The following is a 72089-nucleotide window of genomic DNA, read 5'->3' as shown; positions in this document are numbered from 1 at the left end:
CTTTTCTTTAAAGAAATTAATACTTTTATGCATTTAATCGATCAAAAGTGACAGTAAAGACATTTATACGGTTACAAGAGATTTCTATTTCAAATAAATACTGTTTTTTTGAACTTTGAAAAGATTAAGCAGCACAACTGTTTTCAACATTAATAATAATAAGAAATGTTACTTGAGCAGCAAATCATCATATTAGAATGATTTCTGAAGGATCATGTGACACTGAAGACTGGAGTAATGATGCTGAAAATTCAGCTTTACCATCACATGATTAAATAACACTTGAAAATATTCAAACGGTGATTGTTTTACTGTATTTTTGATCAAATAAATGCAGCCTTGTTGACGATAAGAGACTTCTTTCAAAAATCGTACAGACCCCAAACGTCTGAACAGAAGTGTATGTCACATAAAACATATTTTAGGAAATCATATTTACTTCACATATTCCACATGGATTTATTCATCACTGGTGATTTATTGATTAATTGTGCGTTTCATGTCTCTCATCAACTGCCAGACTTGGAGATGCGGTTTCATAGTGATGCTCAGACATCAGCACATGTTCCTCAGCAGCAGTGAGGCTGACAGCACAGTGTGTCACTGCACACTAAAGCCGGCATCTATTACTAATACACTATTACACAACACCGTCGTGAGTAAAAGCTAATGCAAACTCTCTCTGGTTAAATTCAAGGCAGTATCTAAATGAAATGAGTCATGGGGTAGTTAAAGGTGAAGACATGTGCATGTATTGCACCAAATGTAACTGCAATCAGTTACTGTTAATTTCTCTCAGATTAATGTTTTGAAATTATCACAGATCCACAGTGTTAGACTCTTCAGGAAATCAATCTACGGATGGCTGACTTATACTGACTTTAAACATTAAATTAAAATAGGAGAAATTATTCTTCATCCAAAAAAGAAAAAAATCTGTCATCATTTACTCACCCTTGTGCTTTTCAAAACCTGTATGACTTTGCTTTAATGGTTATTTTTGGAGCTCGACAGCCCGAGGTTGTTACTGTCGTTGCTTGGAAAGTTGCTCCTGTTAAGAGGAAAGAAAATCATACAGGATTAAAACAACTGTGTAGATATCATATAAAACCAGATGTTTCTTGCTTTTTTGAAATAAGTGATTTTGACATACCATGAAAATATACTCTTAAGGAGACGCTGCGTCTTGGTGTTGACGCTATGGGGAATGCCATCAGCGTGACCGGTGTCTGAGACACATGTAATTATAATCATTGGTAGACGACAGTCCATGACGTCACACGAGGAGCGCCTCTTTTGTCTGAAGGAGATGCGCAGGCAAGTCCGAGGTATGGAGACGAGACGCAGCGTCTCGTTCCCCTTCTCAGACAACCAGGGTTACATTCGTAACCTGATAAGTTCCCTTTCGAAATTAAACTTCGACGTTGCGTCTTGGTATTGACGCTATGGGGAACCAAAACCCTCTACTTGATGCTGAGGGAATGCCTGCCTCTCTAGGCTGTGAATATGCACAAACATAGTGGGGGCATAGCATAAATTGATTTTACGGATTAACAGAATCAGAAGCATGTCAACCCCAATGGCGCGTCCCATGTGACTCATATAGGGGCTTTACTCACTAAGCCAATACTAGGAAAGATCACCAAGCTTCTATGCTACATCAAGGGCTGTATACATTACAGCCTCAAGAGCAGAGATCAAAATGAAAATATCCTCAGCTATGTCCGGCATATCTTACCAGCATTTTGACAAGCCTACCGAAGGGAGCATTTCCAACTACAACCTTTAGAGAGACCTTTAGATGCACCTCACCAAAGGGGAGCATACATCCCCTCTTCAAGACCCAACAACAATTGGGGAGGGAGGCAAACGAATCAGAGGGACTCTGGTGAACTGACCATCATAGTTGCATTCACCCTGCTCTAATCTAAGGGGTACTTGAGCAGCCAACCAAAGGGAGCATGCAAGGTGCCAAAAACCTCAGAAATTAGCACCTCAGTAGACCAAGAGTGAGTATTCACGTATTCACGAATACACGTATTCTCCTGCTCAGGCTATAACCTTCGGTATTGCCACTCCTCCAAGGGGGAGCATACATCCTTACCCTTATTATTATTTTAGGAACGGGAGGCAAACGAAAGCAGGACAAGAGCAGTTTGTCCAATAACTCACATCACACAAGCTCTAAACCCCTAAGGAAGCCACAGGGAAGATTAGACCCTACTTAAAGACGTCAGTGTAACTGGGGAAGAGCAGCTCTTACCCTGCCTTGAGGAAAGGCACTTTACCCAAGACCCGCTATAGCTAGCTCTTCGTCTTTTTCTTTTAGCACTAGACCATAGTATGCCACAGATGAAAAGGAGGGATGCAGGCAAACTTATTATTATTATTATTAGCATTTTTAAACCAGGGCCACAGTAGAGCACTTATCCAAAGGGAAGCTTTTATAAAAATAAAAGCTAATTCAAAATAGTAATAAATACTAAAATAACACTGGTTAAAACAGCCTGTCAAGAAAAACTCAATTGTAGACCTTGATAAACCTTTATAAGTGGACCTTTTGAAAAGAAAAAAAACCCTTAAATGCTACAAAAGTGTAAAATACGGTGTTTTTAATTAATCCAGAGCAACTGGAATGGCATACGGGTTTGTGGTTATGCTTAATGTGGCAAGACGGATCATAGATCATTTGACATCTGGTTTATTAGATTAACAACTGTTCCAGCTGTCACACATTACAGCCCGTTTCAGTGCACAATCACAATCATTACAGACACAACAGGAGCATGGTGCATGTAATGCAGTGCAGAACACAAACCATATAACACAACACAACAGAGAATCTCCAAAAAGCCAGCAGCAAAGCATCTCAGCAGCCCAGAGAGCCTGAAGCCAGAGCCCACGAGGAAACCTGAGGCTCTTCAGCATCACAGCACCTGCAGACATTCAAGATCAACCGAGTATAAAGGAGCGGGTGAGTTACTCAAGTCAGAGTTTTCACGCACTTTATTTCTGGCCTCACTGTTCCATTAATTAGACTCTAATGAGGCCAGAAATAAAGTGCGTGAAAACTCTGACTTGAGTAACTCACCCGCTCAGAGTCGAACTTCTCTTGTTCGTACCTGGAGAGAGCTGTCTGTTAGTAGGCGCGTTTCCATTACAGACTTGTTTTCTAAATGTCGACAAAAAACTATTGCGAAATGACAGCGTTTCCATTAACCAATGTTATGCGACTAAAACTTCATTTTTTCCTCTCGCAATAAGTAAAGTCATTCCAAAAACCATGGCAACGGACGTTGGTAGGTTATGTATATCCCAGCCACTGCACTGGCCATTATTATTAATCGAAGGAGATGTATGTGTGTTTTCCAAGCATTAATGGTAAGGAATGACCCTTATTATACTTGTGAGTGCCACATATGAGCTGTTTCTGGGTGTTTCTCCCTCATATCTGCTTCGAGGTCTTGATTGTGGCATTTATTTGAGGTTTAGAATCCATTATTCCTGTAATTATTTTGTCTTATATGAATTTAATAAAGAACTCTGTCTCGTATTCTGTCCAAACACCGCGTCATCTACGTCAGCTGACCTGTAAATACGCTAAAACTGTTTCCATAGCAGTTTTGCGAAATATTTCTTTTTCGAATTGCCCGAAAAACCAAGTCATGCGAGCGTAAAAACTTTTTTGCGATAAAAGGGAAAGCCTAAGTCCCTCCCCTACGCTTCCGGCTCATGGGACCTTAATTCGGAAAAAATATGTATGGTAGTCAATGGCGAGAGACAACTTAACTTTTTATTCCGTCTGAACTGTGCCCTGAATTACACATATGATGTTTGTCAATTTAAAAGATAATTATGAAAGTCAAGAAAGTCGCAGTTTGTCATAAAACAGAAGAGTAACATCTCTCGCCTCGCACTATGTACGTCATAAGATCCGTTGCTCGTATGTGTGCAGTCTGGTACAAAACACTCAGGCATGACGGCGTAACGTTACGATTATAACGTAAGACTATAGAAACAGACAGACGTTAGCTTCAGTAAAGTTAGCTTCATTCATTGAGAGAAAATGACGTCACATGTGCGCCTTTTGGGTTTGTAGTCTCTGTAATTACGTATTTTCACAGTCTTATACCTCAACAGTTTTACATCAAACTGCGACTTTCTTGACTTTAAAATGTATCTTTTAAATTGACAAACATCATATGTGTAATTCAGGGCACTATTCAAACGAGATCAAAATATTTGTTGTCTCGCGCCATTGACTACCATACAATATTTTTCCGAAGTAAGGTCCCATGGTGGTCCACCGGAAGGGGAGGGACTTAGGCTCTCTATGGTATCCTATATCACAGGAATAAATTAAACTTTAAAATATATTACTATTGAAAACAATTTATTTTTAAATTGTAATAAAATTTCACAATATTACCGTTTTTGATCAAATAAATGCAGCCTTGTTGAGCTTAAGAGACTTCTAACAAAAACATAAAACATTTAAAAACAGTGGTCTATGCAGTATTATGCATATGCTTTGTTGAAATGTTTATCGTTACATCATACTGCATAGACCACTGTTTTTAAATGTTTTATGTTTTTAGGAGTCTCTTAAGCTCAACAAGGCTGCATTTATTTGATCATAAATAAATTGTTTTCAATTGTACTTTTAAAGTTTAATTTATTCCTGTGATGCAAAGCTAAATTTTCATCAGTTAATACGCCAGTCTTCAGTGTCACATGATCCTTCAGAAATAATTCTAATATGATGATTTTATGCTCACGAAACATTTCTTATGATTAAAACAGTTGTGCTGTTTACTATGTTTTAGGAAACAGTGATAATTTGATAAATATAAAGTTTAAAAGAACCGTATTTATTTTAACTAGATTTTTTTGTAACAATTACTGTACACACCGTACAAAACTGTACGGTGTACGGTGTACACTGTACAAAACAAATTGTTTTGTAACAATTGATTCTTTTGGTCAATTTAATGCATAATTGCTAAATAAAAGTATAATTTTCTTTCTAAAAAAAATTTGGTTTGAATATCAGTATATAGCCATACTATATATACTGTATATAGTAGGCAAATGCAGTATACTAGCCACCATTCTTAGAACTGCTATGGGTTTAATCCAAATTTGCATACTTCTACACCAGTAATGGCATGAAATAATATATCTTGCATTCGTTAATTTATTGAAATTTGCATCTAAGTTATTATAATAGCTAAGCTATTCATTAACTTTTAGCCTCACATTTCTCAATTGCAATGAGATGATTCTTTAATTCATTAATTACTTCAAAACTAAAAATACTACACTAAGCTGGCGTATTGTGATTTGGGACGCACTAATCCTAATCTCAAATAAACATTATGGGATGGAGAGTGTATCAATTGGGGGCATGTTGTTTAATTAGTTGATGTTTTTAATTTAATAAATAGCTTAGCAATAGCTGCAAACTCGTGCCAGTAACATCTGCAGTTATAAAAATTAACAGCATCAGATACATAAAAAGAGAGATAAAAAGTTAATAATATGCACCATTTCCAGTTTAGAAAACCTTCTCCCTTCATTAGGTTTTAGTGTTTAGAGTTTGTGTCATAAGTCAGCAATTAACATGACATCCCCTAGAAAATATAGTGTTCACTCCTCACCCAGTTACTTAAAATAAAGAGACGTTTTAACATAAAACCAATAAAACAACCATTAAAGGGATTTTGCTCAGCCAGAAATGAACATTACATCATAATTTAAGGCCCATTCACACTAAGGATGATAACGATAAAGACATAGTTCTAAATATAAAAGAATAGCAGAGTTCACAGCACAGCTATAACGATAATGGCACAGAGGAACAATATCATTGGAATTACTTTCAGAACTAATTTTTCTAGCTGATGAATGATAAAACATCGAGAGCCAATCAGAATCCATCCTGCTTTAAAGAGCTTGAGCATTTAAAGTGGCAGACGACAACTGCAGCGCACAGAACAACATCATGCATTGGTGTGGACACTAATATAGTTATAGTTATCGTATGGTGAGAACGGACCTTTACTCACCCTCATGTTGTTCAAAACCTGCATGACTTTCTTTCTTCTGTGGAACACAACAGGAGAAGTTTACAAGAATCACTGAGATGCTCGTACTGGTACAGTAAATATTGATGGATGGAGATTTTCACCGTCGAGCTCTAAAGAGTCCAAGTTGCAATTCACTGAAAACGTTCCTTGCTGTCATTGCATGTTTGACATCTATGACATTAGGTCACAACACATGGCAATTGATGACATTGGGTGTCATGTGAGCTCAGTTTGTGTGACAGACTCAACATTTGCTCTGACACCTAGAGTTTGAGCCTGGTTTCTCCCAAGGTTTTTTTTTTTCTCCATTTCTGTCACCGATGGAGTTGGGTTCCTCGCAACAGTCGCCCTTTTGGTTTGCTTAGTTGGGGACACTAAATATTCAGCAATATTGTCGATTTTACTGCACTGACACTATTAGATGAGAACTGAACTGAGCTGGACGATGACATCTCACATTTTCATTGAACTGAACTGAATCAACACTAAAATGACTGTTTACTATTGTCCATTTAGAATTCTATTTGCATTACTGATTTTTTTCTTTTTATCCCTGTCAAGTTGCTTTGAAACAATCTGTATTGTTTAAATTTAATAAAAATCTAATTAAAAATATTAACAAAAATAGTATATCAATGCAACAAAATTCCTGGTCCTCTGAACAACATCTAAAAACAACAGCAGGACCCTCTGGCTATTGACTTGTTGAAATAAATATGTTTGGATTCAGCTCCTGTAGGTCAAATAAGCATAAACCTGAGGGATTCAGAGAAACATGAACACACACAGTCAGAAAGTTCGACAGAAACATTGCGCACAGATATCAGTAGGAGTCAAGAGAGTCAAGGTTGCTCCTGGAGCGAACAAGTCAAGTGTATCTGTTTGTCAACTAAATTGCATTACTTAGTGATCATTTTTTAAAGGGGGGACATATTATGCAAAACTGCTCTTTGAAATTCAACCAGACCATTTAATGAAACTAAACTGCAAAAAGGGTCAATAAAACATCAAATCACTGTTATGGTATCATAACATTTTTTGAGCATGTGGATCACATAACAAAGAAAATCAATTACATAAGGTCAGAGAGAGTAGCAATGAAAAACTAAATTATGATTTTTAATTTTTTCTGATGCAGGAAACACTAACATTATAAATGGACTTCAAAGGGGAAAAGCTACAAAAGCGAAGAATAACCCTTCAAAGTTACAATTTCTTATCGCTTAAACACCACAAACAAACATCACTTGGTGCATTACCCCACACAATATTATTCAAATAAGATGAATCTACCATGATATCTTACATATGGATTTATGTATGGCAATAAGCCAGAACACACATAAATAACTGGAGACATTAAGACAGACTGCAGCATCATGCATAAACATTCAGACAAACACGAGCAATAAATCGTATGGCTATAATAACCTGCTCAATGAAGTGCAGTTATGTTGGATCACAGATCGTGAACTTATATTAAACATCATTCATATTGACCTCTAAATCCTCCATAACGTGTTGTCGTACGGGCATCAGAGGCTCTGTGCGTGTTTGCTCTGTTTGTCCATGTAATTTTCCAGTGTCTAATTGTGAATAATCTCTGATTGTTCCGCAAGCTCTCTGTTTGAATTGAGAGAATCAAGTACCTGTATTTCATATCCACAATCCCAGAGTGTCATTTACAAGTAATTTAGCCGGTATTATTTATGCAGTGGTCATTTCAGAAAGCAATCATCTGAGCGCAGAAACGATTAGAGACAGAAACAGAGGGCGGTGGGGGAAGGAGGGCTTGTGTTTGCTGTTATTATCGCTTATATTAAAACTCACTTATGTTCATTATTCAGTTCAGCAGATTTAAATATTGCCAAATGAATCTAATGTGCAATTACATCACAAATGGGTTCAGAGAGGGCAACACACACACACACACACACCCTTTGTCACACTAAGGCTCTGTCCCAAAACCTTGTGAGTTGCATTGACTTTTATGTTTTTAATTGACCAAATTATGGAGATTTGACTCAAAATGGCTGTTATCACTCTCAGAAAAAAAGGTACAAAAGCTGTCACTGGGACAGTGTCCTTCAAAAGGGTTCTAATATGTACCATTTAGGTACTAATATGTACACTTTTGGAACTAATATGTACACTTTTGGTACCAATATGCACTAGGTACAAAGGGACCGCCACAGTGACAGCTTTTGTATCCTTTTTTCTGAGTGTATATGCTGCTAAACAGGGCTATTATAGTAAACTAAAACTAATACAACAATAATAGTATATAAACAAAACTAAAATAACACAAAAGGAAAGGGAAAGCAGGTATCTTCGAATGCCGCTGCCTACCTTCAGGAACATCAGGAGCATGTGGGCAGCTCATAGGTTTTGGAAGAGAGCCTATAAGTGAGAAACGGGCATTAGGTTTAGGGCGCCTACACAAACAAAAGGAGAACACAAAACCTCCTGTTGTGCTCCACGCATGAAAGGAAACCGTAGAGGTTTGGGATGATACGAGGGTGAGAACGGCATTGTTTAAGGCAGGGTAGATCTGAGGCGAGCGGAGTCACGGTTTATCCTCATGTCGGGTTTCCATTGAAAGCCCATTCAAACACCCACATCACATTATGGGATATTCGCACCGTATAATGGACTCCTGTAATTTAGCTGCGTGTCGTCAACAGTTCTTGCAGCCCATAAGCACAGAGAGAGAGAGAGAGATCCGAGTGTAATTAACTCAAGACATCCCACAATGCACCAGGCTGAACGGCAGCTCACTTTCACACTCTATTTTCTCTGGGTTCATCTAACATCTCCACCTACACACCCAACGAACACTCACACTCACACAGATGCATCCCAAAGTGAAATATAGCTGCAAGCAGCAATTACCGGGGCCAAGCACAATCAGATGACAAGACATGCCAACATTGCTGAAAGTGTCAGACCAATGAGCAATTAAAGACATTAAAGAGGATTTTAGGCAAAATGCCTGAAAAATCATAGAAACAGTGAAGAAAAATATGATTTAATGGACTATCACTTTCGACCAATAGGTGGCGCAGTTACAAAACTGATGTGATGTGGTCAGAGTGAAGTGACAATGACACATACAAAGTTTGGTGTTAATATGTCAAGGCATTGCAGAGATAAAGCCTGAATAGTGCTATTAGCATCATGCCTCAACTTTGCTGCTGCGCTATACGAAAACGGTTTCGTCTATCGACACGAAATCCATAACTTTTAGTCGGCACGGTCTGGAGATGATACGATTCGATTTTGGTGAAAATCGGACAAACGGTCTAGGAGGAGTTCGAAAAAGTAGGTTTTGACTGAAAATCAAGATGGCGGACAGGAAGTTCGGCCAAATAAGGAAAACTTGGTATCTATGTTCTCGGCTTGACCCAAGGACTCTATTAAGACCAGTGGCATTTCAATAGCCAGATTTATTCAAAAGTTATTAGCCTTTTTGGAAAATTTGTTATAACTTTTGACCACTAGGTGGCGCTGTTTCGAAATATTTTGAATACCTTCAGGGGATGGTGCTGAAGGAACATTCTGAGTTTCGTAATATTACACCAATGCATTTGTTTAGTATAGCATTTTATTTCACAAAACAGTATTGAAATCAATGGGAATTTCATGTTTTGTTCTATTATAGCGCCACCAAGAGGCTCAGTCCCACCATTTTTTTTATGTGTCATCAGAGTGAGCCCATACATATATGTGTCGATTTTGGTGCAAAAATCTCAATTTGCTTCGGAGTTATAGACATTTATATGAAAAAACACGTAAAAAATGACTGACACATGACTTTGATTGAATATTACTACCCCTAAACATCAATATTTTCGCATTTGGGCATTGGCGTATAGCTATCGACCTATGTTTCCAAACTTCTGACGGTGGTTTCGTCTCGATCGGACAAGCGGTTTCGAAGATATAGCCTAATGTTTTTTAAGCGCTAAATCACAACGCTACACAAACCGTTAGGCGAAACCTAACATGTTTGGTATCGTAGGACTCGGCAATGATTCAGGAGTCCAAGGAGATGAGTTTCGTGAAAATAAGTCGATCACACCCAAAGTTATAAGCATTTGAAAAAAAAAATTCACCACTAGGTGGCGCTGTTACGAAACTTCTCACACTCCTTCAGGACATCGTGTTGATGACCCATACCAAGTTTCGTAACAATCCGTTCATGCGTTGTTAAAATACAGCATTTTAGCACAAAATTCAAAATGGCCGACAGTCAAAATGGCCGATATGGCAAAATTGGATATCAGTCGACTCGGCATGTCGTCCTGAATCTATCAAGACCAATTTTATGATTTTTGGACAAACTGTTCAGAAGTTATAAGCAAAAATAGCCATTTTTCATATCTCCGGACCAGTAGGTGGCGCTGCGCCGAAACGCAGCATGTAGCCTCAGGTCATGCTTGTGAGTACATGTACCAAGTTTGGTCTGAATACGATAAACCGTTGCGGAGATACAGCCTTACGACTGTTTCTGCAGGCGCTACGTAAAATTAGTTTGAGCGTTTATCGAAAACGGTTTGACGAATCAATTTGAATTCCATAACTTTTGGTCAGCACTACCTGAAGATGATCTGGTTCAATTTTCATGCAAATCGGACAAACCGTCTAGGACGAGTTCGAAAAAGTAGGTTTTACAAAAAATTCAAAATGGCGGACATATTTTTATGACGCAAAATGACGACATAGGGTGCAATCGAATCGCCATGAGCTCAGGAATCAGAAGAAAAAAGAATTTTGTTGATTGGCCTTACGGTTCAAAAGTTATTAGCAAAATAAAAGTGAAACTTTGGACAGTTGGTGGCGCTAGAGGGAATGACTTAGACACACCAAAATTGGTGAATTTAATGTTGGGACTGTCCTCTATCAGAATGTCAAACCAAAACAACTTTCCCGCAATCGGTTCTATGGGCTGCCATAGACTCCCAGAGCGGAAGAATAATAATAATAAATATAGCTGCAAGCAGCAATTACCGGGGCCAAGCAGAATAAGACGACAAGACATGCCAACATGTCTGAAAGTGTCAGACCAACTGCAACAATGACCAATTAAAGACATTTAAAGAGGATTTTAGGCGAAATGGCTGAAAAATCATGTAAAAAGTGATTCAAAATATGATTTAATGGATTGTCACTTTTGACCAAAAGGTGGCGCTGTTACGAAATTGATGTGGTGTGGTCAGAGTAAGGAGACAGTGACACATACAAAGTTTTGTGTCAATATGTCGAGGCATTGCAGATATAAAGCCTGAATAGTCATTTTGGCATCATGCCTCAACTTTGCTGCTGTGCTATACAAAAACGGTTTCATCAATCGACACGAAATCCATAACTTTTTGTCGGCACAGTCTGGAGATGATACGATTCGATTTTGGTGAAAATCGGACAAACGGTCTAGGAGGAGTTAGAAAAAGTAGGTTTTGAATGAAAATCAAGATGGCGGACAGGAAGTTTGGCCAAATAAGGAAAACTTGGTATCTATGTTCTCGGCTTGACCCAAGGAATCTATTAAGACCCGTGGCATTTCAATAGCCAGATTTATTCAAAAGTTATTAGCCTTTTTGGAAATTTTGTTATAACTTTTGACCACTAGGTGGCGCTGTCTTGAAATATTTTGGTTGCCTTCAGGGGATGGTGCTGATGACACAATCTGAGTTTCGTAATATTACACCAATGCATTTGTTTAGTATAGCATTTTATTTCACAAAACTGTATTGAAGTCAATGGGAATTTCATATTTTGTTCAATTATAGCGCCACCAAGAGGCTCAGTCCCACAATTTTTTTTACGTGTCCTCAGAGTGAGCCCATACATATGTGTGTCAATTTTGGTGAAAATATCTCAATTCACTTCGGAGTTATAGACATTTATATGAAAAAACACGAAAAAAATGACTGACACATGACTTTGATTGGAAATTAGTACCCCTAAACATCAATATTTTCGCATTTGGGCATTGGCGTATAGCTATCGACCTATGTTTCCAAACTTCTGACGGTGGTTTCGTCTCGATCGGACTAGCGGTTTCAAAGATATAGCCAAATGTTTTTTAAGCGCTAAATCACAACGCTACACAAACCGTAAGGCAAAACCTAGCATGTTTGGTATCGTAGGACTCGGCAACGATTCAGGAGTCTAAAAAGATGAGTTTCGTGAAAATAAGTCGACCACACCCAAAGTTATAAGCATTTGGGAAAAAAAATTCACCACTAGGTGGCGCTGTTTCGAAACTTCTCAGGCTCATTCAGGGCATTGTGCTGATGACCCATACCACGTTTCGTAACAATCCGTTCATGCGTTCATAAAATACAGAATTTTAGCACAAAATTCAAAATGGCCGACAGCCAAAATGACCGATATGGTCAAATTGGATATCAGTCGACTCGGCATGTTGCCCTGAATCTAACGAGACCAATTGTATGATTTTTGGACAAACTGTTCAGAAGTTATAAGCAAAAATAGCCATTTTTCATATCTCCGGACCAGTAGGTGGCGCTGCGCCGAAACACAGCATGTAGCCTCAGGTCATGCTTGTGAGTACAAGTACCAAGTTTGGTCTGAATACGATAAACCGTTGCGGAGATACGGCCTTACGACTGTTTTTGCTAGCGCTACGTAAAATGTATTTGTGCGTTTATTGAAAACGGTTTGACGAATCCATTTGAATTCCATAACTTTTTGTCAGCACTACCTGAAGATGATCTGGTTCAATTTTCGTGCAAATCGGACAAACCGTCTAGGACGAGTTCGAAAAAGTAGCTTTTTTTGAAAATTCAAGATGGCGGCCATATTTTTATGACGGCAAATGACGTCATAGGGTGCAATCGAATCGCCATGAGCTCAGGAATCAGAGGAAAAAAGAATTTCGCTGATTGGCCTTACGGTTCAAAAGTTATTAGCAAAATAAAAGTGAAACTTTGGACAGGTGGTGGCGCTAGAGGGAATGACTTAGAAACACCAAAATTGGTGTATTTAATGTTGAGACGGTCCTCTATCAGAATGTCAAACCAAAACAACTTTCCCGCAATCGGTTCTATGGGCTGCCATAGACTCCCATGGCGGAAGAATAATAATAATAAATATAGCTGCAAGCAGCAATTATCGGGGCCAAGCGCAAGCAGATGACAGGATATGCCAACATGGCTGAAGGTGTCAGACCAACTGCAACAATGAGCAATTAAATACATTTAAAGAGGATTTTAGGCAAAATGGCTGAAAAATCATATAAAAAGTCATTCAAAATATGATTTAATGGATTATCAGTTTTGACCAATAGGTGGCGCAGTTACAAAACTGATGTGATGTGGTCAGAGTGAAGTGACAATGACACACTCAAAGTTTGGTGTCAATATGTCAAGGCATTGCAGAGATAAATTCTGAATAGTGCTATTAGCATCATGCCTCAACTTTGCTGCTGCGCTATACGAAAACGGTTTCGTCTATCGACACGAATTCCATAACTTTTAGTCAGCACAGTTTAGTATAGCATTTTATTTCACAAAACTGTATTGAAGTCAATGGGAATTTCATGTTTTGTTCTATTATAGCGCCACCAAGAGGCTCAGTCCCACAATTTTTTTTATGTGTCCTCAGAGTGAGCCCATACATATGTGTGTCAATTTTGGTGAAAATATCTCGATTCACTTCTCAATTCACGCGTTTACATGCAGGATCCATCTTGGAAATGTCACATGCCTGTCCTGTCTTGTGCTGCACATGGGTGTTTTGTTATTTTGGGCCATGTGCTCGTGTCTATTGTCTAGCCCCTCCCATCTTGTTATCTGATTATTGGTTAATTTGTCCCATCTGTCTGTCTCGTTACCCTCCTTTGTTTGTTCCCCTATTTAGCCTCCTTGTGTTTGTAGTCTTGTGCTGGTTCGTTGTCCGAGTTTCCCCGTTCCTGGAGTCCTGAGTTTTTTGAGTTTTTGTACCTTGTCTGTATGTTACTAATAAATTTCCTCTGCACCTGTATCCTTGTCTCACGTTAACTGTTTCGTGACAGGAAAACAGTCGCGACTAATCGAGCCACGAACGCCGTGCTACGTTAGATTTCACAAACATAATTCCTATCGACCAGCTCACTTAGCACGGCGTTTGTGGCCCGATTAGTCGAGACTGTTTTCCAAAATGGATCCTGCATGTAAACGCGTAATGTACTGTCTTTATAAAGTATCTTCTTATTAAACTGTCTGTACACTTACAAAGTTCTCAATGCTTCGGTTTGCATGTATGGACCCTCATTATGCTACCGTGTTAGTGTGAGGCTATTTTGAGCCTTGTTAGTGGTATTAACTAGTGATTTACTTTTACTTATTCTGTGCCCCATATACTATTGTTATGAGCTAATCTGTTTTTAGAGATAAAACACTTTATATTCGATTATCATGAAAACGCATCTCAGGGAACGATGGACTCGGTTACCATGTATTAATTACCCCTAGGTTCATTTTTCACTGGATTTGTCCTTTAAGGCCTTTAAGGCCTTTAAGCACACAAGCATCAAAAGACATCAAGTTTTATTTAGCAAGCATTTAACAACTGCCATTATAGATGAAAAAGTCAATTTACAGCCAATACAGGCAGTTTACCATAGGAAATATGGTTCTAAAGCTTTTTTACAGTTATAGCACCTTTTGCCTAGTCCTCTTATAGTCTTGCCTGATCTCCACCACTTTTATTAGTAGTACTCAAAGTGTGCCCATATATATGTTTTAGATTTGTTGTAAATATTTAATTTTGATAAGGAGTTTAGACAATTATATTCAGTGGCGTAACGAGCCAACACCGGGCCCTTAAGTAGGATTATCAAGGCGGGCCCCTTGATGATGCAATTGATGACATTGATGACTCAATGTCCGCGAGTAGGCTACCATGAATAGGGCAGGATATGATCATACACAGCATATAAGAGATGAGATGACTAACAAAATCAGGAGTAGCCTACGCTCAACCAAAAACAAAACAAAAAAAACAACAAAAAAACAATGGGGACAGCGCACTATAAAACATTGTTAGGCCTAGGTCCAAATACATGAAAAAGATGCTCTCTTACATTATAGCGGGATTTTCCGGGCTTTCCTATGTGCAACTGCAAAGTTGTCGATTAGATCAGGATTGTGCGCACAGGCATTCTCAATTGACCCTTCGCAGGGAGTTTTATTGACAGGCGATCTGACTAATCATAATCCGCCATTTTGTCCAACAAAGCAGTCAGGAGAGTTAGTAGATTAACATAGGAGGATTTAAATTTGAAAAACAAAGTGTACTGACGTCTTAGCACTTTAAAACAACATTCCTTTTATGTTCATTCATGTTTATTTTAATGGTATAAATTAACTAGAAGGAAGAGATGATCGGTTCACAAGCAGCTTTAACTGAGCCTCGAGTCTACAGCGATCTGTCAGACACATTAAAGAGTCACAAAACGGTATTTATTGTTTAAATGTCTCTAAAAAATGACTACATTTGAAAGGTGAGACTTTGTTTCATATCAAAAGTACTTGTCTGTCAGCGCGCAGTCTTTTTTCTGATCCGCAATGTATTTTTCACTGCGTGAGAACTTGGTGTGGTGTGAGAGTGGCGTCGCTTGTCAGACATAGCAACAGTAACTAAAGTGGGCGGGTCTTTGCGACCGGTCATTGACAGTATGGACGGGGATTCGCCAGTCCCAATTCAAAACAAATTTCATCACAATCCATCATTGTTCGTTTCAAACATGTGAGGGCATCAGAATGATCCATGGGTGAAACTGATTGGATTTAATTAATTTTTTTGTCAGTTCCTATCAGAATTTTAACATTTTGGCGTTATTGTTTAACTATTTACCTATGTTTTCAAATTTCCTTTGTTTTTTTGTTGTTGTCTAGATCAGAATATCGGCTTTAAGGATAACCACAATTTTTTAAAGCTCTAAATGACACTTACAAAAACCATAAGGCGAAACCTGGCATGTTTGGTATTGTTGGACTCGGCAAGGATTCTTAGGAGGTCACTCCTGTGAAAAAAACATGGGCTTCCTTGAAACTTCTGAGGCTCCTTCAAGGCTTTGTGCCAATGACGTATACTGAGTTTTTTGAGATACACCAATGTTCTCATAGACTATCATGGCACCCTGGACAAAGACACTGCATGCCAATTTTCAGTAGACTAACGGTTGTGTGCGCTTATAGCTATTTTAATGATTTTTTTCACTGTTATAGCGCCACCAAGTGGCCAATTGTCACGATTTTTTTCATGTCAACTCAGATTGAGCTTATGAACATGTGTCTCAAGTTTAGTGAAAATATCTCATTCCGTTCACAAGTTATAACCATTTTATAGCGCCACCAAGTGGCCAATTGTCATGATTTTTTTTCACGTGACCTCAGAATGAGCTCATGAACATGTGTCCCAAGTTTTGTGAAAATATCTCTTTCCGTTCACAAGTTATAACCATTTTATAGTGCTACCTAGTGGCCAATTGTTGCGATTTTTTTCAAGTGATCTCAGATTGAACTCAGGAAGATGTGTCCCAAGTTTAGCAAAAAAATCTCTTTCCGTTCACAATTTATAACCGTTTTAGTAAAAGTGGCCCTGGTGCCATCAAAGATTTTGGTTCCCCTTATCGACCGTTAATTGAAATTTAGAATTTTTTGGATGATTATTGATTGTCAGACTCCAGAGAATATTCTTGCAGTGGTTTGGTTCCAATCGGGTGAAAAACCAAGGAGAAGTTCGCAAAAATAGTTTTTTCAAAAAAATGCAATTTACTCGAAATTGGTGCCTGAAGGGCGAGCAAATCGGAGATAGCCATTTTGTACGCCTTGAGCCAAGGATTCCAACGATATGGGGCACTTGATCCTGGGACAAACGGTCTAAGAGTTATGAGCAATTTTGAACTTTTGGTTGCTGTAGCGCCACCTATGGGCCATTCGGGGTCATACTCTGATAGGTTGTCCCCAAATTGAGGCCTACCATCTGGCCAGGTTTCACGTCTCTAGGCCTTACGGTTTGGCCTGCACGATGCGTTTTACGAATCCTTACAATTACAATAGGGTTTCAGCATTTCATGCTTGAACCCCTAATAAGAATGAAGGCTTTTTGCCAGTTATAGCGCCACCTATGGTCCGATCTCCATGAAACTCTGCATGCTTCCTCACCATGTTCTGACACATATGCTCATCAATTTTGGTGAAGTTCTGAGTTTTCATTTGGGATTTATAGGCTTTTTAGTGTATTTTGCCACGCCCCTTTTCTAAATGACCCTGTTACAGCCACCCAAATGCAAAAGTTCAACTTTTTTTCGATAATTATTGATCTAGAGAGTCCAGAGAAATGTCCTAGACTGGTTTGGTTCCGATCTGGCGAAAAACCTAGGACTAGTTGGCAAAAGTAGGTTTCGGACAAAATTCGACATAGCAGAACATTTTTCTGGCCTAAATTGAAATTGGAGATAGCCATTTTGTCCGCCTTGAGCCAGGGATCACAGTGTTGTAAGACACTCGAGTCTAGGACAAACGGTCTAGGAGTTATGGGCGATTTAGTACTTTTGCACTAAATCTGTAGCTGTAGCACAACGTAAAATTTGTTTGCGCGGTATTCGAGAACGGTTTGACGAATCAACACGAATTCCATAACTTTTTGTCGGTACAGTGTGGAGATGATACGATTCGATTTTGGTGAAAATCGGACAAACGGTCTAGGAGGAGTTCGAAAAAGTAGGTTTTGACTGAAAATCAAGATGGCGGACAGGAAGTTCGGCCAAATTTGGCAAACTTGGTATCTATGTTCTCAGCGTGACCCAGGGAATCTATTAAGACCAGTGGCATTTCAATAGGCAGATTTATTCAACGGTTATTAGCCTTTTTGGAAATGTTGTTATAACTTTTGACCACAAGGTGGCGCTGTTTCGAAACTTCTCACGCTCCTTCAGGGCATCGTGCTGATGACCCATACCATGTTTCGTAACAATCCATTCATGCGTTCTTAAAATACAGCATTTTAGCACAAAATTCAAAATGGTCGACAGCCAAAATGGCCGATATGGTAAAATTGGATATCAGTCGACTCAGCATGTTGGCCTGAATCTAACGAGACCAATTTGATGATTTTTGGGCAAACTGTTCAGAAGTTATAAGCAAAAATAGCCATTTTTCATATCTCCGGACCAGTAGGTGGCGCTGCGCCGAAACGCAGCATGTAGCCTCAGGTCATGCTTGTGATGACATGTGCCAAGTTTGGTCTGAATCCAATAAAGCGTTGCGGAGATACAGCCTTACGTCTGTTTTCGCAAGCGCTACGTAAAATTTGTTTGTGGGTTTTTTTCGAAAATTGCTAAGCGAATCAACTTGAATTCCATAACTTTTTGTCGGCATGGTCTGTAGATGATCTGATTCAATTTTCATGGAAATTGGAGCAACGGCCTAGGAGGAGTTCGAAAAAGTAGCTTTTCCGGAAAATTCAAAATGGCGGAAAACTTTTCATGACGGAAAATGACGTCATAGGGTGCAATCGAATCGTCATGGGGTCAGGAATCAGAGGGAAAAAGAATTTTGTTTCTAGCCCTTGTGGTTCAAAAGTTATTAGAATAAACATGAGTGAAACTTTGGACAGTTGGTGGCGCTAGAGGGAATGACTTAGACACACCAAAATTGGTGTATTTAATGTTGGGACTGTCCTCTATCAGAATGTCAAACCATTACAACTTTCCCGCGATCGGTTCTATGGGCTGCCATAGACTCCCAGAGCGGAAGAAGAAGAAGAATTATTTTTGGTACGCCAACAGATACAATAGGTGCCTACGCACATTCTGTGCTTGGCCCCTAATAATAAGGGAACCTTTTTGCCATTTATAGCGCCACCTATGGTCCGATCTGCATGAAACTCGGCACGCTTGTTCACCATGTCATGACACATATGCTCAGCGATTTTCGTGATGTTCTGAGTTTTTGTTTAGGATTTATAGGCTTTCGACTGTATTTTGCCCCGCCCATTTTCCAAATGACCCTGTTATAGCCAACCAAATGCAAAAATTCTACTTTTTTTTCGAAAACTATTGATCGAGAGAGTCCAGAGAAATGTCCTAGACTGGTTTGGTTCCGATCGGGCGAAAAACCAGGGACTAGTTCGCAAAAGTAGGTTTTGGACAAAATTCGACATAGCAGAAAATTGTCCCTGCCTAAATCAAAATCGGAGATAGCCATTTTGTACGCCTTGAGCCAAGGATTCCAACGATATGGGGCACTTGATCCTGGGACAAACGGTCTAAGAGTTATGAGCAATTTTGAACTTTTGGTTGCTGTAGCGCCACCTATGGGCCATTCGGGGTCATACTCTGATAGGTTGTCCCCAAATTGAGGCCTACCATCTGGCCAGGTTTCACGTCTCTAGGCCTTACGGTTTGGCCTGCACGATGCGTTTTACGAATCCTTACAATTACAATAGGGTTTCAGCATTTCATGCTTGAACCCCTAATAAGAATGAAGGCTTTTTGCCAGTTATAGCGCCACCTATGGTCCGATCTCCATGAAACTCTGCATGCTTCCTCACCATGTTCTGACACATATGCTCATCAATTTTGGTGAAGTTCTGAGTTTTCATTTGGGATTTATAGGCTTTTTAGTGTATTTTGCCACGCCCCTTTTCTAAATGACCCTGTTACAGCCACCCAAATGCAAAAGTTCAACTTTTTTTCGATAATTATTGATCTAGAGAGTCCAGAGAAATGTCCTAGACTGGTTTGGTTCCGATCTGGCGAAAAACCTAGGACTAGTTGGCAAAAGTAGGTTTCGGACAAAATTCGACATAGCAGAACATTTTTCTGGCCTAAATTGAAATTGGAGATAGCCATTTTGTCCGCCTTGAGCCAGGGATCACAGTGTTGTAAGACACTCGAGTCTAGGACAAACGGTCTAGGAGTTATGGGCGATTTAGTACTTTTGCACTAAATCTGTAGCTGTAGCACAACGTAAAATTTGTTTGCGCGGTATTCGAGAACGGTTTGACGAATCAACACGAATTCCATAACTTTTTGTCGGTACAGTGTGGAGATGATACGATTCGATTTTGGTGAAAATCGGACAAACGGTCTAGGAGGAGTTCGAAAAAGTAGGTTTTGACTGAAAATCAAGATGGCGGACAGGAAGTTCGGCCAAATTTGGCAAACTTGGTATCTATGTTCTCAGCGTGACCCAGGGAATCTATTAAGACCAGTGGCATTTCAATAGGCAGATTTATTCAACGGTTATTAGCCTTTTTGGAAATGTTGTTATAACTTTTGACCACAAGGTGGCGCTGTTTCGAAACTTCTCACGCTCCTTCAGGGCATCGTGCTGATGACCCATACCATGTTTCGTAACAATCCATTCATGCGTTCTTAAAATACAGCATTTTAGCACAAAATTCAAAATGGTCGACAGCCAAAATGGCCGATATGGTAAAATTGGATATCAGTCGACTCAGCATGTTGGCCTGAATCTAACGAGACCAATTTGATGATTTTTGGGCAAACTGTTCAGAAGTTATAAGCAAAAATAGCCATTTTTCATATCTCCGGACCAGTAGGTGGCGCTGCGCCGAAACGCAGCATGTAGCCTCAGGTCATGCTTGTGATGACATGTGCCAAGTTTGGTCTGAATCCAATAAAGCGTTGCGGAGATACAGCCTTACGTCTGTTTTCGCAAGCGCTACGTAAAATTTGTTTGTGGGTTTTTTTCGAAAATTGCTAAGCGAATCAACTTGAATTCCATAACTTTTTGTCGGCATGGTCTGTAGATGATCTGATTCAATTTTCATGGAAATTGGAGCAACGGCCTAGGAGGAGTTCGAAAAAGTAGCTTTTCCGGAAAATTCAAAATGGCGGAAAACTTTTCATGACGGAAAATGACGTCATAGGGTGCAATCGAATCGTCATGGGGTCAGGAATCAGAGGGAAAAAGAATTTTGTTTCTAGCCCTTGTGGTTCAAAAGTTATTAGAATAAACATGAGTGAAACTTTGGACAGTTGGTGGCGCTAGAGGGAATGACTTAGACACACCAAAATTGGTGTATTTAATGTTGGGACTGTCCTCTATCAGAATGTCAAACCATTACAACTTTCCCGCGATCGGTTCTATGGGCTGCCATAGACTCCCAGAGCGGAAGAAGAAGAAGAATTATTTTTGGTACGCCAACAGATACAATAGGTGCCTACGCACATTCTGTGCTTGGCCCCTAATAATAAGGGAACCTTTTTGCCATTTATAGCGCCACCTATGGTCCGATCTGCATGAAACTCGGCACGCTTGTTCACCATGTCATGACACATATGCTCAGCGATTTTCGTGATGTTCTGAGTTTTTGTTTAGGATTTATAGGCTTTCGACTGTATTTTGCACCGCCCATTTTCCAAATGACCCTGTTATAGCCAACCAAATGCAAAAATTCTACTTTTTTTTCGAAAACTATTGATCGAGAGAGTCCAGAGAAATGTCCTAGACTGGTTTGGTTCCGATCGGGCGAAAAACCAGGGACTAGTTCGCAAAAGTAGGTTTTGGACAAAATTCGACATAGCAGAAAATTGTCCCTGCCTAAATCAAAATCGGAGATAGCCATTTTGTACGCCTTGAGCCAAGGATTCCAACGATATGGGGCACTTGATCCTGGGACAAACGGTCTAAGAGTTATGAGCAATTTTGAACTTTTGGTTGCTGTAGCGCCACCTATGGGCCATTCGGGGTCATACTCTGATAGGTTGTCCCCAAATTGAGGCCTACCATCTGGCCAGGTTTCACGTCTCTAGGCCTTACGGTTTGGCCTGCACGATGCGTTTTACGAATCCTTACAATTACAATAGGGTTTCAGCATTTCATGCTTGAACCCCTAATAAGAATGAAGGCTTTTTGCCAGTTATAGCGCCACCTATGGTCCGATCTCCATGAAACTCTGCATGCTTCCTCACCATGTTCTGACACATATGCTCATCAATTTTGGTGAAGTTCTGAGTTTTCATTTGGGATTTATAGGCTTTTTAGTGTATTTTGCCACGCCCCTTTTCTAAATGACCCTGTTACAGCCACCCAAATGCAAAAGTTCAACTTTTTTTCGATAATTATTGATCTAGAGAGTCCAGAGAAATGTCCTAGACTGGTTTGGTTCCGATCTGGCGAAAAACCTAGGACTAGTTGGCAAAAGTAGGTTTCGGACAAAATTCGACATAGCAGAACATTTTTCTGGCCTAAATTGAAATTGGAGATAGCCATTTTGTCCGCCTTGAGCCAGGGATCACAGTGTTGTAAGACACTCGAGTCTAGGACAAACGGTCTAGGAGTTATGGGCGATTTAGTACTTTTGCACTAAATCTGTAGCTGTAGCACAACGTAAAATTTGTTTGCGCGGTATTCGAGAACGGTTTGACGAATCAACACGAATTCCATAACTTTTTGTCGGTACAGTGTGGAGATGATACGATTCGATTTTGGTGAAAATCGGACAAACGGTCTAGGAGGAGTTCGAAAAAGTAGGTTTTGACTGAAAATCAAGATGGCGGACAGGAAGTTCGGCCAAATTTGGCAAACTTGGTATCTATGTTCTCAGCGTGACCCAGGGAATCTATTAAGACCAGTGGCATTTCAATAGGCAGATTTATTCAACGGTTATTAGCCTTTTTGGAAATGTTGTTATAACTTTTGACCACAAGGTGGCGCTGTTTCGAAACTTCTCACGCTCCTTCAGGGCATCGTGCTGATGACCCATACCATGTTTCGTAACAATCCATTCATGCGTTCTTAAAATACAGCATTTTAGCACAAAATTCAAAATGGTCGACAGCCAAAATGGCCGATATGGTAAAATTGGATATCAGTCGACTCAGCATGTTGGCCTGAATCTAACGAGACCAATTTGATGATTTTTGGGCAAACTGTTCAGAAGTTATAAGCAAAAATAGCCATTTTTCATATCTCCGGACCAGTAGGTGGCGCTGCGCCGAAACGCAGCATGTAGCCTCAGGTCATGCTTGTGATGACATGTGCCAAGTTTGGTCTGAATCCAATAAAGCGTTGCGGAGATACAGCCTTACGTCTGTTTTCGCAAGCGCTACGTAAAATTTGTTTGTGGGTTTTTTTCGAAAATTGCTAAGCGAATCAACTTGAATTCCATAACTTTTTGTCGGCATGGTCTGTAGATGATCTGATTCAATTTTCATGGAAATTGGAGCAACGGCCTAGGAGGAGTTCGAAAAAGTAGCTTTTCCGGAAAATTCAAAATGGCGGAAAACTTTTCATGACGGAAAATGACGTCATAGGGTGCAATCGAATCGTCATGGGGTCAGGAATCAGAGGGAAAAAGAATTTTGTTTCTAGCCCTTGTGGTTCAAAAGTTATTAGAATAAACATGAGTGAAACTTTGGACAGTTGGTGGCGCTAGAGGGAATGACTTAGACACACCAAAATTGGTGTATTTAATGTTGGGACTGTCCTCTATCAGAATGTCAAACCATTACAACTTTCCCGCGATCGGTTCTATGGGCTGCCATAGACTCCCAGAGCGGAAGAAGAAGAAGAATTATTTTTGGTACGCCAACAGATACAATAGGTGCCTACGCACATTCTGTGCTTGGCCCCTAATAATAAGGGAACCTTTTTGCCATTTATAGCGCCACCTATGGTCCGATCTGCATGAAACTCGGCACGCTTGTTCACCATGTCATGACACATATGCTCAGCGATTTTCGTGATGTTCTGAGTTTTTGTTTAGGATTTATAGGCTTTCGACTGTATTTTGCCCCGCCCATTTTCCAAATGACCCTGTTATAGCCAACCAAATGCAAAAATTCTACTTTTTTTTCGAAAACTATTGATCGAGAGAGTCCAGAGAAATGTCCTAGACTGGTTTGGTTCCGATCGGGCGAAAAACCAGGGACTAGTTCGCAAAAGTAGGTTTTGGACAAAATTCGACATAGCAGAAAATTGTCCCTGCCTAAATCAAAATCGGAGATAGCCATTTTGTACGCCTTGAGCCAAGGATTCCAACGATATGGGGCACTTGATCCTGGGACAAACGGTCTAAGAGTTATGAGCAATTTTGAACTTTTGGTTGCTGTAGCGCCACCTATGGGCCATTCGGGGTCATACTCTGATAGGTTGTCCCCAAATTGAGGCCTACCATCTGGCCAGGTTTCACGTCTCTAGGCCTTACGGTTTGGCCTGCACGATGCGTTTTACGAATCCTTACAATTACAATAGGGTTTCAGCATTTCATGCTTGAACCCCTAATAAGAATGAAGGCTTTTTGCCAGTTATAGCGCCACCTATGGTCCGATCTCCATGAAACTCTGCATGCTTCCTCACCATGTTCTGACACATATGCTCATCAATTTTGGTGAAGTTCTGAGTTTTCATTTGGGATTTATAGGCTTTTTAGTGTATTTTGCCACGCCCCTTTTCTAAATGACCCTGTTACAGCCACCCAAATGCAAAAGTTCAACTTTTTTTCGATAATTATTGATCTAGAGAGTCCAGAGAAATGTCCTAGACTGGTTTGGTTCCGATCTGGCGAAAAACCTAGGACTAGTTGGCAAAAGTAGGTTTCGGACAAAATTCGACATAGCAGAACATTTTTCTGGCCTAAATTGAAATTGGAGATAGCCATTTTGTCCGCCTTGAGCCAGGGATCACAGTGTTGTAAGACACTCGAGTCTAGGACAAACGGTCTAGGAGTTATGGGCGATTTAGTACTTTTGCACTAAATCTGTAGCTGTAGCACAACGTAAAATTTGTTTGCGCGGTATTCGAGAACGGTTTGACGAATCAACACGAATTCCATAACTTTTTGTCGGTACAGTGTGGAGATGATACGATTCGATTTTGGTGAAAATCGGACAAACGGTCTAGGAGGAGTTCGAAAAAGTAGGTTTTGACTGAAAATCAAGATGGCGGACAGGAAGTTCGGCCAAATTTGGCAAACTTGGTATCTATGTTCTCAGCGTGACCCAGGGAATCTATTAAGACCAGTGGCATTTCAATAGGCAGATTTATTCAACGGTTATTAGCCTTTTTGGAAATGTTGTTATAACTTTTGACCACAAGGTGGCGCTGTTTCGAAACTTCTCACGCTCCTTCAGGGCATCGTGCTGATGACCCATACCATGTTTCGTAACAATCCATTCATGCGTTCTTAAAATACAGCATTTTAGCACAAAATTCAAAATGGTCGACAGCCAAAATGGCCGATATGGTAAAATTGGATATCAGTCGACTCAGCATGTTGGCCTGAATCTAACGAGACCAATTTGATGATTTTTGGGCAAACTGTTCAGAAGTTATAAGCAAAAATAGCCATTTTTCATATCTCCGGACCAGTAGGTGGCGCTGCGCCGAAACGCAGCATGTAGCCTCAGGTCATGCTTGTGATGACATGTGCCAAGTTTGGTCTGAATCCAATAAAGCGTTGCGGAGATACAGCCTTACGTCTGTTTTCGCAAGCGCTACGTAAAATTTGTTTGTGGGTTTTTTTCGAAAATTGCTAAGCGAATCAACTTGAATTCCATAACTTTTTGTCGGCATGGTCTGTAGATGATCTGATTCAATTTTCATGGAAATTGGAGCAACGGCCTAGGAGGAGTTCGAAAAAGTAGCTTTTCCGGAAAATTCAAAATGGCGGAAAACTTTTCATGACGGAAAATGACGTCATAGGGTGCAATCGAATCGTCATGGGGTCAGGAATCAGAGGGAAAAAGAATTTTGTTTCTAGCCCTTGTGGTTCAAAAGTTATTAGAATAAACATGAGTGAAACTTTGGACAGTTGGTGGCGCTAGAGGGAATGACTTAGACACACCAAAATTGGTGTATTTAATGTTGGGACTGTCCTCTATCAGAATGTCAAACCATTACAACTTTCCCGCGATCGGTTCTATGGGCTGCCATAGACTCCCAGAGCGGAAGAAGAAGAAGAATTATTTTTGGTACGCCAACAGATACAATAGGTGCCTACGCACATTCTGTGCTTGGCCCCTAATAATAAGGGAACCTTTTTGCCATTTATAGCGCCACCTATGGTCCGATCTGCATGAAACTCGGCACGCTTGTTCACCATGTCATGACACATATGCTCAGCGATTTTCGTGATGTTCTGAGTTTTTGTTTAGGATTTATAGGCTTTCGACTGTATTTTGCCCCGCCCATTTTCCAAATGACCCTGTTATAGCCAACCAAATGCAAAAATTCTACTTTTTTTTCGAAAACTATTGATCGAGAGAGTCCAGAGAAATGTCCTAGACTGGTTTGGTTCCGATCGGGCGAAAAACCAGGGACTAGTTCGCAAAAGTAGGTTTTGGACAAAATTCGACATAGCAGAAAATTGTCCCTGCCTAAATCAAAATCGGAGATAGCCATTTTGTACGCCTTGAGCCAAGGATTCCAACGATATGGGGCACTTGATCCTGGGACAAACGGTCTAAGAGTTATGAGCAATTTTGAACTTTTGGTTGCTGTAGCGCCACCTATGGGCCATTCGGGGTCATACTCTGATAGGTTGTCCCCAAATTGAGGCCTACCATCTGGCCAGGTTTCACGTCTCTAGGCCTTACGGTTTGGCCTGCACGATGCGTTTTACGAATCCTTACAATTACAATAGGGTTTCAGCATTTCATGCTTGAACCCCTAATAAGAATGAAGGCTTTTTGCCAGTTATAGCGCCACCTATGGTCCGATCTCCATGAAACTCTGCATGCTTCCTCACCATGTTCTGACACATATGCTCATCAATTTTGGTGAAGTTCTGAGTTTTCATTTGGGATTTATAGGCTTTTTAGTGTATTTTGCCACGCCCCTTTTCTAAATGACCCTGTTACAGCCACCCAAATGCAAAAGTTCAACTTTTTTTCGATAATTATTGATCTAGAGAGTCCAGAGAAATGTCCTAGACTGGTTTGGTTCCGATCTGGCGAAAAACCTAGGACTAGTTGGCAAAAGTAGGTTTCGGACAAAATTCGACATAGCAGAACATTTTTCTGGCCTAAATTGAAATTGGAGATAGCCATTTTGTCCGCCTTGAGCCAGGGATCACAGTGTTGTAAGACACTCGAGTCTAGGACAAACGGTCTAGGAGTTATGGGCGATTTAGTACTTTTGCACTAAATCTGTAGCTGTAGCACAACGTAAAATTTGTTTGCGCGGTATTCGAGAACGGTTTGACGAATCAACACGAATTCCATAACTTTTTGTCGGTACAGTGTGGAGATGATACGATTCGATTTTGGTGAAAATCGGACAAACGGTCTAGGAGGAGTTCGAAAAAGTAGGTTTTGACTGAAAATCAAGATGGCGGACAGGAAGTTCGGCCAAATTTGGCAAACTTGGTATCTATGTTCTCAGCGTGACCCAGGGAATCTATTAAGACCAGTGGCATTTCAATAGGCAGATTTATTCAACGGTTATTAGCCTTTTTGGAAATGTTGTTATAACTTTTGACCACAAGGTGGCGCTGTTTCGAAACTTCTCACGCTCCTTCAGGGCATCGTGCTGATGACCCATACCATGTTTCGTAACAATCCATTCATGCGTTCTTAAAATACAGCATTTTAGCACAAAATTCAAAATGGTCGACAGCCAAAATGGCCGATATGGTAAAATTGGATATCAGTCGACTCAGCATGTTGGCCTGAATCTAACGAGACCAATTTGATGATTTTTGGGCAAACTGTTCAGAAGTTATAAGCAAAAATAGCCATTTTTCATATCTCCGGACCAGTAGGTGGCGCTGCGCCGAAACGCAGCATGTAGCCTCAGGTCATGCTTGTGATGACATGTGCCAAGTTTGGTCTGAATCCAATAAAGCGTTGCGGAGATACAGCCTTACGTCTGTTTTCGCAAGCGCTACGTAAAATTTGTTTGTGGGTTTTTTTCGAAAATTGCTAAGCGAATCAACTTGAATTCCATAACTTTTTGTCGGCATGGTCTGTAGATGATCTGATTCAATTTTCATGGAAATTGGAGCAACGGCCTAGGAGGAGTTCGAAAAAGTAGCTTTTCCGGAAAATTCAAAATGGCGGAAAACTTTTCATGACGGAAAATGACGTCATAGGGTGCAATCGAATCGTCATGGGGTCAGGAATCAGAGGGAAAAAGAATTTTGTTTCTAGCCCTTGTGGTTCAAAAGTTATTAGAATAAACATGAGTGAAACTTTGGACAGTTGGTGGCGCTAGAGGGAATGACTTAGACACACCAAAATTGGTGTATTTAATGTTGGGACTGTCCTCTATCAGAATGTCAAACCATTACAACTTTCCCGCGATCGGTTCTATGGGCTGCCATAGACTCCCAGAGCGGAAGAAGAAGAAGAATTATTTTTGGTACGCCAACAGATACAATAGGTGCCTACGCACATTCTGTGCTTGGCCCCTAATAATAAGGGAACCTTTTTGCCATTTATAGCGCCACCTATGGTCCGATCTGCATGAAACTCGGCACGCTTGTTCACCATGTCATGACACATATGCTCAGCGATTTTCGTGATGTTCTGAGTTTTTGTTTAGGATTTATAGGCTTTCGACTGTATTTTGCCCCGCCCATTTTCCAAATGACCCTGTTATAGCCAACCAAATGCAAAAATTCTACTTTTTTTTCGAAAACTATTGATCGAGAGAGTCCAGAGAAATGTCCTAGACTGGTTTGGTTCCGATCGGGCGAAAAACCAGGGACTAGTTCGCAAAAGTAGGTTTTGGACAAAATTCGACATAGCAGAAAATTGTCCCTGCCTAAATCAAAATCGGAGATAGCCATTTTGTACGCCTTGAGCCAAGGATTCCAACGATATGGGGCACTTGATCCTGGGACAAACGGTCTAAGAGTTATGAGCAATTTTGAACTTTTGGTTGCTGTAGCGCCACCTATGGGCCATTCGGGGTCATACTCTGATAGGTTGTCCCCAAATTGAGGCCTACCATCTGGCCAGGTTTCACGTCTCTAGGCCTTACGGTTTGGCCTGCACGATGCGTTTTACGAATCCTTACAATTACAATAGGGTTTCAGCATTTCATGCTTGAACCCCTAATAAGAATGAAGGCTTTTTGCCAGTTATAGCGCCACCTATGGTCCGATCTCCATGAAACTCTGCATGCTTCCTCACCATGTTCTGACACATATGCTCATCAATTTTGGTGAAGTTCTGAGTTTTCATTTGGGATTTATAGGCTTTTTAGTGTATTTTGCCACGCCCCTTTTCTAAATGACCCTGTTACAGCCACCCAAATGCAAAAGTTCAACTTTTTTTCGATAATTATTGATCTAGAGAGTCCAGAGAAATGTCCTAGACTGGTTTGGTTCCGATCTGGCGAAAAACCTAGGACTAGTTGGCAAAAGTAGGTTTCGGACAAAATTCGACATAGCAGAACATTTTTCTGGCCTAAATTGAAATTGGAGATAGCCATTTTGTCCGCCTTGAGCCAGGGATCACAGTGTTGTAAGACACTCGAGTCTAGGACAAACGGTCTAGGAGTTATGGGCGATTTAGTACTTTTGCACTAAATCTGTAGCTGTAGCACAACGTAAAATTTGTTTGCGCGGTATTCGAGAACGGTTTGACGAATCAACACGAATTCCATAACTTTTTGTCGGTACAGTGTGGAGATGATACGATTCGATTTTGGTGAAAATCGGACAAACGGTCTAGGAGGAGTTCGAAAAAGTAGGTTTTGACTGAAAATCAAGATGGCGGACAGGAAGTTCGGCCAAATTTGGCAAACTTGGTATCTATGTTCTCAGCGTGACCCAGGGAATCTATTAAGACCAGTGGCATTTCAATAGGCAGATTTATTCAACGGTTATTAGCCTTTTTGGAAATGTTGTTATAACTTTTGACCACAAGGTGGCGCTGTTTCGAAACTTCTCACGCTCCTTCAGGGCATCGTGCTGATGACCCATACCATGTTTCGTAACAATCCATTCATGCGTTCTTAAAATACAGCATTTTAGCACAAAATTCAAAATGGTCGACAGCCAAAATGGCCGATATGGTAAAATTGGATATCAGTCGACTCAGCATGTTGGCCTGAATCTAACGAGACCAATTTGATGATTTTTGGGCAAACTGTTCAGAAGTTATAAGCAAAAATAGCCATTTTTCATATCTCCGGACCAGTAGGTGGCGCTGCGCCGAAACGCAGCATGTAGCCTCAGGTCATGCTTGTGATGACATGTGCCAAGTTTGGTCTGAATCCAATAAAGCGTTGCGGAGATACAGCCTTACGTCTGTTTTCGCAAGCGCTACGTAAAATTTGTTTGTGGGTTTTTTTCGAAAATTGCTAAGCGAATCAACTTGAATTCCATAACTTTTTGTCGGCATGGTCTGTAGATGATCTGATTCAATTTTCATGGAAATTGGAGCAACGGCCTAGGAGGAGTTCGAAAAAGTAGCTTTTCCGGAAAATTCAAAATGGCGGAAAACTTTTCATGACGGAAAATGACGTCATAGGGTGCAATCGAATCGTCATGGGGTCAGGAATCAGAGGGAAAAAGAATTTTGTTTCTAGCCCTTGTGGTTCAAAAGTTATTAGAATAAACATGAGTGAAACTTTGGACAGTTGGTGGCGCTAGAGGGAATGACTTAGACACACCAAAATTGGTGTATTTAATGTTGGGACTGTCCTCTATCAGAATGTCAAACCATTACAACTTTCCCGCGATCGGTTCTATGGGCTGCCATAGACTCCCAGAGCGGAAGAAGAAGAAGAATTATTTTTGGTACGCCAACAGATACAATAGGTGCCTACGCACATTCTGTGCTTGGCCCCTAATAATAAGGGAACCTTTTTGCCATTTATAGCGCCACCTATGGTCCGATCTGCATGAAACTCGGCACGCTTGTTCACCATGTCATGACACATATGCTCAGCGATTTTCGTGATGTTCTGAGTTTTTGTTTAGGATTTATAGGCTTTCGACTGTATTTTGCCCCGCCCATTTTCCAAATGACCCTGTTATAGCCAACCAAATGCAAAAATTCTACTTTTTTTTCGAAAACTATTGATCGAGAGAGTCCAGAGAAATGTCCTAGACTGGTTTGGTTCCGATCGGGCGAAAAACCAGGGACTAGTTCGCAAAAGTAGGTTTTGGACAAAATTCGACATAGCAGAAAATTGTCCCTGCCTAAATCAAAATCGGAGATAGCCATTTTGTACGCCTTGAGCCAAGGATTCCAACGATATGGGGCACTTGATCCTGGGACAAACGGTCTAAGAGTTATGAGCAATTTTGAACTTTTGGTTGCTGTAGCGCCACCTATGGGCCATTCGGGGTCATACTCTGATAGGTTGTCCCCAAATTGAGGCCTACCATCTGGCCAGGTTTCACGTCTCTAGGCCTTACGGTTTGGCCTGCACGATGCGTTTTACGAATCCTTACAATTACAATAGGGTTTCAGCATTTCATGCTTGAACCCCTAATAAGAATGAAGGCTTTTTGCCAGTTATAGCGCCACCTATGGTCCGATCTCCATGAAACTCTGCATGCTTCCTCACCATGTTCTGACACATATGCTCATCAATTTTGGTGAAGTTCTGAGTTTTCATTTGGGATTTATAGGCTTTTTAGTGTATTTTGCCACGCCCCTTTTCTAAATGACCCTGTTACAGCCACCCAAATGCAAAAGTTCAACTTTTTTTCGATAATTATTGATCTAGAGAGTCCAGAGAAATGTCCTAGACTGGTTTGGTTCCGATCTGGCGAAAAACCTAGGACTAGTTGGCAAAAGTAGGTTTCGGACAAAATTCGACATAGCAGAACATTTTTCTGGCCTAAATTGAAATTGGAGATAGCCATTTTGTCCGCCTTGAGCCAGGGATCACAGTGTTGTAAGACACTCGAGTCTAGGACAAACGGTCTAGGAGTTATGGGCGATTTAGTACTTTTGCACTAAATCTGTAGCTGTAGCACAACGTAAAATTTGTTTGCGCGGTATTCGAGAACGGTTTGACGAATCAACACGAATTCCATAACTTTTTGTCGGTACAGTGTGGAGATGATACGATTCGATTTTGGTGAAAATCGGACAAACGGTCTAGGAGGAGTTCGAAAAAGTAGGTTTTGACTGAAAATCAAGATGGCGGACAGGAAGTTCGGCCAAATTTGGCAAACTTGGTATCTATGTTCTCAGCGTGACCCAGGGAATCTATTAAGACCAGTGGCATTTCAATAGGCAGATTTATTCAACGGTTATTAGCCTTTTTGGAAATGTTGTTATAACTTTTGACCACAAGGTGGCGCTGTTTCGAAACTTCTCACGCTCCTTCAGGGCATCGTGCTGATGACCCATACCATGTTTCGTAACAATCCATTCATGCGTTCTTAAAATACAGCATTTTAGCACAAAATTCAAAATGGTCGACAGCCAAAATGGCCGATATGGTAAAATTGGATATCAGTCGACTCAGCATGTTGGCCTGAATCTAACGAGACCAATTTGATGATTTTTGGGCAAACTGTTCAGAAGTTATAAGCAAAAATAGCCATTTTTCATATCTCCGGACCAGTAGGTGGCGCTGCGCCGAAACGCAGCATGTAGCCTCAGGTCATGCTTGTGATGACATGTGCCAAGTTTGGTCTGAATCCAATAAAGCGTTGCGGAGATACAGCCTTACGTCTGTTTTCGCAAGCGCTACGTAAAATTTGTTTGTGGGTTTTTTTCGAAAATTGCTAAGCGAATCAACTTGAATTCCATAACTTTTTGTCGGCATGGTCTGTAGATGATCTGATTCAATTTTCATGGAAATTGGAGCAACGGCCTAGGAGGAGTTCGAAAAAGTAGCTTTTCCGGAAAATTCAAAATGGCGGAAAACTTTTCATGACGGAAAATGACGTCATAGGGTGCAATCGAATCGTCATGGGGTCAGGAATCAGAGGGAAAAAGAATTTTGTTTCTAGCCCTTGTGGTTCAAAAGTTATTAGAATAAACATGAGTGAAACTTTGGACAGTTGGTGGCGCTAGAGGGAATGACTTAGACACACCAAAATTGGTGTATTTAATGTTGGGACTGTCCTCTATCAGAATGTCAAACCATTACAACTTTCCCGCGATCGGTTCTATGGGCTGCCATAGACTCCCAGAGCGGAAGAAGAAGAAGAATTATTTTTGGTACGCCAACAGATACAATAGGTGCCTACGCACATTCTGTGCTTGGCCCCTAATAATAATAATAAGAAACGGAACAGATACAATAGGTGCCTCCGCACCTTCGGTGCTTGGCCCCTAATAATAATAATAATAATAATAAGAAACGGAACAGATACAATAGGTGCCTCCGCACCTTCGGTGCTTGGCCCCTAATTATTACAGTGTTTGCAAGGCAGCATCTCACACTACAATGAAAAACTTGTAATGATTTTAGATGACGTCATTGTAATATTTGCATACTGATTTTACTGACTTACTTATTTCTTGCATATATTTGCATGCTTTAAACGCATTATGTCACGCATATATTACATGGCTAATAAAAAACAAGGTGCATGCATAATAAACAGGGTGACATTTAAAAAAAAAAACTGCATTTTTAGCAATGTTTCATATACACCGATGAGCAAAACATTTGACAGTGTTGTAAAACCTAAAAAAAGTTAAATTGTAAAATAATCAAGGCACATTTTTAATTAAATAAACAAAAGGATGCCTAGCATTTTCATTTATACGGTCAAAAAATATTTAGGCCTAATTTTTTACATTTAAGTAGCCTATTTAATGCTCATAATAAACAAATTAACTTGTGATGCATATTTGTCCATCATACTTAAAAAAAAATGCAATGTATGTAATACTAATAAACTGAATAAGTTTTAAAAACACAATAACCAGGTTTATACATTTATTATCAATAAATTCAATTTGTTTCATTCTCATATAGACATTCATACTTTTTAACGGATTCAATTTAATTGTTTTCACAATTAACACATTTATTTATGATTCTAAGCAATTTGAATAAATGCATTTTGAAAGTACGATTTAAAAAAATCTAACAGAAGCAAATACTTTTAATCATAAATGTTGATTATTTTTTTAAGTGAATGCACCACTACAATAATACATATTTATTTTAGATCAAATATAAAATATGTTTGATTTAGTAATAATTGGCAATATTTATGTAAACATTTTTTGCTAAAACATTTTAATTTATGAAGTTTATGAAAAATGCAGGGGCTTCTGAGAACATCTGAATAATGACAAAACAAATCATTCAATCAGACTTTGGAATCAGTTCATTGAAACGGACAGTTTGAACTGATTCATGGAAATGAATCAAAAAAATAATCCTGTAAAAAAACGGTAAACTACTGGCAGCTGTGGTTGCCAGGATTATACCGTAAAAATACGGTGTGTTACTGTTTTTGAAATTAATAGCTAAATACCGTTTTGTACATAAAACTGTAATTTAACAGCATATAGCTGTAGCTGACAAAACGGTATTTAGCTGTTAATTTCAAAACCCGTAACACACCGTATTTTTACGGTATAATGCTGGCAACCACAGCTGCCAGTAGTTTACCGTTTTTTACAGGATTATCTTTTACAGTGTACCAGCCCTAAATGCTGTTTTTGTTTTAAGTTTAGATCAGAGATGCTATAAAACAACTTTGTCTTAATGGGCAAATAAAACATGCACGAAATCATCATGGTGTTGCTTCATTTTACCTCAACAGGAAAAGGACCACTAAAACCCCAAATGTACCTCAAACTCAAACCTGATTAATTTGCTGCCTTGCAAACTCTCATCAAACTTGTCTCCTTCAGCAAATGCACATCTAGTTTCTGTTTAGTTTTACACTTGTGATCTGAGGTGAGTCATACGGCAGGCAGGTGACGATTCACACTGCGCACCGCTGCGTCTGACAGATTGTGTCACTTCCTCTCTCAGCAGGAAGTGGAAGTGGGTGAGTGAACAGTAATAAGGAGGTACCAGGGAACAGATCATGAGGTTTAATCAGGCACACAGGAACAGGTTTCAGACGGCTCGTCCATCTGGCCACTCAACAAACTTTTCACCGTCACTGAGCTTGTGTTTATCTGGGTGATGTAGGACGTGTTCCTGGATCAACATCATCTAAACGCACTCGACTCACAACTGCACTAAATCACGGACTCGACAACATTACAAAATAAGATAATTTGAGGATAGTCACTAGATTATCAACAAGTTAGTGGCACCAAACCTTTGAATGAAATCTAGTGTTTAGTTTGAGCTATTACAGTAGAAAGTTAACTAGATATCCATGGACAGAACTGTAAATACTGCAACATAATTGTCGCTTCTGATTACAATATCTCATCATTATGCATATTTCCTCCAATATCTTCTGTGTTTACAAAGCATGTTGATCCAGTAACATGTCCTCCTCCTGTAATCCATGTCAGCTGTTTTGACAATCTACATCTGAAACATGAAACACACATATAAAATCCACACAATTTAACACCAACATCACTTTCTAAGAGAGACAGATATATGAAAGTAGGAACAAGCAGACTTTCAAAACACTCACGTAATAGGAAGCAAATATACGTGAGTCTTAACTGAGAGTGTTTTGTATGTGTTTGTCACGTCTCATGCAGTGTCGTCGCTGTTCTCCAGGGTTGTCGGACCACAGGCCAGAAGAGACGAGCCAGCTGGCCGACACACGGGCCTTGGCCTTGAGCTGTGTTAGAGGGGTAAATCTGCCAATGTGTCCCATGTCAGGGTCGTTATCACTGCTTAAAGGTGCAGTGTGTTATTTCTCAAAGTAGTTGCTTGTTGATATTTCAAATCAACCGAACACGCCCCTCTCTTCATTGCTCCGCCTCCAAAGCTCACCCTCCAATCCTAACCGCCCTTCTCCGAGTCTTTTCCTTTCTTTTCCGTGAGGTTGTGGAGCGAGTCACAAAAATTCATCTGAACCCTGCATATGTGACCCTGGATCACAAAAACAGTCACAAGTTGCACGGGTATATAGCCAGCAATACATTGTATGGGTCAAAATTATCGATTTTTCTTTTATGCCAAAAATCATTAGGATATTAAGTAAAGATCATGTTCCATGAAGATATTTAGTAAATTTCCTACCGTAAATATATAAAACATGTATTTTTGTGAGTGAATGCAGCACAATCGTGAACATAAATGAACAACTTTAAAGGAGATTTTCTCAATGTTTAAATTTTTTTGCACCCTCAGATTTTCAGATAGTTGTGTCTCGGCCAAATATTGTCCTATCCTAACAAACCATACATCAATGGAAAGCTTATTTATTCAGCTTTCAGATTATGTATAAATCTCAATTGAGTTTTGGTTTTGTGGTCCAGGGTCACATATAGGCTACTACTTGTCACAGTTTTGTCTTTTGTTTTGTTAATCTGTATTTAAGTAAAATATATTTCACATATATTTATTTCTTTTATATATATATATATATATATATATATATATATATATATATATATATATATATATTATATATATATATTATTTTATTTTTTTTCACAGTTCAGTGATGTGATGATGTGTGAATTCTCGTGTTCTGTTTACGCTGCTATTTACGCATGTAAAAGTGAACAAAACTAATTTTGGTATTTTTAATGAGTCAGACACTTATCCATTCTTACAACCAGGGTTAGGTGCTTCTACATCAGTGCTATTCATCTATCATTTTCCTCTGATTTTAAGGATAATTTATGGGTTAGGTTTAGGACTAAATTTGATCAACAAAATATGTTGACCCAGGAACATGACCATGAGCACAGAGACAGTCGCGTACACTGTGAGCTTAGCTTAAATGTGACCCTGGACCACAAAACCAGTCACATGGGTCAATTTGTTGAAATTGAGATTTATACATCATCTGAGAGCTGAATAAATGAGCTTTCCATTGATGTATGGTTTGTTAGGATAGGACAATATTTGGCCTAGATAAAACTATTGAAAATCTGGAATCTGAGGGTGCAAAAAAATCGAAACATTGAGAAAATCTCCTTTAAAGTTGTTCATTTATGTTCGCGATTGTGCTGCATTCACTCACAAAAATACATGTTTTATATATTTACAGTAGGAAATTTACCAAATATCTTCATGAACATGATCTTTACTTAATATCCTAATGATTTTTGGTACAAAAGAAAAATCGATCATTTTGACCCATACAATGTAATGTTGGCTATTGCCACAAATATACTTGTGACTGGTTTTGTGGTCCAGGGTCACAAATGTGTAATATGAATAAATCGTGCTCATAAACGGCTGTTGAGATGGTATTCTCAAGTGAAATGAGTTGAGGCATGGAAAAAGTATTTGTTACGATTTAACAAGCAGATTGGCTTTTTGTCGAGGGAACCAGGGTGATCCCAGGTTGTCCCATATAAATGCCGCACTTTATTTTTACACAAAGTTTAAGCATGAAAATAGCCTAAATAAATTCCAAATGAACATGCAACGCAGTGCTGTTTTCTTGCCGCACACTTTTCCTCATTGCAGTTTTTCAACACAGTAGGCCAGTACGTAGCATGCTAGCGTTCCCTTCCACACACAGCCAGTGTCTCATTGCATGTTTTTTGTTCTTTCATTCAAAGACGCAAACATTAAGCGCATTATTTAGAAACTGCAAGATGAGAAAGCATAGGGAAAAAAAGCTAGAACAGAAATGAGTGTGACATTCGGAGTACTTTGAGCTTTCTTCTCCGTGTGAACTCTCGTTCTGCAGCCTATTTCCATATAAAGCAGCCTCCTGCCTGGAGAAAGAGAGAGAGGGAAAAAACACACCTCCCTCTGAGACACAGACCGAGAGAGAGAGAGAGAGAGAGAGAGAGAGAGAGAGAGAGCAATACTGCAGCCCGACTCCGATAACAACACTCAACTCAATTAAACTTGAGATTGGGGCCGTTCTCTCCCAGAAACGATGAGCGCAGATAAAAGTGTAATCACAGGACCGCTGACCCTACAGGTCTTCTACCTGCTCTCTGTGATGATAGCAGAGGGTGTATTTAAGCATGCTTGCTGGAGTCTCGTGATTATACGTGCATGAGGATCATTATACCCCCTGCTGGAGTAGGAGGGAGTGTGAGGGACTGATAACACGAGCCCCGTCCCCTTGAACACCCGCCGGCCCTCCCTTCTCTTCTGTTCCCACAGAGCGTGGATTTAATGCTGTTTGCTAGTGATACTTCTCACGGAGTTAGTGATTTGTATGGAAGCTTGTTTACACCACAGAATAAAAAAAATTCAAAAAGTAATTGCGACTTTTTAATCTCACAATTAAGGCTGAATTCTGAATTGTGAGATATGAACTCAGAATGATCTGAGCTGCTTTTCACATTCATTTTCTAGATCTAGGCTTCTGTTCAAAGGTTTGGGGTCAGTGTGGGTTTTGAAAGAAGTCTTTTATGCTCATGAGGCGGCATTTATTTGATCAAAATACAGTATAAACAGTAATATTGTGAAATATTATTAGAAAATAAAAGAACTGTTTTCTATGTGAATATATTGTAAAATGTCATTTATTTCTGTGATCAAAGCTGGATTTTCAGCATCATTACTCCAGTCTTCAGTGTCACATGATCCTTCAGAAATCATTCTAATATGATGATTTGCTGTTAAAAAAAAACATTTATTATTATTAATGTCGAAAACAGTTTTTGCTGATTATTTTTGTAGAAACCATGATACACTACCACTCAAAAGTTTGGCGAATGTACGATTTTTTTTTTTTACTTTTAAATTGAAATGTACTCATTTTAATTAATACTTTTATTAAGCAAGGATACATTAAATTGATCAAAAGTGACAGTAAAGACATTTATAATGTTACAAAAGATTTCTGTTCCATATATTTATACACACACACACACTTGTATTTATATACATACTTATACATAAAAAATATATATGAGAAAGAACCATTATTAATAATTGAGCAGAATGAACACCAATAATAATTGATCACCATATTAGAATGATTTCTGAAGGATCATGTGACACTGAAGACTGGAGTAATGATGCTGAAAATCCAGCTTTGATCACAGGAATAAATTACAATTTAAAATATATTTAGATAGAAAACATTTATTTTAAATTGTAATAATATTTCGCAGTACTCTTGTTTTTACTGTATTTTTGATCAAATAAATGCAGCTTTGGTGAGCAGAAGAAACTTCTTTTAAAAAACATTAAGAAATCATTGCTGCATCTCATCTGGTCTGTCATTTTTGAAATATTTACTATAAAACGGGATCACTTTACAGCAATTAAATGAAATGTGTGTGTAATCCTAAATGCTAAAAGAACAACATCCGAGCCATCAAATGTTCCTCAGGGTGTGTTTGAGAGAGACAGAAGTTCTTCAACATTAAGACTATAATGGAGAAGCAGAAGTTGTGGGATAGTCGTGGGCACGAGGCCAACCAGACCTCAGCAGGAGTAGAGGAACAGCTTGGCTTAATGACTAATTAAGACATCTTAACGACAATTAACTCCCCAATTAACACATCTCACAATATGGTGTTTACCTTTAAAAGTCTTCAAAGCAGTTTTCTATAAGTCCACCGAGAACAAACTATCACATATTCTCCCACTCATAATCATTAACATATGCTTTCAGAGAGCCGGAATTGAGTTCACTGCAGTAAAAGTCCTGTCGCACATTGAACCAGACTTACTATTTTTAGGTTGCCATGGTTTGGGGTTATTGTAAATCATTTAGGCTGCATCCCAAATCGCATACTTTCCAACTATATAGTAGGTGACAAAAACAATATGTGACAAAAGTAGTATGTCAGAGTTCACAGTACTCATAAAAGAGTAGGCAAGAGTAGTCAGATGACCTACTACTGTACTTCCGGTGAGATTCTGAAGTGTGCATATGATGGACAGTTTACTATCCCATGAGGCCACGGGAGAGGATTTGTGAATGGCAGTGAAGTGACGTAACTGGTCACATGATAATGACAGCATGGTGAATGTAGTACGTCCAGATTACATTCATATTACACACACTCATACGATATAAAACATCCTTTTTCAACAGTCGTGAATAACTCCTGCAAATGCATACTCAATAGAGAATGTGATTAAGGTGGGTTTTTCATATCAGAATGTGAGGTTGCAGTTAATTGTGGCAGATCTATCTTAATTATATTCTATTATTAGATTACTGTCGAACTGCATTAAAATGACTGTGTTGTTAATTAGCAAAGGGCTACATCGCCTACAACAACACTGAAAAACAGTGGCTAAATAGCTATTTAGCTATGCAGTGCAACAGTGCCCGCCCACTTTTTTTTCCTGTGGCGAAAAAAGTATTTTTTCCATTAATTTTTGCCATAAGGATTTAAAAAAAGTCTTTGTTAAAGAGTTATAAGCCATGAACCAATCCAACCAGGTACAAGGTGAACCACAACACAGGGTATCTGCACAATTTTTAAAGTCAAATTTAAGGCTTTTTAAGACCTTTTTAAGACCTGAAGAAATCAAAATTAATACCGTACATTAGGGGTGCGCAATACTGACAAAAATATGTCTAGATATTTTCAAAGTTTTGTTGATAATAATTAGATGATATTTTACTGATTGTGTTTTTGTACTGGTATCCTGGCTGGTTTAGGCCTGTTGTTGACAGCAGACCCACGAAGATATTCATATTTTTTATATTCTATGCAGTGGTCAGTTCACAGCAGTGACCGAAATTAACATTTTTATTAAGGGGCAATATTTGCCACCTTAAATTGATTTCCAGGGGCATTTTCACCAATATGTGGACATTGTTTCTAAACGTATTTAGATGTATGCATCACCTTTTATGTCAACATTCAAATTAAATTATATTAGAATAACACAGTACCAATGTCTAAATAAATCATTAAATTAAAATCCATCCTTGCAGTGCAGAGGTGACACAGAAGCGGCATCAAAAATGGCATTAGCCTACTATATTTACACTTCATTTACAATTGCATAAATAAAGCTATTCAATATTTAAATATGAAATTATTTATAATTTGAACGTTTTAATTAAAGTATACTTTAAATATGAAACTAAAACCACCAGTAGGTGGCGGCAAGTCACTGTCTTAATAAGCGAGTTGTTGGAGTCATTTCAACCGATTTGATCAAACGGCTGATTCATTCAGAAAACAAGTGATTGTTCATTGAATCGTTAAAATGATTCGTTCAAAACGCGGATTTCAGTAAAAAAAAAAATCATCGCTGTCTGTTGGACCACGGCTTCATTATGAAATTCTCGACGGCGATATAAAGTGAAAATGGACAATATTGTGTCCAAAAAGTAACTCACAATGTTAACTTTGTTAATTTAACTGCTGTATAAAATAAATAGCACATTTGCAATTGTGCAAAGGAAAACGGCACTCTTGCTCATGTGATATTCTAATATAATATAATATGATATAAATATAAGACAAAAACTCATTTGGGGACATCTATAACTGCACTGACACATTACCAAAGAAAGTAAGCATGAGAGAAACGCGATGTCAGCTCGCACTCGCAGTGCCTCGTACATAGTTAAAACAATGATTACAATATCATCATAGTTCGCACACTCCTAAGCACATAAAGAGTGAACTTACAATTGAACTGACATTTACTCGTTTTCTTCTCTCCTCTCGCGTGCAGGAGACAGACGCAGGCTAATACTGCCGTAAGTGACGCGAATTGTCACGTGAACAAGCAAATCCACCAAGATAGAATTAAAAAAATAATAAGAGCCGCTAATTAGATCGTTTTAATTTCGAAAGCATTTAGGTAAGTCTAAGTCAAAGTGTCATCTAAAATTTAAGACCTTTCATAAGTAAAAAGAAGACATTTTTTTTTTTTTTTAAAAAGAGTATTTTTAAGACTTTTTATGGCCTTAAATTTAAAAAATCTAATTTAAGACCTTTTAAGACTTTTTAAGGATCCGCGGGGACCTGTCAACATTACAAATTTTGATTTGAAGCAAACAATATTTTAAAAACAGGTGCAAGAATGGGAAATGAATTTCATCTAGTGGAAACTTTTGGTACTGCGCCCAAACACAATCTTACTGAAAGCTCATTTTTTTGAGATCTCAATCTCAAATCTGGAACACAGCTTGGTTAGATTTATGGCTTTGATTTTCCCACATTTTTAGAATAAAAAGTGTTTTGCAAAAAAAAATTATATTAGTATGTTAAATAGTATTTTTTAAAATTTTTCATGACAATAAATGTAAAATAGTTTTTTGTTTAGTTTTTTACTTTTTTAAGTTCACTTTTTACTTTTTTTTTTTTACTTCAGCAATAATTTGCCAAGTATGGTGTTTAAAAAAAGAGATCAAACTTAAGTCTGTGCTCCAAAGCATTCAAGATTAATGACAGTTTAAGTTCTATGCTCAAAATGTGAATAAATGGATTATAACTACTGCATAAATATAATTTAGTACCATAAAATCCCCTAAAAAGGTGATTTAAGTGACTTTGAATGTGTCATGGTTGTTGGTGCCAGACGGGCTGGTCTGAGTATTTCAGAAACTGCTGATCTACTGGGATTTTCACACACAATCATCTCAAGGGTTTACAGAGAATGATCAGAAAAAGAGAAATATGCTCCAGTGAGCAACAGTTCTGTGGGTGAAAATGTCTTGTTGATGTCAGAGGTCAGAGAGCGACCAGACCAGTTCAGCTGATAGAAAGACATTAAAGGATTATAAGTTTTAATTCAAATCAATTCCCCTATGGAGAAAATGAATGGGATTTTTACTTGCGGAACCCAACCGCTGGTTAACACTATCCAATAGCCCACAGCCTAGGTGATGTTAACCTAAAAACAAATTCACGATTACATAAAAAAATGCAATAAGCCTTTTGGTCTCTGGAGTAACGTGCACATATGCACAGATGAATCGTAAGACCAGGAATGTGCATTAAGAAAGTAAATGGGTTAAATTTTGCTTTCACATTGACTTTAAAACGCACTAACATCCGTAAACTCCACGAGACAAACACACACGCGTGGCGAGAGAGCCGCCACAGTGATTTATCTGATTCAATTAGCTTGCAAATGTAAAACAAGTCAGTTCAATAAAGAGCTGAAACCTCTCTTTCTTCCGTTCGCTCTCCTCTTCGACGTCTCTCGCTCTTCCTCCCTCGACCTCCCTCTCTCTGCTGAATAATGAGAGTGTGTAAATGCTTAATTAGATTAAAAGGGTGTGTATAACGATATCAAGATGTTGTGTGTGTGTGTGTGTGTACGATCTCTCTACAAATCTCTCTACATTAGCGTTGTGTTATTGTGGGCAGGGCTGAGAATTTATGATGCACAAAAACCCTGAAACATCAAACCCATTAAAGAATCCTGATTTATTCTCTGTGAGCAATGAGGGAAATATATCACCCATAAAGAGGTGTGTGTGTTTGTGTGTGTGTGTGAGACAGGAACTCCTGGGAAGCATGTGTTTAATAGGAGAGGCTTAGCCGAGGTCTTTTTGAAAGTGTATGACCTGAAAAACAAATTAGAATACAGAAGGAAACCGTAAGACATGATACAGAAGAACAAAATATTAAAATTGCATGCAAGGAAGACTGATCCAAATTTCCTAAAAATATTTGAACTATTTTTTTATTAATATTACCTTGTACTTTTAATTTATTTCACTGTGCCGCAAAACTGTGTACAATGAGATTGTATAAACACTTTGCCAAATGTACAGTTTTGCTATGGCAAAAAAAAGCATATTAAAGACAGACTTTTGAAATTGTTCTAATTAAGAGACTTCTAAATTACTTTAATTTTTGTTCAAATCTTAAATAGTTCACTGTAATCTGTTATTTTTATGTTAATTATATTATTTTATTTTGTGCTAAAATGTAATTACTTCATTATGTAGGGCTTAATTTGAAACAATTTTTACTCAGAAATTGCTAATAAAGTAATTGCAAAGAACTGCCAAGTAACTCATTAAATTAAATGTGACATTTAGAAAGACTGAAATAGTATTTTCTTGTAAAACACACTCCAATAATCTTTGTTTTATGTACAAATTCTAAAAATATTTGTTTTAGTGTGCACATAGGACAGAAAAGACAAAAACACAAATGAGATCTCTTTTATATCTCTATACATCAATAAGTAATACATAATTTATGTAATTGCTAATTAAAGTCAAAGTCTGTGATCAACATTCATCAAATTCTCCCAAAAGCAAATGATTTGGGCTTCCATCCACATTCAGTTTCCGGTTTTACTCGTACACTTTATGTCAATGATATCCTCCGTAGCAAAAAAATGAACAATCTCTGAGCAACAAACATATTTTCAGGTGAGCTAATGCTTTTGCATTACAAAAAAGTATGTCAAACCAATAAAGCATGCTAAAATAAAAGCCAGATCTCCTGTTATTCGTCATGCAGTGAGCAGACTCATGCCATTAATGAATGAATCATCTCATTAGTGTGTGTAAATCAGAAAATACATTGAATGTTTTATTTGAGCATCTTTGGTTTTAAGAGATCAATCAGCCATTCAGACGGAATATAATATCAGAGCTCATGCTGATCCTATGGTGTATCTGTGTGTGTGTGTGTGTAACAGAGCGGTTCGTTTTAATAAGACACAGACAGCAGAGAGTCGTCTTTTCTCTTTCCCGAGTAGAGTAGACCTCTGAAAGCCTCAAGAACGGCTTTATTGCTACAACTAAACCTCCATAATAAGTGTGAAATATAGTGTGAGGGGTCACTGACCTTTGACCTGAGTTAGGCACTGCTGTGGACAGGGGGTTTTCTCAAAGACTTGCGTGAGGATAAAGACCTCGTGCTGGACACCAAAGGATCATGGAGCGTCACATTAAAGGTGCCTTTCAGAACGGTGTCCATGATGACTGGACTCAACTGCAACACACACACACACACACACACACACACACACACACACACACACACACACACACACACACACACACACACACCATAGTGAATTGGTGTACTAGAGTTATTTATTTAAAACTAAATACTATATTATACAGTATATATACACAGTATTATATTCTTCATGGCACAGATTCAACAAGGTTCTGGAAACATTCCTCAGTGATTTTGGTGCATATTGTCATGATCGCATCACACAGTTACTGCAGATTTGTCGGATCTGATTCTGAACATCCATGATGTGAATCTCCCGTTCCTCCACATCCCAAACCTGCTGAACTGGACTGAGATCTGGAGACTGTGGAGTCGTTTGAGTTTAGTGACTCTTCTGTACCTCGGTTGTAATGAGTGTTTATTTGAGTTACTGTTGTCTTTCTATCAGCTGAATCAGTCTGGTCGTTCTCCTCTGACATCAACAAAGCATTTTCACCCACAGAACTGATGCTCACTGGAGCATATTTCTCTTTTTCAGATCATTTTCTGTAAACCCTAGAGATGATTGTGTGTGAAAATCCCAGTAGATCAGCAGTTTCTGAACAACCAAGTCACTTAAATCAGCTTTCTTCCCCATTCTGATGCTCAGTTTGAACTCAAGAAGATCGTCTTGACCATGTCGGAGTTGCTGCCATGTGATTGGCTGGTTAGACATTTGTGCTGTGTTATAAATATATATATATATATATATATATATATATATATATATATATATATATATATATATATATATATATATAAACACACATATACATGCATATAGACACTTCTAATAAATATATGAGGTACATACCTCATATGCTGTGGGTCCAGGTGTCATGTGTTTAGGGCTTTTAAAGCGATCTTCTTTTGAGACCATCAGCGCAAGTTGAGGGTCAGACTTAACATCTGGACTATAATGAGCAGGACCTACAAAACCACAAATAACACGTAGTTTAGCTGGAACACTTGAACATAACTGCCCAAAAACACTGTTTACATGGAGCAAATTCCACCGTTGTGTTGATAAAGCAAGTTCCTAGGCTTACACCATTAGTCCAAGTTAAGGATGCTTTAAACTACTTTTAAAGAAAAGTTAAATTATAATGCAACAACAAAATACAAGCTTTGCATTTCTGCTTTTAAACAAATTTAAAAAATAAATAAAAATAAATGTGACAACCTGCCTCTAAAAAGTCATAAATTTCACATCAGAATACGTTACACTTTTGTCATACAGTAATTTGTATATATATTTTTTTGCATTACTGATAGTATATATATATATATATATATATATATATATATATATATATATATATATACAGTGCTATGCATAAGTTTAGACACCCATGCTAAAGTTGACTAAAAAGAGGAATAAAAAAATCATCTTTTGGAAATTGAACTTAATGCCTTAATTAAAAAAATTTGGAAAAATCCAACCTTTAAGGACACCAATTTTCTTTGTGAATGAATAATGTATCGTAAATAAATAAATGTTCTTCCTTAAAATACAGCGTGCATAAGTGTGTACACCCCTATGTTAAATTCCCATAGAGGCAGGCAGATTTTTATTTTTAAAGGCCAGTTTTAAAGACCATACCTAGAGATTGGCATGGAGTACTTTCCATAAGATCATCTCTCAGTGCAAAGCAAACCAGCTATTAGGCTAACTGAAATAATTTAAAAGTAAATAACATTTATTTATTTACGATACATTATTCATTCACAAAGATTGGTGTCCTTAAAGGTTGGATTTTTCCTAATTTTTTTAATTAAGGCATTAAGTTCAATTTCCAAAAGATGATTTTTTATTCCTCTTTTTAGTCAACTTTAGCATGGGTGTCTAAACTTATGCATAGCACTGTATATATATATATAGTAATTAATACTATGCATTACTGATATTTAAATGTATTGTTGTCACTTTATTATAATTGTGTACAATGAAAATGGTTAACACTTTATTTTACAGTGTCCTTAATATGTTACATGTACTTACCATTGTAATAACAGTTAATTATGCATAATTACATGCAACTAACCCTCAACCGAACCCTAATCCTATCCTAACCCTATTATATAGTAAGTACATGTAGTTAATTAATATTACTCAGTACTTAAATATATAATTACACTGTAACAATGACACCTTAAAATAAAGTGTAACCTGAAAATGTACAAACGTTTTGTACATTTCCAAATGTACAGTTTTGTTATGCCAATAAAGCTCATTAAAACTGAAACTGGCAGAACTAGATCTACAGAGTTTATTAATGTGATACTTCATATTAATGAATAATTAAGAGACTTCCTGATTACTAATGCCGCTTCCTACTCTCAAATGTTTAGCCACATGGACTTCCAATATACACTGTCTTGTTTATTTGTACAAACTGAGAAGTAATGGACAGTAATCGACAGCAGGCCTCAAAAGCAGTTCATAGAGATCAAGTAAGCGTAAGTCACCTGGTATTTCAGGGTCGTATTGTAGGAAGGAGGGATCTCTGGCGGCGGCAGATAGGAAACAGCTCTGTCGCTTGCGTGCTTTCTCACTCCGTGGCTTGCTGTAGCGATGGAGACCGTGAGTCTTCTCGAAGGATTCGCTCACGTTATACGAGCCTGGCGGAGGAGTATCCTGCCAAGAGCAATCTAATATCTAACCACAGCATCATAAACATCATCTGCACAATGGATTTACATTGGTTGGGTCCTTACATGCGCTTCGTGAGGCACACTAGCACACACACGCAAGGTCTCTCGCTCCCTCTCTCTACACGTTCTTATCCCGGTAGACGTAGAATCAACAGCTAGATCAATGAGAAACCCTATGATTACAACGACCATCATTTGAAGTGTCACACAGTTCTGAAATTATCGTACATTATAGGATTTTTCCCATTATTGATCGTACATCGTACAGAGGTCAAAATTATCGTACAAATACGATAATTATCGTACATCTGGCAACACTGCAGGGGGTCGTATGTGTGTGTGCGAGCTGTAGGAGCATTATTGCAAAGTATTATTGTGGCTTTTTTATTCAATTCAATTATTTTAGTTGTGTTAACCACTAACGTGCTACAGATGCTGTACATAGAAATTAAGCTGTATTGAATCATTCTAGTTATTTAGACATTTGTATATGTAACACTTGCATATTGAAATACTAACCATGCTACACGTGTAATTGCACATCTATAAGCTGGACAGATGCAGAGAGAGAGAAAGAGTGAGAGAGAGAAACATCTAGATGATAAATCTCACTAAACCTGTCAGGAACAAGACTATTTTTGGGAAGATGTTTTGTATTTTGACATTATTGTCATGACAATTAAACACAAAGTTCCAAATTTCCATTCATCTCTAGTGAAAAACAAAACAAAAAACGGTAACACTTTATTTTAGTGTCCTTGTTACATTATGTTACATGTACTTACCATAGTAATAACAGTAAATTATGCATAATTGCATGCAACTAACCCTCAACCAAATCCTAATCCTACCCTAACCCTATAGTAAGTACATGTAGTTGCTTAATATTACTCAGTACTTAAATATATAATTACAATGACACCTTAAAATAAAGTGTAACCAAAAAACCTATACCAAAATGTATTTAAAATACATTTATTTCATACTAAGTATACTACAAATCCTTTAACATATTTACTGACATATCAGTTGAGACTTACTGATATAACTATTATAATTAAACTTTCTTTGGAGTACTTTATTGCATAATGCACATTTCTTAATATTAAGCCTACAATTTGTTTTAATATCACTATGAGTAAGGATAGTATAATCAAATAATATCAGTCTTTAAATGCAAGATATTTAAAGTGTATCTAAAGTATACTTGCAATAGTTCCATTTTAGCACAATCAAATATACTTAAGTATATCTTTAATTGGACTTCAGCACTTTTTCTGGATAGCTAAAGTACATTAAGTACAAAATTAGTTTAAGTATATCAATTTAGTAGACCAAAAGTACAATTGCAGGGTATTTATATAAAGTACATAAATATGTAAATGTATTTATTTGTAGTGTACTTAGCATAAAATAAATGTATTTCAAATATATTTTGGTATATTTATTTTTCACTAGGACTGTCATGCAGAAAAAAAAAGATACATTATTTACATTCTACATTTGAATTCAATACAGTGAAAAAACAAAGTCCATTACCCTGTTGCAAATCTTTTCAGTTTCATTTTGCTTTTTAAAGTCATTCCTTCAACTATTATAAAACAAATTATTATAAATAAAATGAAGCAACAGTTAAAAATCATCAAGAAAAAAAATGCATCATGGTAATTTAATGAAAATGTCATGAAAATAATGCCATAATGCAAAACATCATAATGGTGCTCAAATTAAGCTTAATTTTCGTCACGTGACATAAAGGGCCCTTTTTTAATGATGTGAGCATGTCCGGATCCACTTTTACTAGTTTAACGACGGGAAAAATGGTTGGCGCCCCCTGCGCATGATCTTAAAGGGTTGTCCCTATTCTCTTAATGAGTAATGGGTGTGTTTTGGGATTTACATGCGTTAAACCAACCAGAGTCTCATCTCCCATTCCCTTTAAATGCAAGCTGCGCTCGCGCCATGGCGGATTCGCTATTTACATGACGGAATTTGCAAGCGGAAAGACTGAACGCTTCTCTAGAGCGCAAACGGATCTGTTCGTGCGCGAGGTAAAAGCAGACCATCTACGGGACAAGCCGGATCCCACCATATCTTAATGAACACAATATATATCTTTTACATCCTTTTATTTTTAATATTTGGCATGTTTGTGTGCTGTTGTGCGTCCCTGTGTGTGTAATAAGCAGAGTGTACGTGCATTGTGACCCGCCTATAGGCTCATATTACTGACGCGCTCTTTAAATAACAAAAAAAATATTGCGGCATTGACTTTAGACCAGGTTTCAGTTGGTCAATGGCTCAGTCTATTTCTGTTGCCTCAAAATAGCAACGCGCTAATAATGCGCCAGAACACACCTCGTTTTCAGACTAGCAGCCCATGGGCGCAAATGCATTTGCTATTTAAACAATATGACGCAGGACGTGAAAATGATAACTGCGTCAGGCTGAAACTAGCAGAACACACTTGCGTCGCGCTTGGCGCTGCATTGCGCCGGGTGTATGATAGGGTCCTTTATGTTTTCTTTCTTTCTTTTGATTTTGGGTTGAAATGAGATTTGGTGAGACTCCTGCAGACGGCTGTGTGTATTGTGAGCAGAAACGTGTCTAATGAAGGAGCGGAGCAGACGTGAGGCGAGGTGCTGAGCTCATAATAATATATTTGCAGCATCTGCATCAGAGCGTCTGACTCAAACACTCTCTATGAAACACACTCCAAACATACGGACACTTCTGCGTTCTCATATCTTCCGAAGTATAATTACTGATTTTAGATATGGACAGGATTTAATCTAAACTCTCCATGGAGCCAAACAAATATCAGGGCTTTCCCATTGAATTCAAGCTTATTCAAATACACACACACACAAATCTAAACTTCCAGAACAGGCTGTGTTTGACTCTGAATAATAAGCTGACACATCAATCCCTGTCATTACACATCATGGAGCTGAAAACGCCCTGAGACTTTGCTCTTTCACAGCTCAAAACAAGTTTCACTTAAACGTAGTGTAGGCAATTTCAGAGAAGCTAGCAATAGCAAGCTAGTTTTGAAAGCATGAGCTCATAACATCACAATAATAATGAACATGTTTAATATTTAGACCACTTCTATTATTGATTGCTCTCAGGATGTGAAGAGAGTTTCAACCAGTCTAACAAAAAGAGTTTGTAAGAAAAATTGCCTGCCCTACCTTTAAAATATCAAGATGTTTCTATGAGTCAATAGTTGACATTTAGTATTTCGATGGTCCACTTTAGATATTCTACTTACTATAAGTAGCTTTGCAACAACACGTCAACTAACTATCACTAGCTAAAGTGGACTATCGAAATAAAAGTGTAATTGAGTATAGAGCTAAACAAAATGTGGAGCAGCTTAGATCATTTGTTCTGAGAGAAAATTTGATTAGAAATGTTAATGAGATCTCTCAGTTTTGATTGCAGATTTTATTATCTTGGTAAATCTGAGCACAGTGTGAGACAGTAGCCGTGTTTCCACTGCATGCCAGGGGCCAGTCACGCTTCCACTGTCACTTCCGAGGCTTGATCAAGCCTCATTGGGGCTTCCCTGGGGTCAACGGCCAGGGGTTTTGCCCAACACCTTGGTCCAAAGCGGGCCAACTGGGGCTTGAGGAGTGCATACCTGTCAACATTGGGATTTGAAAATAAGGGAATTTTTTTTTGATGGGTGGGGGGGTGGGGTGGAATAGGCTAAGAATCTTTAGCCGATTCTAAAGATTTTATTGGTCATGTGAATCACAGTACTGACTGCCTACACCAAACACTGATCCCTAAACCTACCCGTCATTGTAACCTTAACCAATGAAATTAGCTGCAGGGCGGGATTTCCGCTTAACTGGTTTGCGCCCAGTGGGATTTATTTTTTTATTTTTTTATAGAAAGATTAAAAATACGGGAAAATATTTAAACGGGATGATAGCGGGATAGCAAGGTAAAATACGGGAGAATCCCGGGAAAAAACGGGAGGGTTGACAGGTATGGGAGTGGTCATGAACAAAGGCAGAGTTTACAACACCGCTGCTTATTTCCCATGTTATTATATCAGGCTACCAGCTGACTTCAACATTTATAGTCATTTAAATCAAGCTTTTAATGTTGTTTATATGTCTATGTGGTGTTTTTAATATGCTTTGAGACAAACCATGTGCAAATTCATAAGTCAACATCATTGCTGAGTATTTTCTCCTTAAAACTGCAGTGAACCAAAGACAGTCTCAAAAACACGCTTTGAAATCGCTGTTGTTTCTGACGTCACAAACTACTTTGTAACCAATCAGATCAATGTATGATCGTCAACGAGTGGATCTCTGAGCTGGTGCGAGTGAGTGGAGGCGAGGCTCATTTACATATTCATAAAACCGCGTATACTAAATGAGGCAAGGGTGTAGAGTTCTATCTATTTACAAGCTATTTAAAGGCATGAAGACATTTTTTCAAGGGAAAAAAAACGTTTAAATATGTAATTTCGGTGATCAAAGATGAGTTTTAAGGGATACAATTATTGACTACAGGGGGACTTTAAGACACTTTAAAATGCTAACCATTGCGATAATAAATACACATATGTTTATGGAAAATAGCACAGTCTACTTGAAGAACGTAGACAAAACATTAATGACTGTCTCTTCCCTGTGCCTGTGTCTCATGTTTTCTGTCTGTGAACTCCCTCTGTTTCTCTGGCTGAAAGGATAACAGTATAGTATGATAGTATGATATTTTATCAATATTTTTCTGAACATGTAAGCCTTTGGACTTAAAAACCTTAATGGAGTTGTTTTGTGCATTCCTGTGATCGAAAATAATTGGAAAGCAGGTGCAACTGAATAGGTATGTGCTCTCTTTTGATGTGAAATGGTAAATATGATGCATGATTGATGTGCACTCCTGACACAAATTAATCAATTATTTTCACTGTTACATTTTTTATTGTAAACCATTGGTCAAATATGGATGCTGGAATATTTCAAATATTTGCTTCTGTCATGCTCATTTTGCGATCTAGCTAGCTTTCAGTCAGCTGGTGAAACGGTGGGGTTGTGTGATGTCGTTCTATGGAGGCGTGTTAAGAGCGGATTTTAGGGTTTTAGTTGGAAACGCAACTTGATTTTGGCCTCGGCGCTTGAGGTCCGAGGCTATAGTCTGCTATTATCCCTGGCTCACACTAACCAGACAGTGGAAAAGCGGCTAATGAGATCTCTTCTGATATGTTAGAGGGGGATTCATGTGAAATAACTGGGGTTTTATTCTTAGGAGAAACATCTGAGAAGCATGAGACTTAGTGAAAGTCCTATTAAAATAGTTGTAAAATCTTCTCTCCATTTCATGTCACTGCTATCCAGGAAAAACACTTTATAAATTAAAGAGATCTCACTTGTGATTTATCTTCCCAGTGGCAGTCTAAAGATTAAAATTCAGTGTTGCGTGCGTGTCTTACTTTGGCGAACAGTGAACCCACAAGTCTGTTAGTGGCAGATTTAAAAGCAGCTGTACTCTGTTTCTTATATAACGCTTCATTTGTCTGCTCCACCTGCAGAAAACACAAAAGAAAGACAATTTCTTGCAGTCAAATACTGATGAAATACTGTAATGACAGATTCATATTAATGAAATTCAAATAATTACTCAAATTTGAGCCTGTTTTTCTTATAATTAGACGCACAAGGACACACTAGGCTTTCATATGTTTAATACGTGCATGAAAGCTGCTGATCACGGTCTACTTATATTGCATGAAAAAAGCAGGTTAGAAATTCTCCAAAACACAGAAGAAAATGAATTCAATTAATTTAGAACAACATGAAGGTGAATAAATGATGACAGATCTTTCGCTTTTGGGTGAACTATTTCTTTTAATTATGTGCTGGTGTATTTTAGCAGCTCCGAGGTGCCTGTGTGATCTCTGTTGACAGAAAAAATCTCCTCTCTGGTTCAATTTATAATGAAAAATCATAATCTCCACTGTCCTGACGCTAGAGATAAGATGCGCCAGGTCCTCATCTCAGACTGCAGGTTATGTTCAGAATGAAATACTACCTTTTTACACAATACGTACTGTATACAGCATTCTGTTTTTATAAAATGTCACTAAATTGAAACAAAACTGAAGTGGTTATTTTGCCTGTGTAGTCCAATGTTGTGTAAAATGCCTTTTGACACCATATACAATGAATCAAGAAGGAGATTTGTGGTTGCTATTACATTTAGCAATTGTAATCAAGTGCATTGCATTGTGGGATAAAGTATCCCCCACAGTGTGCTCTGTTTGCCTAGTGCACATTTTGGCGTCTGCGTTAATGTACAGTACTGTTCAAAAGTTTGGGGTCAGCAAGATTGTTTTTAAATAAATTAATACTTTTATTATGCATGGATGCATCAAATTGATCAAAAGTGACAGAAATTACATTTATAATCTTAAAAAAGATTTCTATTTCTAGTGAATGCTGATCTTTTGAACCTTTTTATTCATCAAAAGAAGATGTGTCATGGTTTCCACAAAAATACGAAGCAGCACAACTGTTCAACATTAACCATTGATAATAATCAGAAATGTTTCTTGAGCAGCAAATCAGCATATTAGACTGATTTCTGAAGGAGTGAAAACTAGAATACTGCCTTTCTGGCAAGGCTTTTTCATGCCAACTTAAAGTTTGTCTGCAAACTTTTTTATCTAGTTAGATATCAGTGAATCTCGAGGTCCATTAGGACACATTCACTGCTCTTGTCTATGCAGGCAGGGACCATGTAGAAGGAACAGAAAGAGAGGAGAGTCCGTAAAAGACCTCCACTGGGGTCGGTTTGGTTCAGGAAGCCGGCCAACTGGACACTTCCGTTGGAAACAATGGACGTTTCCAAGAAAAAAAAAAACTGCAGATGCCAATGTCCCAAGTTTCCTGTGAAATACACAGGGAGGGAGGGATTTGCTGGCCACAATGCATAGTGTTATAAATTTGAATCTGTTATTCATACAAATATGTACCATGGTAACCACAGTGTAAGTGTGTATGCCTTTGTCTATTTTATCATCCACCAGGGAAAAGTCTCATCACTTTAAAAAAGTAAAAGCACACTTCTCAATAAGCCAACAAGCAAATCAAGGTTGCATTCACGTCTGCAGCATGAATGATTGATTCTTCATTCAAATCCCTCACCCTGAGAATAAGCAACAGTAATTAATAGTGATGTTTGCCATGGAATACAGAAACTGCGGTATTTTGGCAGAAACCACGGTTTTCATGGTACAATTTGAAAGGATAGGCTCTAGTATGTAGACTCCAGGCAAAACTGACATTTAGTGAATGCTGAGAAATATTTAGTTCAAGGGGATTTATGAAAGATTTATTCGATTCGTTGGATGAAGCCCCCTGAAAAGTCTGAATAAGCTCCCAAGGGCGCTGGCAGATTAGTGTACAATAGACAATGAGTGCACACTTTCTGGGTTGAAGAACTGCTCACCTTGTACTGAGCCGGCCCCGGGGTGCTCATCTTCTCTTTGCTGGGGAGGAAAGGGCGGCGTGGTGCAACAGAGCCAAAGGCGCCCTTCCTTCTGCTCTTCATACAGGCTTTCTTCAAACTCTCCTGAGCCAGGCCATAATCAAACACGTTATAGGCACCGGGACCTGGAAAAAATACAGCACGTCCTGATCTTGCCGAGTGAGATGAGTTCCTGGGTCAACATATTTTGTTGTCAGGTCTGAAAATGTAGTCCTAACCCTAAACCGGCGAAGCACCAAATCCTGGTTGTAAGCCTAAACTTGACATAAACTCTAAACTTGTCCCTCAAATCTGATTGGTTGATTGGAATGTTGTTCCAGGATCAACAAAGATGTCGATCCAGGAACACGTACTTGGTGAAATCAGCAAATACATGCATGAGTAAGGCATTTGGTTACTACTGGAGTTCTACTAACTAGGTTAGTTTAATATTGATGGTTGTGGCTTTGCCTAATTTACATACACTACCATTCAAACGTTTGGGGTTGGTAAGATTTTTTACTGTTTTTGAGAGAAGTCTCTTCTGCTCATCACGGCTGCATCTGCTTGATCAAAAATACAGTAAAAACTGTAATATTGTGAAATATTATTACAATTTAAAATAACTGTTTTCTATTTGAATATGTGTTAAAATGTAATTTATTCCTGTGATCTAAGCTGAATTTTCAGCATCATTACTCCAGTCTTCAGTGTCACATGATCCTTCTGAAATCATAATATGCTAATTTGCTGCTCAAGAAACATTTCTGGTTATTATCAATGTTACATTTTTTTAATAAGTTCAAAAGAAAATAATTTATTTGAAATAGAAATATTTTGTAACATTATGGGCCCGGTTTCCCAAAGCGTTCTTATCTCTAAGTAGTTCTTAACCTGTTCCTTAACCTCTCTCTTAACCTTGTGGCACGATTCCCGAAACGTTCGTTCGCTAAGTATATCTTCTGTAAGTCACACTTTCGTAAGGTTGGTCTGGACCACTCTTAGCTTTACCTTATCACTGTTGCAGGTCTATATGAATATAATTCTGAAGTTTTAATACACCCAGACAGTATTAAATTAGGCTAATTCAAGTGTTTTCATGCAAAGAATAAAATTGTCATTACACTGATTGTTGTTAGATTTTTAATTATATTATTATACAATATTATTAATTTAATTAAAACGCTCTTTTAAAGGGCAGTGAAAGCATAGGCTACTGTCAGTTAAGTCCTATTCGGACGCTAATATTGTTTCTCATGGGCTCGTCCAGTATTTTAAACATTTACAGGGGTAAGTCGGTGATTTTAGTGCCGTCCGAATCCATAATATCAGTGTTTTTCTCACCCAACCCGCGTAAAAATCCCTGGCCAAATTAGTACCTTCTGTTTTTTGACAAACAGGTCGTGTGGTAATTTAATTGCCGTCTGAATCCACATCTCTGAGTTTACAAGAGATTCAAAATTCACGGTTTAAATCCTTTTTGATCACTGCCGAGCACCGTACGCAAGATGTAAACTTTTATTACTGAAATGCTGGAAAGTATTTACAAGAACAATATTTCATCGCAGCTCCACCTCAGCGAACAAAAATGGGAAAGAGAAGAAGGCACGTAAATTTTTGAAAAGGTTATTGTGGCAGCAATATATGTTACAATTTTAAAATATGTAGGCTAGGCTATTATAGGCTATTATAGTTTGGATTATTTTTTATAATATCCAATAATCATAATAAATTGCAATTTCAACTATTTCTGAAGTGCTTCATTTATAAAGATCACCGCTTTCTCACATAAACAGCCCCTGCACGAGAGAATAATTGATTCTCGAGCCATCGATATCAAACAATTCAGCACCATCGCCACGGACAGCGCCGGGTAACGTCGCACGTAAGAAGGTATATCTTAAGCAGCTTCCTAAGGTATGGTTCGGGGAACACACTTAGGAACATAAACAACTTTGGTAAGATATATCTTTCGAGCTTTCTTAGCGCGCTAAGAGTGAGCGTTATCGGGAAACCGGGCCATGAATGTTTTACTTTAACATTAATATTAATGTTACAATTAATACTGTCACTTTTGATAAATATAATGCATCCTTGCTGAAAAGAAAATATTAATTTGTTTTTTAAAAATCTTACTGATTGAATGGTAGTGTACTTATTGTCACGATTATTCTTAGTTTCACCCTCGTGGACTCTTAGTATGTTTATCTTCAGTAACCTGTCTCCTTTGTTCTCAGTTTCCCGCCACTTGTTTGTCTCCTAGGTTACTCATTGCATTCTAGCTTGTTTCTATGGTTACTCATAAATTCCCTAATTTGTATCACCTGTGCTAATCCAATCATTTTTGTTTTATATGTGTATATATATATATATATATATATATATGCCTGTGTTTTTGTTCTCATTGGTCAGTTCTTGTTAATGCTTATGTTCAGTTTGGTGTAGTTCTCTTTCGGTTAATAAAGTCTGTTCACTTTTATCTTCGTCTTCGCGTCATACCTACACCACACTCGGCCAGTGTGACACTTATGCGGTCCTTGTGGTTTGCTTTTGTTTATGATAACAGAAGTATAAATATACAAAAATATTTCAACCTGCTAAAATTCAAGTTAAATTGCTGCATTACAAATAGTTCATTGTACTTCGACCCCTTCGCATGTTGTGTTACTGATAAAGAAAACTGATTTGGCACCATCACATCGAATTGATCATGTAAATTAACTGGTTTTATTCAAGTCAAATATTATTAAATATTGCTGAATCAACCTAAATATATTAATATATATATATATATATATATATATATATATATATATATATATATATATATATATATATATATATATATATATTGTGACGAGTCTCTCTGGGCATATCAGCGTCGCCCTGGCAACCAACGCACGGCACCTGCACGTCCTCATCACGGGCTGATCGGTCACAGCTGCAGCCCGTCATCAAGCGGCTGTAAAAGCCGCCACTGCTCTCACTTCGGGAGACACCCGTCTCATGCTGAACGTGCTGGTACTAATCCTTTGTTTCTCACCTAACAGAAGGCAGCGAGTGACCGACAGCCCAACTGAGCACGCCTGGACACCCACCTTCACGAGCACGAGGACTTCACAGGAGCACCAGCCACGAAGACAGCCCTCTTCTTGTTTCACCGTTTCACCTTTATTGAAGTATTTTTCAATAAATCCATCCTCCGGGGCTAATTTTCACCGAGCGACCTTGTTGTGTGATTTCTCACCCGTGACATCTGGTGGAGAATGCGGGCAACTGCATGAGAAATCACACACAAGTGTTTGCAGTGCACCGCAGTAATATATATTTTTTTCTCTCTTTGTTCACCACCCCCAGCACCGATCGGCGCTCTCTCTCCTCGGGGAGATGGAGGAACTACTGCACCGCCTCACAGAAGTAAGCATCCGTCAGCAGCAGATAATGGAACATATGGCCACTCGGCAGGGCAGAGCTGAAGAAGACATCGCTGCCCTCCATGCCCAGGCTGCCCAGCCGGTTCCACTACCTGACCCCCGAATGCGAGCGACCCGGCTTTTGCCCAAAATGACGGCTCACGATGATGTTGAGGCATACCTACAAATATTTGAAACCACTGCTAACCGTGAGGGATGGCCCATAGAAGACTGGGTTTCCGCGCTGGCACCTCTCCTCACTGGTGAAGCTCAACGAGCTTATTTTTCCCTTCCTCCCGCGATCACTGACGACTACAGGGAAGTGAAACGCGAGATCCTCGCCCGGCTGGGTCTTTCCCCCATCTGTGCAGCGCAACAGTTCCACGAGTGGGATTTCAAAGTCCGGGTGCCAGCGCGAGCCCAGGCCGCTGATCTCGTCCGTTTGGCTCAACACTGGCTGCTGGACGGGGAACCCACCGCAGCTCAGGTAGTGGAACGAGTGGTCATCGATCGCCTACTCCGCGCCCTGCCTCGGTCCCATCATCAGGCGGTGGGTATGAGGAACCCCGGCACTGTCCTCGCCTTGGTGGAGGCGATCGAGCTGGCGGATGCTGTCCACCAACGGGAGGCTGGAGAGAGAGCGCCGCCCTTTCCCCGGAGGGTGGTCCAGGAGCGACGCACCGCCGGAGGGCACCTCGCGCGCAGTTGGCAGACCGACAGTTCCGTCTCCGATGGACGAGCCAATGCCCACCGCTGAACCCACGACGCCTCCGCGGACCTGGCTGGCGGGCTGCATCGTCCATCAGCGCATTCCACCTGCGGCTCCAGAGGCGGACGTCAAGTTGAACGGCAAGCCCGTCCGGGCGCTTCTGGATTCGGGCAGCGCGGTCACCCTCATCCAGGCCCATCTGTGCCCCCCTCACCCTGGCCAAAAAAGTTACCTACCGATCACGTGTGTGCATGGAGACACCCAACAAGTTCCAGCTCGCCACGTGAACATCGCTGCCGCCCATGGCGCCTAGCCCGTTGAAGCCGGAAAAACTTACCAGTCCCACTACTGCTTGGAAGAGATTACTCGCCTACTCGCCGCCGCCGCTCAGCCCGCCAGCCCGGAACGGAACTGTCGCCGTCGTCGCCGGCCACAGGGACCCCGCCGCCGGTCGGCGCTGCTAGCTTCGGACAGCGGGAGAGATGGTGAGTCCCCCTCGCTAAGTACTAACTTATTCTATGATGTATTCCAGCAGGCCAGCGAGGGGGGCTCTTTTGCCAAAGACCAGCGGGAGGACGATCGGCTGAAGCACTGTTGGAGTCAAGTTAGAGCCATTGACGGCAAAGACGTCCTCCCACGGCCCCATCCTCTCCCACATTTTGTAGTCCGAAGCGGTCTGCTATACTGCGTCGCCCAGCGAAGGGGGGAGGAGAAGGAACTTCTAGTCGTCCCTCGGACGAAGACAGAGACCATCCTCGAGTTAGCCCATTCACATCCGATGGCCGGTCACCTAGGAGCGGCTAACACCATCCAGCGGATCCGGGATCGTTTTCACTGGCCAGGCCTGGAGGCCGACGTGAAAGGTTTCTGCAAAGCCTGCCCGACCTGCCAACGCACGGCTCCCAGGACTCCTCCCCCCAGTCCGCTGATTCCCTTACCCATCATCGAGGTGCCCTTCGGTGGGGCCGTTGCCTAAGTCTGCCCGAGGACATGAACACATCCTCGTCATCGTGGATTACGCCACCCGGTATCCAGAAGCAGTCCCCCTGCGGAAATCCACAGCGAAAGCCATCGCCCAGGAGCTGTTTCTGTTGGCCAGCCGGGTCGGCATCCCGACTGAAATCCTGTCTGACCAGGGAACACCGTTCATGTCCCGGCTAATGGCTGACCTCTGCAGGCTGCTGGGGGTGAAACAGTTGAGGACAACCGTCTATCACCCGCAAACCGACGGACTCGTGGAACGCTTTAACCAAACCCTAAAACAGATGCTCCGAAGGGTAGCAGCGGAGGACAAGCGGGACTGGGACCTTATGATCCCTTACGTCCTCTTCGGCATCCGCGAGGTCCCTCAAGCCTCAACTGGTTTCACCCCCTTCGAACTCCTATTCGGCCGCCAGCCTCGGGGCCTGCTGGATGTAGCTCGGGAGGCCTGGGAGCAGCAGCCTGCCCCCCACCGCACGGTCATCGAGCACGTAACACAGATGAGGGAGAGGATAGACCGCGTCATGCCATTAGTCCGGGAGCACCTCAGCAAGGCACAGCAGGCCCAACAACGCCACTATAATCGGGCAGCCCAACCACGGGAATTCCAGCCAGGAGACAGGGTCATGGTCTTGGTCCCTACCTCCGCTTGTAAGTTCCTGGCATCGTGGCAAGGGCCATACACCGTTGTGGAGAGGGTTGGACCAGTGACATACCGCATACGCCAACCTGGAAGAAGACAAGCAGAGCAATTATATCACATCAACTTACTGAAGAAGTGGCAAGGGACCCGAGACCAGCTCGCTGCTCTCAGTCTCACCGATCCCGTGGTTGTCGACATGGATCCCCACCTGTCGGCTGCCCAGAAGACCGAGCTGCAGCACCTGGTCAGACAGTTTTCGGATGTGTTCTCCTCTAGGCCCGGGCAGACTAACGTCATCCACCACGACATCAGGACGCCCCCTGGAGTAATCGTCAGGCAACGGCCCTACCGAGTCCCAGAAGCTCGTCGGCAGGCTATTGAGGAGGAAATCCAGGAAATGCTGAAGTTGGGGGTAATCGAACCATCTCGCAGCCCATGGTCCAGCCCTATCGTGATGGTACCCAAACCGGATGGCACCCTCCGCTTCTGCAATGACTTCCGCAGGCTGAACGAAGTCTCCGAATTCGACGGCTATCCCATGCCTCGGGTCGACGAGCTGCTAGACCGCCTGGGGAGGGCCCGGTACATCACAACCCTGGACCTCACCAAGGGATACTGGCAGGTACCACTTACCTCTTCTGCTAAACCGAAGACTGCTTTTTCTACCCCTAGTGGCCACTGGCAGTACCGGACCCTTCCCTTTGGCCTTCATGGAGCACCAGCGACCTTTCAGCGCATGATGGACATCATCCTGAGGCCCCACCAAGCGTATGCAGCCGCGTATATAGATGACGTCGTGGTTCATTCCGAGGCATGGGATGAACATCTGGAACGTCTGCGGAGGGTGCTCTCGGAGCTCCGGCGGGCTGGGCTAACCGCCAACCCCCGCAAATGCCACCTAGCGCTATCCGAGGCGAAGTACCTGGGATTCCAGGTCGGCCGAGGCCTCATCCGCCCCCAAGAGAAAAAGGTGGAAGCCATACGCACCGCTCCAAAACCACAGACAAAGTCCCAGGTACGAGCCTTTTTGGGGTTGGCGGGGTACTATCGCTGTTTTATCCCCAACTTCTCCTCTTTAGCCGCCCCCCTGACAGACCTGACCAGGAAGGGGCAGCCTGAGAAGATCTGTTGGACGACAGCCGCCGAGGAGGCCTTCGCCCAACTCAAGACGGCACTTACAGCGTCTCCGGTACTCCGCACCCCTGACTTCGGCTGCCCCTTCCTGCTGCAAACGGATGCTTCCGACACCGGACTAGGAGCCGTCCTGTCACAAGTCCAGGAAGGTGAGGAGCATCCCATTCTCTACATCAGCAGGAAGTTGTCCCAGGCAGAGAAGAACTACGCCGCCGTCGAGAAGGAGGCCCTGGCCATCAAGTGGGCAGTCCTGGAGCTGCGTTATTACCTCCTCGGCCGTAAGTTCACCCTGCTGACCGACCATGCCCCTCTACAGTGGATGGCCCGGGCTAAAGATACCAACGCCAGGGTGACCCGCTGGTTCCTCGCGCTCCAGGACTTCCACTTCGAAGTGCGACATCGGGCCGGGGCCGCCAACGCCAACGCCGATGGACTCTCACGGATGTGGACAGCTTTTTCAGGTCTGTCAGGGGTCATTCCCCACCCACCCCTTATTTCACCTCTACGATCTCCTCTCGTTCCCAGGGCCAGAACGACGCTTGGGGGGGGGGGAATGTGACGAGTCTCTCTGGGCATATCAGCGTCGCCCTGGCAACCAACGCACGGCACCTGCACGTCCTCATCACGCGCTGATCGGTCACAGCTGCAGCCCGTCATCAAGCGGCTGTAAAAGCCGCCACTGCTCTCACTTCGGGAGACACCCGTCTCATGCTGAACGTGCTGGTACTAATCCTTTGTTTCTCACCTAACAGAAGGCAGCGAGTGACCGACAGCCCGACTGAGCACGCCTGGACACCCACCTTCACGAGCACGAGGACTTCACAGGAGCACCAGCCACGAAGACAGCCCTCTTCTTGTTTCACCATTTCACCTTTATTGAAGTATTTTTCAATAAATCCACCCTCCGGGGCTAATTTTCACCGAGCGACCTTGTTGTGTGATTTCTCACCCGTGACAATATATATATATATATATATATATAAAATTATTATATAAATTAATAATTTATATATAATTAAATCAGGTAGAAATAGCTTTTTAAGGTACAATTGCAGTTTACCACTTTTTACAGTGTAGTTCATTGCACTTCTATCTCTTATTTGATAAAGTTTACATCATAATTCTGCAACTTTCCTGTTTATTATTGTATAAAGTGCTATAAAAATAAATGTGACTTGACTTCGACCACTTTAAATATAATTACCGCTAAAGAAAATTTAATTGAAACTCTTCAATGAAATGTTTTCATAAAATAGCATTTTAAGACCACCTTGACGCAGAATTGTATCCAGGCACCTTTGGCATAATATTTTCAACGTACTATGATTTAGCATTTTGCATGCAAGATTAGACAGAATGCATCTTGAGTGTCTTAAAGTGGCATAGAATCTGATTGGTTGTTTTAAGAGTGGCTTGAAATCTGATTGGCTGCTGTTGTAAAGCATTTCTTTAGCAGTATGAAATCTAGTGCTAACTTTACCAACCTCATGTATTTCCCTCTAGCAAGCACAGTCCAAATCTGACCTCTGACTGAACCCCACTGATACAAGACATTCTGCATTCAGAATGTGGCCCAGATTCACATCCACACAGAACAAAACACACCGGCACAAACCTGGCGTAGCGTTCGATCTGTTTTCTGGCAGGAAGCGTGCAGCTGTCAGGCCAAAAGGATTCTTCTTCACCCTTCTGTCTTTCTTCAGGATCTCCAGAGCACAGCGTGGGTCTTCGTACGCTCCTACAGGGGGCGTTTCATCCTTGACCGGACTGAACCGCTGCGAGAACCAGCACAATACTGAGATCAGATGAAAATCGACACAGGGCGGCATTCACAACCCAGTTTGCTTCTGTGAGTCGATTACATTTTACTAAAAGATAATGAAGACTATAATGTGCTCTGATGAATTGTGCACAAGACCAGAAACGTGTATTAGGCAAGTCAATAAGGTCCATTTTGATTTCATGCGACTAATCAAGAGCAGCTGTTATTAGAACTTATTACACAGCTCTATGAAATGCTTGATGCTGATTGGTCAATAACGTCATTTCGAGGTCAGTTATTCCCCGATAATGATCATCGTCAATTGCAACACTGTACAGTGACCGCTCTTCCTTCTCTCATGTTTCTCGTATCACACCATGGACATGCTGGTGGCATCTAGTGCCTCAGTTATCGACTGTAAAAGGAGGACTTCAGCACTAATAGTAGGTAGAATGCTTTGTAATAGCATTGCAAGAATGTAATAGATCATGAGATAATAAACAAGTATGGTTTCTTCTTAAATCAATATTTCATGTCCCTGTCATTATTTATTTGGTGAAATCTGTGAAATAAAAGTGAGATAATAAAATCAAATCCATATTTTTATTTATCAATATCAAATTATTTACTTATGTGGAGAGTAGACATGTAATAACCGGGATAATGTACAGTACATCCAGCCGGATGTTTTCACAAAGAAAAAACTTCAGGGTGATACAAGTCAGGGTCCTTATCATCCTGTCAGAGTTTATTTTGCGATAACATCCGGCTGGATGTACGTTGTCCCTTATGAATGTATAAAAATAATGCAGTGTGTTGTTGCCTGAGCTCTAGACAGGAAGGCTGGGCTCAACACAGGACCATGTGGTTTACTGGGCGTCTCAAACTGACTCTTTATGTGGTAATGCCCTGGACCTGGGACACCCTATAAACACAAACACACACAAACACACACAGATGCACACAAAAAGAAAAAGACAGCTTATTTGCAGCACAACAGAAAAGCATCCATGCAGAAATGCATCTAACCTTGAGCTCAAGTCTTGCTGCAATAGTGCCCTCTACAGGCAAGACACAACTTCTACATGTCACATTTACACAAAAACAGGGGTTTTCAATCTTTTAGATGCCATGGACCCCCAAATACGATCATCCTTGTGTGAGGGACCCCATCCTAACATTTAAAAAGCATCTATCTTTTAAAAATACCCAATTTATATATTATATAAATATTATAAATCAAAAAAATTGTTTCTATTAAATTACAATATACATTATTTATTTAATTTATATAAAAAATATATATATTTTATTTATTTTAACTAAAATATGTTTTTTTATATATATATATATTTAATAGAATAACTAATCTTTTTTTTTATTTACCTATTTATTTTAATTTTATTATTTATTTATTTTATATTTTTTAAATTAGCTTTAATTTACATTTAACTTTAACTTGCAGCTTCAGTGCTGTCAAATGTCTTAAAAAATAAAAAAAGTCCAGTACAAGTGATCCAAAAATAGCAACACGTATAGAACAGGGACTAAAGACAAAATGATATAATGAGGTTTTAACCTTCTTCTCCTCCTGCAGAGTCACCAGCTCATGGTATCGAGGGACGACCAGCTCTGAACGGCCTTTCTGCTCTCGCGTGAGATTCACATTCTCATAGTGGACCGTGTGATCGCTGGTACACACACAAACACACACAGGGATGCACAAAATCAAAGGAAACACCAAAGAGTGCTGAAGGGATGCTGTATTTCTGTAGGCCAAAACCATGAAACGAGTTAGGATTTTAGCAGTTCCATCAGCCTGAAGTCAATGGGTTTTTGGTTAAATGCCTTTAAAAAAGGTCTGTGGTGAACACAAGCTCAAGATTTTTCACATTTTATTCTGACATAAAATATAATCTTTAAAAAGATGGTTGCTAACAAGAGTCTAAATGGGATATTAAGGTCCTGTTTACACCTGGTATTAAGATGCGTTTTGGTCGATCGGATCATGAGTAGATGAGGGAGAAACATTCCCGTTTACACCTGGTGTTTTAATTCGTCTCTTTTGTCCACTTTCAAACACTTCTGTCCTGATTTCTTTTGATGGGAGGGTCTGTGGGCAGGTAAATGTATGGGTTTATTCAGATCTTTCAAACTAATGGGAGAAATAATCTCACGCAATTTACATATGAACGCGCCCGGAGGCGACAGGAAAACTTTCGTTTCTGCTCTGACAGGTAGTGGTGGAAAGTGGACAAGCTCAAAATGTTTTAGACCCCGTTTACTCCTGCATTTAGCGTAAGTGATGGTGATGTTGAAGTCATGTGAACCTGGTGTAGTTTATTATAGCCTACGTTTAGCTTTTTACTTCTGGCGATTGTATTCAGGCTTCAAAATTCAATAGAAATTGTATTTGTGAAGATTATCATGATGGACAATATGTGTACGAATCAGTAACTTTTGTTGATCACAGAGCTTATTTTCTGCAATAATCCAAAATCCAGTAGAAAAATAGTATTTGTTTTTTGTCGGGCGAACCAGGGTGATGATGACTTCCAGGTTGGCCAACAGAAATATGTCACCCCTGCAGCACTGACGCAAACAGCACTGACTTCTATCATTTGCAGAAAAGTCAGTCATGCAGATTAGATTTGAATAGATCAAGGAAGTGTTTTCGAGTTTTGTGTGCAGTATGCATCAGACGGTCAGCGAACAGATGTGGGTGTGCCGTCTGAGGCTGAGACCATGTGACATTTATTCTGAAGCATCTACATATGACAAACAAGGTCCAGATGCTTCAGAATAAAGTTTGAAAAACAATGCAAACGATGTTGTGTTGAGAGCAAATCAATCAAACTCACTCCTGTAGTTCATACTGTCCTGGTCCAGGTTGGTCTTCGCCCTTTACCTGCTCTCTCCGGCCTGACATCTTCCCAAACTGCACACCTTTATACTTCTGAAAGGATGACAGCTCCTCCTGCAAAACATATATATATATATATATATGAGGTCAAATATTAGTTTACAATTATCAGCATTTTCACTGGACATAATTATGCAGATTTATGTTTTGATGGTCAAATGTCATAGAGCATACTTTAGCATTCAAAGTCCATTTATTGAAACTAAGCTGCAAATAAACCAAGATAATTCAGAACCATAAAATAATCGTGTGTGGGGGTTTAAATATGTATAAAATAACATGTTGGTAAAATAATTGAATATATATATATATATATATATATATATATATTTATATATATATATATATGAGGTCAAACTAATATTTGACCTCAGATATATATATGTTTTGCAGGAGGAGCTGTCATTAGTATAATATACACAGTATAACACACACACACACACACACACACGCACACACACATACATTATATATAATGTAAGTAAGGGAATATCCACAGCTGGTTGTGAATGAAATGATTTTAATGCATGAAGCAGAGTGTGGTTGCCTTGGAAAAGCGCATTAAAATTGTATAATGCACACCTAGCCATGGATTATCATGCTTATACTATGATAATTTGCCAGCATCGACAACTTAACTTTGTTATTGATTCGGAAGCGAAGCTTTTTATTAATAAAGTCACGGCCCACGGGGCACTCAGCGTTGATGACAAGTTCCTGTGCTCCTGAATGTTTCTGTGTGTGTGCACCGCGATCTCAGCTCTCTGTGTGCGCGAGTGACGTGTGTGTGCACCGCGATCTCAGCTCTCTGTGTGCGAGTGACGTGTGTGTGCACCGCGATCTCAGCTCTCTGTGTGCGAGTGACGTGTGTGTGCACCGCGATCTCAGCTCTCTGTGTGCGAGTGACGAGATGTGTGTGTGCACCGCGATCTCAGCTCTCTGTGTGCGAGTGACGTGTGTGTGCACCGCGATCTCAGCTCTCTGTGTGCGAGTGACGTGTGTGTGCACCGCGATCTCAGCTCTCTGTGTGCGAGTGACGTGTGTGTGCACCGCGATCTCAGCTCTCTGTGTGCGAGTGACGTGTGTGTGCACCGCGATCTCAGCTCTCTGTGTGCGAGTGACGAGATGTGTGTGTGCACCGCGATCTCAGCTCTCTGTGTGCGAGTGACGTGTGTGTGCACCGCGATCTCAGCTCTCTGTGTGCGAGTGACGTGTGTGTGCACCGCGATCTCAGCTCTCAGTGTGCGAGTGACGAGATGTGTGTGTGCACCGCGATCTCAGCTCTCTGTGTGCGAGTGACGTGTGTGTGCACCGCGATCTCAGCTCTCTGTGTGCGAGTGATGTGTGTGTGCACCGCGATCTCAGCTCTCTGTGTGTGAGTGACGTGTGTGTGCACCGCGATCTCAGCTCTCTGTGTGTGAGTGACGAGATGTGTGTGCGCTTCAATGAAAACAGCGCATTAATAAAGAATGGCGATTAAACTGACTTGAAACTACTTGTGCATTAAACTGTTTTATTGCACACCTTCCAGCCAATCAGAATCGAGTATTCAGACAGACCATGGGATAAATTTATATATATACATAAATATAATGTAAATCAGCCATAACATTGGCTATTAGTCATAATAAATCATAATATATATCACGATCAGCCAAATTTTCAGTATCACTGATATGCACTGATAATAAAACCTTGATAGAAACGGTTGATGAAACTCATCAAGGTCTTGAAACAAAGCCGATGCAAGTGAAACAACATAAAATGCTAGAATATGTGTAGAGTATGACCATTTTAATCTACAAAAACAGATAAAAATGGGTGGAAAATGTGTAATCAACTAGCAACCCCAGAGCCGAGCGAGAGAAACAGAGATGCACCATGACGGATGGCCCTGTGCTTTGATACAGGGTTCTTCCCCCTCTAGAGGAAGTTGGCAGCTCAATGGCCAATGAAAGATGATTTGATTAAAGCTGAGTCCAGCATCTGCTGCATTATTGTAAGTGAATATTGAAATATAACGTAAAGAATAATTACCCAGGGTTTTCGGTCCTGACAGTAAAATGGATGAGTGCTGCACTTTGTGACTTTTTAAAATAATGCAGCGATCATTAGTAATGGAAACAGCCTCAGCACTAATGATGCAGAGCGGAGGGGTATTAGACGGTCTTCTGTTAATGGACACATCTGACCTCACACACACACTCAAACCGCTCCATTAGACCTGTATCTTTTTCATGACTGAGTGCACATCCATTTACACATATTGCTGGGAATCTGTCTGACCGGTAAGGGGTTGTAGAAGGCCGGGCCGAGGGTCTGGTCTCTGGTGGGGGGTTTGTGTCTGTGTAGGACACCTTGAGCATCCTCTTCATATCCAAACGCCTGAGCGGGAGACGGGATGGATGGAGCATCAGGATTCAGCAGCATCTTCATCACTTTATGGACGGTCTGCAGACATCGTAAAGACATTTACTCAAAAAACAAATCAGAGCATTAAAGGGTAACTCTCGCCAAAATGGAACATAGGGTCTTTTTGTTAATCTACCCGAGGCAAACTTTTGTGTAAAAGCATAATTAGAATGGAAAAAGATTTCCACTTTTTAAGATTTCCACTTTTAAGATTGACCATATTTTCATTTTCGGTCAAATTGCCTTTTGAATGGGAGTGCTAGGGGCACGACTATGATAGCATCAAAAATCGCTATTTTTAAAACACTAAGAAGGCTCGACACAACATGAAATTGTGCTGGAAGTATTTTCCGTTTTTGGGTCCCATTGACTTCCATAGTATATTTTTTTCCTACTATGGAAGTCAATGGGACCCAGAAACTGTCTGGTTACTGATAATCTTCTAAATATCTTCTTTTCTGTTCAGCAGAAGAAAGAAATTCATACAGGTTTGAAACAACATGAGGGTGAGTATATGATGACAGAATTTTCATTTTAAAAGTGAACTTCTCCTTTAAGGTGACGTAGTTACATTGTAATTACTCATATAAGTACTGAGTAATATTAAATAACTACATGTACCTACTATAGAGTTAGGGTTAGGGTCAGGGTTTGGTTTAGAGTTAGTTACTGTTATTACTATAGTAAGTACATGAAGTAACGTGTAACTACGTCACCTTAAAATAAAGTGTTACCTAATTGCTCATAAAATCTCATTTGATCTTTAACTAAATCGTGTGGGTTTTATTGAACACTTTGTCTAAATATTGTTGATTACTGAAAATTACACAATTTAAAGGTCCCATATTGTCAAAAATGAAATTTCCTGTCTTTTTTCATGATATGAGAGATCTATGGGCGATGTAACTACCATATAAGTTTTAAAACAGTCGATCCACAGACAAATGCACACAGCCTGCATAAAGTAGCTGTGCTTTTTCACAAGCCGTTGTGACTTCCGTATAAATATGATGTCAGAACTACTCAGTCACCGCCTTCAGTCACCACCCCGAGCACTGCCCACCAATGGTGGGTCACTCAGAAAACAACAGGCCAATCAGAAGAGAGGCTCATGAATATTAAGTAGACAGGCCAAAATCGACCTGTTCTTAGCAGAGCTCCTGAGAAAGCACTTATTCCACAATTATATATTCTTAAGGACCTCAAAACCTAAAATAAAACTTCAGAATGGTGTACAATATGGGTCCTTTAAAATATGCAATGATCCTACTAACAGGCTTCATTATCTTTATGCAAAATATTATTTGTTATTTTTCCTTACATTTTTGGTTGAAATATGGCCAACACATTTCTTTGGAAATTCACCTGTGTAATTCACCAAATTTAATTTTGTATATATTTTTAACACACACACACACACACACACACACACACACACACACACACACACACACACACACCCATCTCATCTTATCTTTATTTTTTTTATTAACACACTGTCTATATTTTGGTAAATGTGCATAAGTGGTGTGAAAATGACACAATTCAAAAGGATGCAATGATCCTACAAACAGGCTTTATTATCTTTATGCAAAATATCATTTGTTATTTTTCTTTTTCTTTTGATTTGGGGTTAAAATATGACCTGGACATTTCTTGTGTGAGATTCACCTTTGCATGAAATCTAAGTAAATTTGTCTTGCCATAATAACAATGATATGATCTTCATAACTCATAACAATAAAAATAAATTATAGTCCATGTGATAATCCAAACTAACGTCTCACCTTCAGACTCTTGTCTGGATTAGTTATTCTGTTCTCTGAAGGGGACACATTGTTCGTAACATTGTACGCTCCCGGCCCTGGCACATCTGACACCACGTCATCAAACCGCTTGGAACGATTCTGAAGACTGTTTCCTCCCAAAACATGATTCTGCAATATTCCAGTTATTTTGCACTTGTCACTGACATATTAACTGATTGCACAGTGATATTAAAACCATAACATACCCTGGTAATGCCACAGTTATACTGTCCTGGTCCAGGAGAGAGGAGACCACTGCCCGTCCCCAGGAACCCAGTCTCTCTAATGGACAGCGAGAGGAAGGGGGCATACGAATCTGTAGAAGTATATCAACAATAACTCTTACAAATAATAATAACAATTATTATTATATTGGTATTACTACTATACAAATCCAATAGCCTAGTAGATTGATCACAGGTGTCTAAACTATTAAACAAAGGTTTACAAAATAACTAAAAAGGGTTGCACAACCTAATGCCAGAACCTTTTAAAATAAATGCCATGATTAAACTATGGGTTAGTTTAGCAAAACCATGGTTAATATGTGGTTACCATGTTTTTTTATTTATGTGTAAAACCAGGGTCAATTTTGGGGCCACTTGCATACACTTAGCCTAGCCACTATGTTTAAGACTGTCTCAAAGGGATAGATAGAAATAAAGTTACCTTTTTATGTAACTGATTTTAAGAAGTTATGACCAAGATTTAGATGATTAACTTTTAAGACTAGTCTAAGCAGTTTATGCGAACGGCCATTGGTCATAAGTTTTAAAAAATGACTTTATTTCACGTCAAAATGAAAACTTACTGTTTTTGTCGCACAGAGACCTGCTGATATTATAAGATCCTGGTCCAATTTCAGACGTGGTGCTGCTTAATGTCAAATGTGTGACCCTGGGAGCTCGATCATACATGTTGATTAATTATTTATATTGTACATGAAACGTGTTTAATTAACTAATGTAACACACTGTGAGAGCAGTGAAGCGTCTTTCGGTCACTGGAGCGCGTCGGCGCGTTGCCTGGACGCCAATTACAAATACTTTGAGGTTCATGAATATTAATTAGGAAATGGAGACGTCAGTGACTGCCAGTCACTTAACCTGTTATGTTACCAAACTAATGTTCATGAGTTAATCCGTCGACTGAGCACTGAAACGCAGTCTCTCTCTCTCTCTCTCTCTC

General features: G+C 39.8%; 1 protein-coding gene across 1 annotated transcript; it reads right to left on the bottom strand.

Annotated features, from left to right (window-relative positions):
* Positions 1 to 43180: 43180 nt before the first annotated feature.
* Positions 43181 to 71818, bottom strand: stpg2 (sperm-tail PG-rich repeat containing 2; the record flags this gene model as incomplete). Its single annotated transcript, XM_084114865.1, has 14 exons — positions 43181 to 43571; positions 44812 to 44958; positions 45782 to 45897; positions 47437 to 47605; positions 53081 to 53173; positions 55099 to 55262; positions 63612 to 63771; positions 64582 to 64683; positions 65338 to 65449; positions 66620 to 66735; positions 68968 to 69132; positions 70881 to 71030; positions 71108 to 71217; positions 71713 to 71818. The coding sequence occupies 13 exons, from the start codon at positions 71816 to 71818 to the stop codon at positions 44824 to 44826; spliced, it is 1698 nt and encodes a 565-aa protein (XP_083970991.1). The 3' UTR covers positions 43181 to 43571; positions 44812 to 44823.
* Positions 71819 to 72089: the final 271 nt, after the last annotated feature.

Source organism: Abramis brama, assembly GCF_963993115.1.
Source record: "Abramis brama genome assembly, chromosome: 5".
Lineage (NCBI taxonomy): Eukaryota > Metazoa > Chordata > Actinopteri > Cypriniformes > Leuciscidae > Abramis > Abramis brama.
The sequence above is the reverse complement of the archived record's forward strand: the minus strand, read 5'-3'. Positions and strand labels throughout refer to the sequence as shown.